This window comes from Pseudophryne corroboree, chromosome 5 (genome assembly GCF_028390025.1).
Source record: "Pseudophryne corroboree isolate aPseCor3 chromosome 5, aPseCor3.hap2, whole genome shotgun sequence".
Taxonomy (NCBI): domain Eukaryota; kingdom Metazoa; phylum Chordata; class Amphibia; order Anura; family Myobatrachidae; genus Pseudophryne; species Pseudophryne corroboree.
Genome location: NC_086448.1, coordinates 675,935,256 through 676,007,344, shown reverse-complemented (window position 1 = coordinate 676,007,344; position 72,089 = coordinate 675,935,256).

Genomic DNA, 72,089 nt, shown 5'->3' with positions numbered 1-72,089 from the left:
TGAGGTGTGAGGTATTCAGAATAGACTGAAAATGAGTGGAAATTATGGTTTTTGAGGTTAATAATACTTTGGGATCAAAATGACCCCCAAATTCTATGATTTAAGCTGTTTTTTAGGGTTTTTTGAAAAAAACACCCGAATCCAAAACACACCCGAATCCGACAAAAAAAATTCGGTGAGGTTTTGCCAAAACGCGGTCGAACCCAAAACACGGCCGCGGAAACGGACCCAAAACCAAAACACAAAACCCGAAAAATTTCAGGCGCTCATCTCTAGTTTTAACCAGGACTATATATATATATATATATATATTCCTCTATGAGACAGCAGTTGCCAGGTTTCTATAAAATCTAAGTGAAAATGAAAATGAAAGTTTGTGATAGAGTAGGACTTGCGGTGAAATGGGGTCCCGTGGAGTGGGCCGCAAGCTTACATGCATTGTACAATTCATTAACCAAAACCCCATTGTTTATTTAGATGCATATTAAAGCATTAAGGTGAATGAAGCTGTTTAGAAGAGTGCTGGGTTTTCTGTTTGGTATATTTGAGTTCGGTGGTCAGTGGTCACAGCCCACCGCACCGCAACCCCTGGGAATGGCGAGTGCAGTGGTTCCTCGTGTTTGTTTGTATAACAGGGTTAATTTTTAATTGGCCCATTTGTGACCATATCTCTCTCTCATGCACCCCTAAGCTCATTTACCTTTAACCTGGATCAGCTGCTATGTAGGTGTGTTGGTGACTGTCTCACTTTGAAAACCAGTAGTCTGTTGGCAGGTGAGCTGTAAACCAGGTAAGCACACTTGTGTAGTTGTTATTTGTGTTGGTGACTGTCTTACCTTTTAAAAGCCATAAGTGTGGCAGGTAAGCTTTAAACCAGATAAGCACATTTTCCTCTATGAGACAGCAGTTGCCAGGTTTCTATAAAATCTATGTGAAAGTTTGTGATAGAGTAGGACTTGCGGTGAAATGGGGTCCTGTGGAGTGGGCCGCAAGCTTACATGCATTGTACAATTCATAAACCAAAACCCCATTGTTTATTCAGATGTATATTAAAGCATTAAGGTGAATGAAGCTGCTTAGGAGAGTGCTGGGTTTTCTGTTTGGTATATTTGAGTTCGGTGGTCACAGCCCACCGCACCCCAACCCCTGGGAATGGGGAGTGCAGTGGTTCCTCATGTTTCTTTGTAATGTGTATATATAGTACATTTATACTGTATATGCACACATGCATAATTACATACATGTGCAGAAACCCCCCCATGGAAATCCTGCGTTTGCCACTGACACTACACTTTAGCACAGAGACTTTCACATTTACCCCCTTCCCTCACACGAGCAGGGCCCTCTACCCTAATGTGCCTTTTCTTCTCTTACTTGTACCATCTTCTACTCCATGCTCCCTTCGACGGAACCAATCCCTCAGTTTTCTGACACCGTGATTCTTATTTCAGTGTTGTCTGCTGATGCAGCTATATATCCTGTACTTGTCCTATATTGTTTTGAACTGTAAGTCACTGTTTTCTTGTTTTGCTTATTTGTTTACTTACTCTGTAACTGGGCGCTACTGATCCCTTTTGGTTCCATTTAAATAAAGGATAATAATAATAATAATAATTTACAATAGTTTTTGCAACACTCTGTACTAAAGAGTGTTAAAAAAGAAATCCACTGATGTGGGGTTATAATGCCCAGATCTTTCAATACTGAGGATTGAAAAAGCTCAGAGATGTGTTTTTTGATGCAATACTGTTGGTTGCATACTTTGCATTAGAGATGAGCGCCGGAAATTTTTCGGGTTTTGTGTTTTGGTTTTGGGTTCGGTTCCGCGGCCGTGTTTTGGGTTCGACCGCGTTTTGGCAAAACCTAACCGAATTTTTTTTGTCGGATTCGGGTGTGTTTTGGATTCGGGTGTTTTTTTCCAAAAAACCTAAAAAACAGCTTAAATCATAGAATTTGGGGGTCATTTTGATCCCAAAGTATTATTAACCTCAAAAACCATCATTTCCACTCATTTTCAGTCTATTCTGAATACCTCACACCTCACAATATTATTTTTAGTCCTAAAATTTGCACCGAGGTCGCTGGATGACTAAGCTAAGCGACCCTAGTGGCCGACACAAACACCTGGCCCATCTAGGAGTGGCACTGCAGTGTCACGCAGGATGTCCCTTCCAAAAAACCCTCCCCAAACAGCACATGACGCAAAGAAAAAAAGAGGCGCAATGAGGTAGCTGTGTGAGTAAGATAAGCGACCCTAGTGGCCGACACAAACACCGGCGGGCCCATCTAGGAGTGGCACTGCAGTGTCACGCAGGATGTCCCTTCCAAAAAACCCTACCCAAACAGCACATGACGCAAAGAAAAAAAGAGGCGCAATGAGGTAGCTGTGTGAGTAAGATAAGCGACCCTAGTGGCCGACACAAACACCGGGCCCATCTAGGAGTGGCACTGCAGTGTCACGCAGGATGTCCCTTCCAAAAAACCCTCCCCAAACAGCACATGACGCAAAGAAAAAAAGAGGCGCAATGAGGTAGCTGTGTGAGTAAGATAAGCGACCCTAGTGGCCGACACAAACACCGGGCCCATCTAGGAGTGGCACTGCAGTGTCACGCAGGATGTCCCTTCCAAAAAACCCTCCCCAAACAGCACATGACGCAAAGAAAAAAAGAGGCGCAATGAGGTAGCTGTGTGAGTAAGATAAGCGACCCTAGTGGCCGACACAAACACCGGGCCCATCTAGGAGTGGCACTGCAGTGTCACGCAGGATGGCCCTTCCAAAAAACCCTCCCCAAACAGCACATGACGCAAAGAAAAAAAGAGGCGCAATGAGGTAGCTGTGTGAGTAAGATAAGCGACCCTAGTGGCCGACACAAACACCGGGCCCATCTAGGAGTGGCACTGCAGTGTCACGCAGGATGGCCCTTCCAAAAAACATTCCACAAACAGCACATGACGCAAAGAAAAATTAAAGAAAAAAGAGGTGCAAGATGGAATTGTCCTTGGGCCCTCCCACCCACCCTTATGTTGTATAAACAGGACATGCACACTTTAACCAACCCATCATTTCAGTGACAGGGTCTGCCACACGACTGTGACTGAAATGACGGGTTGGTTTGGACCCCCACCAAAAAAGAAGCAATTAATCTCTCCTTGCACAAACTGGCTCTACAGAGGCAAGATGTCCACCTCATCATCATCCTCCGATATATCACCGTGTACATCCCCCTCCTCACAGATTATCAATTCGTCCCCACTGGAATCCACCATCTCAGCTCCCTGTGTACTTTGTGGAGGCAATTGCTGCTGGTCAATGTCTCCACGGAGGAATTGATTATAATTCATTTTAATGAACATCATCTTCTCCACATTTTCTGGATGTAACCTCGTACGCCGATTGCTGACAAGGTGAGCGGCGGCACTAAACACTCTTTCGGAGTACACACTTGTGGGAGGGCAACTTAGGTAGAATAAAGCCAGTTTGTGCAAGGGCCTCCAAATTCCCTCTTTTTCCTACCAGTATAAGTACGGACTGTGTGACGTGCCTACTTGGATGCGGTCACTCATATAATCCTCCACCATTCTTTCAATGGTGAGAGAATCATATGCAGTGACAGTAGACGACATGTCCGTAATCGTTGTCAGGTCCTTCAGTCCGGACCAGATGTCAGCATCAGCAGTCGCTCCAGACTGCCCTGCATCACCGCCAGCGGGTGGGCTCGGAATTCTGAGCCTTTTCCTCGCACCCCCAGTTGCGGGAGAATGTGAAGGAGGAGATGTTGACAGGTCGCGTTCCGCTTGACTTGACAATTTTCTCACCAGCAGGTCTTTCAACCCCAGCAGACTTGTGTCTGCCGGAAAGAGAGATCCAAGGTAGGCTTTAAATCTAGGATCGAGCACGGTGGCCAAAATGTAGTGCTCTGATTTCAACAGATTGACCACCCGTGAATCCTTGTTAAGCGAATTAAGGGCTCCATCCACAAGTCCCACATGCCTAGCGGAATTGCTCCGTGTTAGCTCCTCCTTCAATGTCTCCAGCTTCTTCTGCAAAAGCCTGATGAGGGGAATGACCTGACTCAGGCTGGCAGTGTCTGAACTGACTTCACGTGTGGCAAGTTCAAAGGGCATCAGAACCTTGCACAACGTTGAAATCATTCTCCACTGCGCTTGAGACAGGTGCATTCCACCTCCTATATCGTGCTCAATTGTATAGGCTTGAATGGCCTTTTGCTGCTCCTCCAACCTCTGAAGCATATAGAGGGTTGAATTCCACCTCCTTACCACTTCTTGCTTCAGATGATGGCAGGGCAGGTTCAGTAGTTTTTGGTGGTGCTCCAGTCTTCTGTACGTGGTGCCTGTACGCCGAAAGTGTCCCGCAATTCTTCTGGCCACCGACAGCATCTCTTGCACGCCCCTGTCGTTTTTTAAAAAATTCTGCACCACCAAATTCAAGGTATGTGCAAAACATGGGACGTGCTGGAATTTGCCCATATTTAATGCACACACAATATTGCTGGCGTTGTCCGATGCCACAAATCCACAGGAGAGTCCAATTGGGGTAAGCCATTCCGCGATGATCTTCCTCAGTTGCCGTAAGAGGTTTTCAGCTGTGTGCGTATTCTGGAAACCGGTGATACAAAGCGTAGCCTGCCTAGGAAAGAGTTGGCGTTTGCGAGATGCTGCTACTGGTGCCGCCGCTGCTGTTCTTGCGGCGGGAGTCCATACATCTACCCAGTGGGCTGTCACAGTCATATAGTCCTGACCCTGCCCTGCTCCACTTGTCCACATGTCCGTGGTTAAGTGGACATTGGGTACAACTGCATTTTTTAGGACACTGGTGAGTCTTTTTCTGACGTCCGTGTACATTCTCGGTATCGCCTGCCTAGAGAAGTGGAACCTAGATGGTATTTGGTAACGGGGGCACACTGCCTCAATAAATTGTCTAGTTCCTAACGGCGGATACCGGACGCACGTCTAACACCAACATAGTTGTCAAGGCCTCAGTTATCCGCTTTGCAGCAGGATGACTACTGTGATATTTCATCTTCCTCGCAAAGGACTGTTGGACAGTCAATTGCTTACTGGAAGTAGTACAAGTGGGCTTACGACTTCCCCTCTGGGATGACGATCGACTCCCAGCAGCAACAACAGCAGCGCCAGCAGCAGTAGGCATTACACTCAAGGATGCATCGGAGGAATCCCAGGCAGGAGAGGACTCGTCAGAATTGCCAGTGACATGGCCTGCAGGACTATTGGCATTCCTGGGTAAGGAGGAAATTGACACTGAGAGAGTTGGTGGGGTGGTTTGCGTGAGCTTGGTTACAAGAGGAAGGGATTTACTGGTCAGTGGACTGCTTCCGCTGTCACCCAAAGTTTTTTAACTTGTCACTGACTTATTATGAATGCGCTGCAGGTGACGTATAAGGGAGGATGTTCCGAGGTGGTTAACGTCCTTACCCCTACTTATTACAGCTTGACAAAGGCAACACACGGCTTGACAAATGTTGTCCGCATTTCTGGTGAAATACTTCCACACCGAAGAGCTGATTTTTTTTGTATTTTGACCAGGCATGTCAATGGTCCTATTCCTCCCACGGACAACAGGTGTCTCCCCGGGTGCCTGACTTAAACAAACCACCTCACCATCAGAATCCTCCTTGTCAATTTCCTCCCCAGCGCCAGCAACACCCATATCCTCCTCATCCTGGTGTACTTCAACACTGACATCTTCAATCTGACTATCAGGAACTGGACTGCGGGTGCTCCTTCCAGCACTTGCAGGGGGCGTGCAAATGGTGGAAGGCGCATGCTCTTCACGTCCAGTGTTGGGAAGGTCAGGCATCGCAACCGACACAATTGGACTCTCCTTGTGGATTTGGGATTTCGAAGAACGCACAGTTCTTTGCGGTGCTTTTGCCAGCTTGAGTCTTTTCAGTTTTCTAGCGAGAGGCTGAGTGCTTCCATCCTCATGTGAAGCTGAACCACTAGCCATGAACATAGGCCAGGGCCTCAGCCGTTCCTTGCCACTCCGTGTGGTAAATGGCATATTGGCAAGTTTACGCTTCTCCTCCGACAATTTTATTTTAGGTTTTGGAGTCCTTTTTTTACTGATATTTGGTGTTTTGGATTTGACATGCTCTGTACTATGACATTGGGCATCGGCCTTGGCAGACGACGTTGCTGGCATTTCATCGTCTCGGCCATGACTAGTGGCAGCAGCTTCAGCACGAGGTGGAAGTGGATCTTGATCTTTCCCTAATTTTGGAACCTCAACATTTTTGTTCTCCATATTTTAATAGGCACAACTAAAAGGCACCTCAGGTAAACAATGGAGATGGATGGATACTAGTATACTTATGGATGGACTGCCGAGTGCCGACACAGAGGTAGTTACAGCCGTGGACTACCGTACTGTACTGTGTCTGCTGCTAATATAGACTGGATGATAATGAGATGTAGTATGTATAAAGAAGAAAGAAAAAAAAAACCACGGGTAGGTGGTATACAATTATGGATGGACTGCCGAGTGCCGACACAGAGGTAGCTACAGCCGTGGACTACCGTACTGTGTCTGCTGCTAATATAGACTGGTTGATAATGAGATGTAGTATGTATAAAGAAGAAAGGAAAAAAAAAACCACGGGTAGGTGGTATACAATTATGGATGGACTGCCGAGTGCCGACACAGAGGTAGCTACAGCCGTGGACTACCGTACTGTGTCTGCTGCTAATATAGACTGGATGATAATGAGATGTAGTATGTAATGTATAAAGAAGAAAGAAAAAAAAAACCACGGGTAGGTGGTATACAATTATGGATGGACTGCCGAGTGCCGACACAGAGGTAGCTACAGCCGTGGACTACCGTACTGTACTGTGTCTGCTGCTAATATAGACTGGATGATAATGAGATGTAGTATGTATAAAGAAGAAAGAAAAAAAAAACCACGGGTAGGTGGTATACAATTATGGATGGACTGCCGAGTGCCGACACAGAGGTAGCTACAGCCGTGGACTACCGTACTGTACTGTGTCTGCTGCTAATATAGACTGGATGATAATGAGATGTAGTATGTATAAAGAAGAAAGAAAAAAAAACCACGGGTAGGTGGTATACAATTATGGATGGACTGCCGAGTGCCGACACAGAGGTAGCTACAGCCGTGGACTACCGTACTGTACTGTGTCTGCTGCTAATATAGACTGGATGATAATGAGATGTAGTATGTATAAAGAAGAAAGAAAAAAAAAACCACGGGTAGGTGGTATACAATTATGGATGGACTGCCGAGTGCCGACACAGAGGTAGCTACAGCCGTGGACTACCGTACTGTGTCTGCTGCTAATATAGACTGGATGATAATGAGATGTAGTATGTAATGTATAAAGAAGAAAGAAAAAAAAAACCACGGGTAGGTGGTATACAATTATGGATGGACTGCCGAGTGCCGACACAGAGGTAGCTACAGCCGTGGACTACCGTACTGTGTCTGCTGCTAATATAGACTGGATGATAATGAGATGTAGTATGTATAAAGAAGAAAGAAAAAAAAAACCACGGGTAGGTGGTATACAATTATGGATGGACTGCCGAGTGCCGACACAGAGGTAGCTACAGCCGTGGACTACCGTACTGTACTGTGTCTGCTGCTAATATAGACTGGATGATAATGAGATGTAGTATGTATAAAGAAGAAAGAAAAAAAAAACCACGGGTAGGTGGTATACAATTATGGATGGACTGCCGAGTGCCGACACAGAGGTAGCTACAGCCGTGAACTACCATACTGTGTCTGCTGCTAGTATAGACTGGATGATAAATAATGATATAAAAATATATATATATCACTACTGCAGCCGGACAGGTATATATTATATAATGACGGACCTGCTGGACACTGTCTGTCAGCAGAATGAGTTTTTTTAATTTTTATAGAATAAAAAAACACCACACAAGTCACACGACGAGTGTACTTTTTCAGGCAGACAATCACAATATACTATACTGGTGGTCAGTGTGGTCAGGTCACTGGTCACAGTGGTCAGTGGTCAGTCACACTGGCAGTGGCACTCTGGCAGCAAAAGTGTGCACTGTTTAATATGTACTCCTGGCTCCTGCTATAACCTATAACTGCTCCCCAGTCTCCCCCACAATTAAGCTGTGTGAGCACAGTCAGATATTATACATAGATGATGCAGCACACTGGGCTGAGCACAGATATGGTATGTGAGTGTGACTGAGTCACTGTGTATCGTTTTTTTCAGGCAGAGAACAAGAACAGAACGGATTATTAAATAATAATAAATTATAAAACTGCACTGGTGGTCAGGTCACTGGTCATCAGTCACTAGTATAACTCCTCCTAAGCTCCAGTAAGTAAATGAAGTGTCTCACTCTCACTCTCCTATCTATTTTAATTTCTAAACGGAGAGGACGCCAGCCACGTCCTCTCCCTATCAATCTCAATGCACGTGTGAAAATGGCCGCGACGCGCGGCTCCTTATATAGAATCCGAGTCTCGCGATAGAATCCGAGCCTCGCGAGAATCCGACAGCGTGATGATGACGTTCGGGCGCGCTCGGGTTAACCGAGCAAGGCGGGAAGATCCGAGTCGCTCGGACCCGTGTAAAAAAACATGAAGTTCGGGCGGGTTCGGATTCAGAGAAACCGAACCCGCTCATCTCTAGTCCGTGTACATTCTCGGTATCGCCTGCCTAGAGAAGTGGAACCTAGATGGTATTTGGTAACGGGGGCACACTGCCTCAATAAATTGTCTAGTTCCCTGTGAACTAACGGCGGATACCGGACGCACGTCTAACACCAACATAGTTGTCAAGGCCTCAGTTATCCGCTTTGCAGCAGGATGACTGCTGTGATATTTCATCTTCCTCGCAAAGGACTGTTGGACAGTCAATTGCTTACTGGAAGTAGTACAAGTGGGCTTACGACTTCCCCTCTGGGATGACGATCGACTCCCAGCAGCAACAACAGCAGCGCCAGCAGCAGTAGGCATTACACTCAAGGATGCATCGGAGGAATCCCAGGCAGGAGAGGACTCATCAGAATTGCCAGTGACATGGCCTGCAGGACTATTGGCATTCCTGGGTAAGGAGGAAATTGACACTGAGGGAGTTGGTGGGGTGGTTTGCGTGAGCTTGGTTACAAGAGGAAGGGATTTACTGGTCAGTGGACTGCTTCCGCTGTCGCCCAAAGTTTTTGAACTTGTCACTGACTTATTATGAATGCGCTGCAGGTGACGTATAAGGGAGGATGTTCCGAGGTGGTTAACGTCCTTACCCCTAATTATTACAGCTTGACAAAGGCAACACACGGCTTGACAAATGTTGTCCGCATTTCTGTTGAAATACTTCCACACCGAAGAGCTGATTTTTTTGGTATTTTCACCAGGCATGTCAACGGCCCTATTCCTCCCACGGACAACAGGTGTCTCCCCGGGTGCCTGACTTAAACAAACCACCTCACCATCAGAATCCTCCTTGTCAATTTCCTCCCCAGTGCCAGCAAAACCCATATCCTCCTCATCCCGGTGTACTTCAACACTGACATCTTCAATCTGACTATCAGGAACTGGACTGCGGGTGCTCCTTCCAGCACTTGCAGGGGGCGTGCAAATGGTGGAAGGCGCATGCTCTTCACGTCCAGTGTTGGGAAGGTCAGGCATCGCAACCGACACAATTGGACTCTCCTTGTGGATTTGGGTTTTGGAAGAACGCACAGTTCTTTGCGGTGCTTTTGCCAGCTTGAGTCTTTTCATTTTTCTAGCGAGAGGCTGAGTGCTTCCATCCTCATGTGAAGCTGAACCACTAGCCATGAACATAGGCCAGGGCCTCAGCCGTTCCTTGCCACTCCGTGTGGTAAATGGCATATTGGCAAGTTTACGCTTCTCCGACGACAATTTTATTTTAGGTTTTGGAGTCCTTTTTTTTACTGATATTTGGTGTTTTGGATTTGACATGCTCTGTACTATGACATTGGGCATCGGCCTTGGCAGACGACGTTGCTGGCATTTCATCGTCTCGGCCATGACTAGTGGCAGCAGCTTCAGCACGAGGTGGAAGTGGATCTTGATCTTTCCCTAATTTTGGAACCTCAACATTTTTGTTCTCCATATTTTAATAGGCACAACTAAAAGGCACCTCAGGTAAACAATGGAGATGGATGGATACTAATATACTTATGGATGGACTGCCGAGTGCCGACACAGAGGTAGCTACAGCCGTGGACTACCGTACTGTACTGTGTCTGCTGCTAATATAGACTGGATGATAATGAGATGTAGTATGTATAAAGAAGAAAGAAAAGAAAAAACCACGGGTAGGTGGTATACAATTATGGATGGACTGCCGAGTGCCGACACAGAGGTAGCTACAGCCGTGGACTACCGTACTGTGTCTGCTGCTAATATAGACTGGTTGATAATGAGATGTAGTATGTATAAAGAAGAAAGAAAAAAAAAACCACGGGTAGGTGGTATACAATTATGGATGGACTGCCGAGTGCCGACACAGAGGTAGCTACAGCCGTGGACTACCGTACTGTGTCTGCTGCTAATATAGACTGGATGATAATGAGATGTAGTATGTAATGTATAAAGAAGAAAGAAAAAAAAACCACGGGTAGGTGGTATACAATTATGGATGGACTGCCGAGTGCCGACACAGAGGTAGCTACAGCCGTGGACTACCATACTGTACTGTGTCTGCAGCTAATATAGACTGGATGATAATGAGATGTAGTATGTATAAAGAAGAAAGAAAAAAAAAACCACGGGTAGGTGGTATACAATTATGGATGGACTGCCGAGTGCCGACACAGAGGTAGCTACAGCCGTGGACTACCGTACTGTATTGTGTCTGCTGCTAATATAGACTGGATGATAATGAGATGGAGTATGTATAAAGAAGAAAGAAAAAAAAAACCACGGGTAGGTGGTATACAATTATGGATGGACTGCCGAGTGCCGACACAGAGGTAGCTACAGCCGTGGACTACCGTACTGTACTGTGTCTGCTGCTAATATAGACTGGATGATAATGAGATGTAGTATGTATAAAGAAGAAAGAAAAAAAAAAACCACGGGTAGGTGGTATACAATTGTGGATGGACTGCCGAGTGCCGACACAGAGGTAGCTACAGCCGTGGACTACCGTACTGTGTCTGCTGCTAATATAGACTGGATGATAATGAGATGTAGTATGTATAAAGAAGGAAGAAAAAAAAACCACGGGTAGGTGGTATACAATTATGGATGGACTGCCGAGTGCCGACACAGAGGTAGCTACAGCCGTGGACTACCGTACTGTACTGTGTCTGCTGCTAATATAGACTGGATGATAATGAGATGTAGTATGTATAAAGAAGAAAGAAAAAAAAAACCACGGGTAGGTGGTATACAATTATGGATGGACTGCCGAGTGCCGACACAGAGGTAGCTACAGCCGTGAACTACCGTACTGTGTCTGCTGCTAGTATAGACTGGATGATAAATAATGATATAAAAAATATATATATATCACTACTGCAGCCGGACAGGTATATATTATATAATGACGGACCTGCTGGACACTGTCTGTCAGCAGAATTAGTTTTTTAATTTTTATAGAATAAAAAAACACCACACAAGTCACACGACGAGTGTACTTTTTCAGGCAGACAATCACAATATACTATACTGGTGGTCAGTGTGGTCAGGTCACTGGTCACAGTGGTCAGTGGTCAGTCACACTGGCAGTGGCACTCTGGCAGCAAAAGTGTGCACTGTTTAATATGTACTCCTGGCTCCTGCTATAACCTATAACTGCTCCCCAGTCTCCCCCACAATTAAGCTGTGTGAGCACAGTCAGATATTATACATAGATGATGCAGCACACTGGGCTGAGCACAGATATGGTATGTGAGTGTGACTGAGTCACTGTGTATCATTTTTTTCAGGCAGAGAACAAGAACAGAACGGATTATTAAATAATAATAAATTATAAAACTGCACTGGTGGTCAGGTCACTGGTCATCAGTCACTAGTATAACTCCTCCTAAGCTCCAGTAAGTAAATGAAGTGTCTCACTCTCACTCTCCTATCTATTTTAATTTCTAAACGGAGAGGACGCCAGCCACGTCCTCTCCCTATCAATCTCAATGCACGTGTGAAAATGGCCGCGACGCGCGGCTCCTTATATAGAATCCGAGTCTCGCGATAGAATCCGAGCCTCGCGAGAATCCGACAGCGTGATGATGACGTTCGGGCGCGCTCGGGTTAACCGAGCAAGGCGGGAAGATCCGAGTCGCTCGGACCCGTGTAAAAAAACATGAAGTTCGGGCGGGTTCGGATTCAGAGAAACCGAACCCGCTCATCTCTAGTCCGTGTACATTCTCGGTATCGCCTGCCTAGAGAAGTGGAACCTAGATGGTATTTGGTAACGGGGGCACACTGCCTCAATAAATTGTCTAGTTCCCTGTGAACTAACGGCGGATACCGGACGCACGTCTAACACCAACATAGTTGTCAAGGCCTCAGTTATCCGCTTTGCAGCAGGATGACTGCTGTGATATTTCATCTTCCTCGCAAAGGACTGTTGGACAGTCAATTGCTTACTGGAAGTAGTACAAGTGGGCTTACGACTTCCCCTCTGGGATGACGATCGACTCCCAGCAGCAACAACAGCAGCGCCAGCAGCAGTAGGCATTACACTCAAGGATGCATCGGAGGAATCCCAGGCAGGAGAGGACTCGTCAGAATTGCCAGTGACATGGCCTGCAGGACTATTGGCATTCCTGGGTAAGGAGGAAATTGACACTGAGGGAGTTGGTGGGGTGGTTTGCGTGAGCTTGGTTACAAGAGGAAGGGATTTACTGGTCAGTGGACTGCTTCCGCTGTCACCCAAAGTTTTTGAACTTGTCACTGACTTATTATGAATGCGCTGCAGGTGACGTATAAGGGAGGATGTTCCGAGGTGGTTAACGTCCTTACCCCTACTTATTACAGCTTGACAAAGGCAACACACGGCTTGACAAATGTTGTCCGCATTTCTGGTGAAATACTTCCACACCGAAGAGCTGATTTTTTTTGTATTTTGACCAGGCATGTCAATGGCCCTATTCCTCCCACGGACAACAGGTGTCTCCCCGGGTGCCTGACTTAAACAAACCACCTCACCATCAGAATCCTCCTGGTCAATTTCCTCCCCAGCGCCAGCAACACCCATATCCTCCTCATCCTGGTGTACTTCAACACTGACATCTTCAATCTGACTATCAGGAACTGGACTGCGGGTGCTCCTTCCAGCACTTGCAGGGGGCGTGCAAATGGTGGAAGGCGCATGCTCTTCACGTCCAGTGTTGGGAAGGTCAGGCATCGCAACCGACACAATTGGACTCTCCTTGTGGATTTGGGATTTCGAAGAACGCACAGTTCTTTGCGGTGCTTTTGCCAGCTTGAGTCTTTTCAGTTTTCTAGCGAGAGGCTGAGTGCTTCCATCCTCATGTGAAGCTGAACCACTAGCCATGAACATAGGCCAGGGCCTCAGCCGTTCCTTGCCACTCCGTGTGGTAAATGGCATATTGGCAAGTTTACGCTTCTCCTCCGACAATTTTATTTTAGGTTTTGGAGTCCTTTTTTTACTGATATTTGGTGTTTTGGATTTGACATGCTCTGTACTATGACATTGGGCATCGGCCTTGGCAGACGACGTTGCTGGCATTTCATCGTCTCGGCCATGACTAGTGGCAGCAGCTTCAGCACGAGGTGGAAGTGGATCTTGATCTTTCCCTAATTTTGGAACCTCAACATTTTTGTTCTCCATATTTTAATAGGCACAACTAAAAGGCACCTCAGGTAAACAATGGAGATGGATGGATACTAGTATACTTATGGATGGACTGCAGAGTGCCGACACAGAGGTAGCTACAGCCGTGGACTACCGTACTGTACTGTGTCTGCTGTTAATATAGACTGGATGATAATGAGATGTAGTATGTATAAAGAAGAAAGAGAAAAAAAAAACCACGGGTAGGTGGTATACAATTATGGATGGACTGCCGAGTGCCGACACAGAGGTAGCTACAGCCGTGGACTACCGTACTGTGTCTGCTGCTAATATAGACTGGTTGATAATGAGATGTAGTATGTATAAAGAAGAAAGAAAAAAAAAACCACGGGTAGGTGGTATACAATTATGGATGGACTGCCGAGTGCCGACACAGAGGTAGCTACAGCCGTGGACTACCGTACTGTGTCTGCTGCTAATATAGACTGGATGATAATGAGATGTAGTATGTAATGTATAAAGAAGAAAGAAAAAAAAAACCACGGGTAGGTGGTATACAATTATGGATGGACTGCCGAGTGCCGACACAGAGGTAGCTACAGCCGTGGACTACCGTACTGTACTGTGTCTGCTGCTAATATAGACTGGATGATAATGAGATGTAGTATGTATAAAGAAGAAAGAAAAAAAAACCACGGGTAGGTGGTATACAATTATTGATTGGCCTGCCGAGTGCCGACACAGAGGTAGCTACAGCCGTGGACTACCGTACTGTACTGTGTCTGCTGCTAATATAGACTGGATGATAATGAGATGTAGTATGTATAAAGAAGAAAGAAAAAAAAAAACCACGGGTAGGTGGTATACAATTATGGATGGACTGCCGAGTGCCGACACAGAGGTAGCTACAGCCGTGGACTACCGTACTGTACTGTGTCTGCTGCTAATATAGACTGGATGATAATGAGATGTAGTATGTATAAAGAAGAAAGAAAAAAAAAAACACGGGTAGGTGGTATACAATTATGGATGGACTGCCAAGTGCCGACACAGAGGTAGCTACAGCCGTGGACTACCGTACTGTGTCTGCTGCTAATATAGACTGGATGATAATGAGATGTAGTATGTAATGTATAAAGAAGAAAGAAAAAAAAACCACGGGTAGGTGGTATACAATTATGGATGGACTGCCGAGTGCCGACACAGAGGTAGCTACAGCCGTGGACTACCGTACTGTGTCTGCTGCTAATATAGACTGGATGATAATGAGATGTAGTATGTATAAAGAAGAAAGAAAAAAAAACCACGGGTAGGTGGTATACAATTATGGATGGACTGCCGAGTGCCGACACAGAGGTAGCTACAGCCGTGGACTACCGTACTGTACTGTGTCTGCTGCTAATATAGACTGGATGATAATGAGATGTAGTATGTATAAAGAAGAAAGAAAAAAAAAACCACGGGTAGGTGGTATACAATTATGGATGGACTGCCGAGTGCCGACACAGAGGTAGCTACAGCCGTGAACTACCGTACTGTGTCTGCTGCTAGTATAGACTGGATGATAAATAATGATATAAAAAATATATATATATCACTACTGCAGCCGGACAGGTATATATTATATAATGACGGACCTGCTGGACACTGTCTGTCAGCAGAATGAGTTTTTTAATTTTTATAGAATAAAAAAACACCACACAAGTCACACGACGAGTGTACTTTTTCAGGCAGACAATCACAATATACTATACTGGTGGTCAGTGTGGTCAGGTCACTGGTCACAGTGGTCAGTGGTCAGTCACACTGGCAGTGGCACTCTGGCAGCAAAAGTGTGCACTGTTTAATATGTACTCCTGGCTCCTGCTATAACCTATAACTGCTCCCCAGTCTCCCCCACAATTAAGCTGTGTGAGCACAGTCAGATATTATACATAGATGATGCAGCACACTGGGCTGAGCACAGATATGGTATGTGAGTGTGACTGAGTCACTGTGTATCGTTTTTTTCAGGCAGAGAACAAGAACAGAACGGATTATTAAATAATAATAAATTATAAAACTGCACTGGTGGTCAGGTCACTGGTCATCAGTCACTAGTATAACTCCTCCTAAGCTCCAGTAAGTAAATGAAGTGTCTCACTCTCACTCTCCTATCTATTTTAATTTCTAAACGGAGAGGACGCCAGCCACGTCCTCTCCCTATCAATCTCAATGCACGTGTGAAAATGGCCGCGACGCGCGGCTCCTTATATAGAATCCGAGTCTCGCGATAGAATCCGAGCCTCGCGAGAATCCGACAGCGTGATGATGACGTTCGGGCGCGCTCGGGTTAACCGAGCAAGGCGGGAAGATCCGAGTCGCTCGGACCCGTGTAAAAAAACATGAAGTTCGGGCGGGTTCGGATTCAGAGAAACCGAACCCGCTCATCTCTACTTTGCATAGTGGTATGCTATTCTTATTACTCAAATTCTTCTGAAAAAAGTCTAATTTGTGTAAGTACTGAAAAATAAATATTCATACTCATTTTGGAATGTAACCAATCAAAAAGTGCAAAACAGACTCTTCACAAGGATGATAAAAGCCTTTGGGGTATATTCATGAAGCAGTGAAAAGAGTGGAGAACTGAGCCTGTGGAGAAGTTGCCCATGGCAACCAATCAGCTGCTCCGTACAATTGTATAGTATGCAACTTATAAATGTTACTCCAGTGCTGATTGTTCTACCACTGAGGGGTCTATTCATGAAGCAGTGAAAAGTGTAGAGAAGTGAGCCAGTGGAGAAGTTGCCCATGGTAACCAATCAGCAATGAAGTAACATCTATAATTTGCATACTATAAAATTATACAGAGCTGCTGATTGGTTGATGGGGCAACTTCTCCACTGGCTCACTTCTCCACTCTTATCACTGCTTAGTAAATGTCCCCCTCAGTTTCATAGCAACAGTTTTATGAAGGGAAACCAAACTGTAGTCACTGCTGAGAATTTTGAACAAACTTTTAATACTGTAACTGTCTTTATAGAAACGTACAGTATGGATGGGCTTCTACAGTGCTTGAAACAGGGTCTAGCCTATTATAGACTTCACATGTCTTTTTTTCAATGAGTTCTATTCAAAGCTCCAATTCTAACACAGTGCTTCATTTTTCTGGATATCTTATGCAAAAAAAAAGCACCATTCACACATGACAGAAAACTGCAGTACTTATCTGTATTCAAGAGATACACGCTGTAGGTACTCTGGTTTAAATGCAAAATACTTTCATATATTATTTAATACAATTTCTGGCTTGTATTAATTTTAAGTTTCTCCTGCAAATTCAGAATCATTAATAAGCTGCTTTACACTTTTCAGGAAAGCAACGTTTCCGACCATTTCTTTTCCGACCATTCCTCATTAATTTCTTTATGCATTTCAACAACAGTGCCACTGTATAATCAGCATCTCTATCCCCAGTCTCATTTTTATACACTTAAGTCTTGCAAAAGCTGTCCGTTTTCATTTTCCAAAGTGTAAAGCCAGTCACTAAATGACGTTACAGCTGGAAACATTTCATTATTCAGTAGAAACTTTTAAAATGACTCAGAAATATTACTGAAAAAAGAAAACTTTGCAGCATTTGACATTCATGAAATATTATTACTGATGTGACTTATGGCTGTGTTCCATAGTTAATGCAAATAGTTCCATACATGGTAAAGGAAGCACACAGTGTTTTGGTGTCTCAAAAGCAGTGCCGGACTGGCTACCTGGCACTCCTGGCAAATGCCATTTACTTTTACACATTGCAGGTGCCCCTGTACCTGCCTGTGTATTTGAATGCATTATTGCGATCAGGTGTTAAAGTGAGCCTGAATATTGGGACTTTGCGGTGACTATGCCCTAAAGTTTTTTCTTCAGCAGCAGACCATTTACATAGGAGTGTCTTCTACCCACTATATGCTGTTTTTTATTTGTTGTTTGTGAGTGCATTTTTATCATTAAATTACTTGTCTTTTAAAGACGGTGTTGAACTATCACTTTTTTTCTTCTTTAAGTTATTCATGAAGGAGGATTCTTCTATTGAGTGAAAGCTGCTCTCTCAACATTTCTGACTACCTATGTGCAATATCTTTACCGTTTTATGTGAGTGGGACCGAGCAAATTAAAAACCTCGTTTTAATTCATAACAGAGTTGCACTATGTTTTGCATGTTTTTGCATTTTAGATATGTATGAGTTCTACTATCTATGAGAGCCGAACCTGACAATATTACATTGTGTAAGCATTTTATTTGATGGTAATAAGTAGCGCCACGTGGAGTCACATCTATTGAATGTTATATTATTGTGAATCACGGTTAAAGGTTCTTTTGGTCTCCAAGGGCTGCTATTAGTATTTAAGCGCACTAAGGGTCTATTCTTCTCTGTTCATACCTAAATCCATATACACAAAAATATTGTGGGGTAAATGCTGAATCTAGTGATGGGATGTAATGGAGTCCAAGTTCGCCCGATGTGCGGAATGCCGGCCAAACTATAACTTTTTTGTAAAGGAGCAGTCATTTACAACGAAGTTACAGCCCACCCTAGGAGTGAACACTTGGTACTCACATCCCTACTGATGTTAATCATTGTTAAACTGCCAATATGCCATTCTTATCTTTCACTAATTAGTGCTATACTATGATACTTACATTGCTTTTCAGCACTAATGATAATGATATGCAAATGAAATGCCTGAAATTACCATTTTATTCAGAGGCAGGTTATTAATGTGGTTTGCCGATATAGTGGAAAATGGTTGAAAGACCATTTACTGAATATTAACTTGTCACAGGAACCCTCAGATGAAATGTGAGAACAGCGCAGTACAGTAGCTAAACAATGATGGAAATAGAAGCTAAGATTGCGGTGTGTAGCCCATAGGTTACAATTGTCTACTGCCATCTTCACATTTCATCAACAGACTTCGTCAGAGGGCTCTCTGATGAAGTCTGGTGATGAAATGTATTAGAGCGTGTCCTAGTGACACTCACCTCCTGTGCTCCCAGCATCTACTGTCCACCTCTGTGTCCTCCGTGTTCCGGCACACTCCAGCCTTCTGGTCAGCATCTTAGGGTGTGATTCCTGCTATGTCCAAGACGTGTGCAGGGGATAGCCAGGGATGTTATATGTTTTACCATATCCTGTGTGCAGTTCTTTGTGCTGCTGTTCTAATAAACTTTTATGCACTATGGAGCACCCCCTCTGCCTTCATTGTTAACAGATATATATGTGTGTGTGTGTGTGTGTGTGTGTGTGTGTGTGTGTGTGTGTGTGTGTGTGTATGTGTGTGTGTTCGATATGTCTGTTTATAGAAGATTCTATTTATGAGCTATAAACCAAAATGTGTTTTTCCAGTGCAGATACCAGATTATACTGTGCTTGTAGGTACAATTATGCCCTATTTGTTAGTGTTTAGTCTACATGGAAAACAGGCTATAGTCAAACATTTATGGGAAATTATGATTTTGACTTATTGACAGCGCAGATATAAATGTATACACATGCAGTACAACAGTACATTTAGAAACATTTAGTTTCATGAGTGGTTTGGTACAGTATGGTAGTAATTGACAGTAAAGAGATGACATTTCTAATCAGGGTTGCTAAGACTTGGCCTGGCCTCAGTATTACTGAGAGTGGGCGTGGCTATGCCTCATTGTGGAGTATGTTTCTATGGAGTATTCATGATCTTTGCATCCCATGCTTCCCCTATACTAACAAGAAACCAGATAAACTGTTCTGCTTAATGGAATTTGTTCATGTCATAATCACCTTAATGTACAGCTCAGAGTAATATGTCAGCACTTCATAATTAAAAGATAATAATGATAGTAATATAGAGTACATACTTTACTATAGATAATCCCATTCTTAAGCCCAAATTCTTTCTTTATAGAGGAGCTTGTAGTGTAAGCCTTTTACCAACTGGGCCACATGGATGGTGTAATGCAGAGGTTCTCAAACTCGGTCCTTGGGAGCCCACACAGTACATGTTTTGCAGGTAACCCAGCAGGTGCACAGGTGTATTAATTACTCACTGACACATTTTAAAAAGTCCACAGGTGGAGCTAATTATTTCACTTGCGATTCTGTGAGGAGACCTGCAAAACATGCACTGTGTGGGCCCCCGAGGACCGAGTTTGAGAACCTCTGGTGTAATGTAATGTTTAGCATTACTGCCTCCCAGCACTGAGGTCATGGGTTCAATTACCACCATGGCCCTAACAGTGTGGAGATTGCATATTCCCCCTGTGCTTGCATAGGTTTGGTCCAGGTGCTCTGGTTTCCTCCCATAACCCCTCCCGCCCCCAATTTTATTTATATATATATATATATATATATATATATATATATATTCAAACGAAGGCGGCACTGGGAGACTTCATAAAGTGTATACAGTACTTTTAATGCAGAAAAGATGAAAACATCACATCTACGTTTCGGGGTCGCATCCCCTTTATCAGGATGAAAATCAGTTCAAATATTAAGTGTTTAAATACCTGAAAAAGTAGGAGGTCTTCACCGCCAAACACATAGCTCGGATCCTGGTGTTGTCCTCCCGACCCTCCCTGGAAGTGACAATTCCCCGGTCCGACCAGTATTGATAGAAAAAATGGAGGGGTTCTAAGCATCCAATGGTGTTTACATTAGAAAAGGACAATGCCCAATGCCCAATGTATATAAAAATATATATACAATTTATTATAACAACAGGAGCAATAAAAATGAATAAAAAACTTGAGTAAAAATATTCACATCTGACATATATTCATAAACAGTTCTAATGATTAAAAAATAAAAAAATTAGTTTTTTAAGAACACAGGTAAGATATAAAATAAAAATATATATAGATAAGAATGTATATATAAAAAAAAGATATATGTATATCTTATCTTAGCTAGAGGTCATCTAGGGTTATCCCAATGCGTTTCGTCTCAACAGAGTTCCTCAAGGGGTAGGGACAGACTGATTATGAAAGTCTATTTATACCTAAAGTAATTGATTTCCTGGTTCTGACCTCATGACATATCATGTGACTCAATTTAACATGTATCTCTGATGAATTACTAAAGTGCACAAAGCAGTCTACTTAGATAAGGGTATAGTTTAGCTAGGCTGTTTGTAATTAAAAATCTGTTTATATAAACAAAAATATGTAGATCATGTTAAAACATAGTAATCGCGGTACTTCTGCCACACTTCCGGTGACAGATGACGCAGTCCGGGTCCATCTAGCGCTTCCGCCCCACTTCCAGTGTTTACTGTGAATGCGCCCGCCGCGGCTTCCGGCCATGCGCAGTAAACACCGGAAGTGGGGCGGAAGTGCTAGACGGACCCGGACTGCATCATCTGTCACCGGAAGTGTGGCGGAAGTGAATAAAGGGTGAATAAAGATTTTCAGATATACAGCATATTCTGAAGTGTCTATTCAAATGGGTAACAAAAAGAGAATTCATGCTAAAAAAACAAAAGGGGTGACAGCTCTAACACCTCAGATCAGGAACTTATGTGACCCTATTAAAGCCCCACAGTTGGAGAGTGAAGTAGTGAGTTTATTGGGGAGTAATCCAGATCTTGCGGAAGATTTTAGCACGGAACCTTTTTTTTGGTGTCACACGATAAGTGACCTTGAAAATAATGTCCAATTAAAGGACCAGGAGCTAGAAGAGCTTAAGGAAAAATGTGATTTTCTTCAAGAGCAGGTGAACACCTTAACGCAAAAGCTGGAGAAGAAGGAATCTCTTTTGTCTGACTCTCTGACCAAATTGGAAAAGAGTAGAAAAGAGATTGCGATGCTCTCAGGCAAGGTGTCAGAGTTGCAGAAAACCTTGGCAAAGGTTAAACCCAGATCTGAAAACTTTGTAGTACATAGCCATGGACTATTAGAGAAAATCTCCTGTGACCAGATACAAGATGGAAGTCTGGTGCTGGCCAATAAGGCTCTGTTGCAAGACTGGGTGGAGCTTCAGGAGGAGGTTTCTCAGCTAAATCCATTGGCTATGCCTAGTTTCAGTTCAAAGACAGGCGTAGCTACACCAGTTGCTGAAAACGTTATCCCGAATGTTGGGTCAGAGACATTAATCAGCCGAAATGGAGATGCCATCTTCGGGGGAAATGACGACAATGGTGGTGCAGGCTACTGAAGAATGGTATCATACTGTAGTGGAACCTGGCTATACTGGATTCCCTGTTCCAGCCAGAAGGAACAGGAAAGTTGAGCCAGAGCTGCCAGTGCCTAAGTCCCGGAAGGCTCCCTGCTATGCCACTAGTAAGGCCATCTGCCTGGAAAGTGGAAATGAGGGCCCTTCCTCAGAGGTAAAACATCACAGGAACTAATGTCCATTCAGTTGGTATTGCCATTCCAGAGTATGGATGAAGCTGCAGCCATTATTGCGCAGTGCACAGAAAATCCTCTGGGATTTTTCAAGCAGCAAGAGAGAGCCACATCAGATGGCAGTGTTTTGTTGTTAACCCCTAGGATGGCAGTGAGAAGTTCCTCCGAAGCAGGACCACCTCATTCTCCGTAAAAAGAACGTTGTAGCTTGGGTGAAGAGTGGAACAAAGCCCTGAGTTCAGTGGAACCTGTTCAAGATGGAGCATAGCAGCCACAGGGGCTCACAGAAGATGTGTTTATGGAGACACGAGATGAGGATGTGGGATTCCCGGCTGCTCCTCCGTTGACAGGGAGTGAGGAGGAAGCGGTAATGGAGCTGGGAGAGGTTGACTTGATGTCAAGTGATCATCCACCTCCAAAACAAGAATTCTCTAATCTGCTGGATCTGTGGCAGAATGATGAACCCCAGGAATCTACCTGGACTTATGGCAATTTGATTAAACAAGAAAAAGGAAAGAGAATTGCGCTCATGGGCTCATAGTGAGCTACTCATATGTTCAATAGTATAATATAATCAGAGCCGGTAAATAGTATAAAAAAAATTTAATAAGTATTCTACTACAAATTACATCCATATAATATAGCCAATAAACGGTTAATAAATCCTAAGTATATCAGGCTAAAAAAATTCCTTGCTGGCCAGCAGTATTTAATGGCAAAGAGTATTTTGAATAAAGTATCTCTTCTAAAAAATCAGTGCACTGATTAGGCTGTACTGTATTCAGACAGCAGATGGTAACTTAGTATCAGTCAATGAATGAACTGTAGCGCACTAAAGTAGAAATGTAGCGGCTCGGAGTATTAATTACAAGTGTCCGTTTGCCTCCTGGAGCAAAACAGTGGTGTGGTCTTACCCCCAATGCCGAGCGTCCTCGGATAGGATTACCTTTCCACGGGGGTTGCCTTTTCTGTCACCAACTGTGTGTAGTGAGTTGATCCACGGAGGAAGTGTAGCAGGACACTTGATGCCGATGCTTCGTCCAATGTATGAAAACAGCTTACGGCGGGATGGACAGATGGCACAGTCCAATAGAACTCCCGCTCGGCTGAGCCGTGTTTCCCCGTCTTTGCCACTATCACTGCTGCAGCTACGGTAGAGTGGGCGGAGACTGACGCATTTCGTCACGAATGCCACGTGACTTTCTCAAATTTGATGACTACTCAAGAGCCCATCCTGGAACAGGAAGTCTTATCTGAGCTGGAGATTGCTTCTGTTGAGGTCTTGGAAACCCAGGATCCTTCTCCTGTTGACGCGATATACGTTCACAACTTAATCCCTGATGGGACATCACAGATTCAGAAGCCCCCGCTTCTGGACATCCAGTACACATGTGAGACTTTCTCTGATAAATCACAGACAAAGACCGTACCTTTGGAGGTGTCTCGCCTACGTGAGCTAGTCATGGCTAAGCTAGTTGCAATACTTCCGAAGACATCCAGGAATCTGCTTCTGAAGGGGTTCCCCTCATGTATGAGGAGGATAAGGTGCAAGATTTCGATCTTGGGGTTGTTGCACCCTGCCATGATCCACCAGGAGAGGCTCAAGATCCAATTGCTGAACTGGGACAGTTCATAAAGGACACACTAAGTAAGGAGCAAGAGCCTGTCTCAGAGGAATTGGTGCAGAGTCCCATTTCTGAGGTTGCTCTACCCAGGGAGCGTTCTCTATATGAGACATGAGAGCTGTAAAATTTTAAAAAGGAGAGATCCAAAAGCTGGCCCTAAGTAATAGCCAGCTAAAAGAAACAGTGAAGGAGATTCCTAAACTATGGAGTCGAATAAGAGACCTGGACAAGAGACTCAAAATGGGTTATGTGCTGGTCATAGAACAGCAGGAGACGGTGACTAGGGTCAAAGATGGGAGATCGGAGGACGAAGCAGTCACGTTAATGAAGGAAATGTTACCAAAGCTGGAAAGATTGAAGGAAGCACTAAAAGTTCAACAAATGAAAGGACGTTCTGAGACTCAGGACCAATGTCTCACTCTAAGGGAAAGGGTGGGGGCAAAGTTGGACCATGACCTCAGAACAATTAAAGTCAGGGCAGAGACTAGGTGTTACCAGTGCCAAGAGCTTGGCCATAAAAGGTGGAATTGTCCATATAGGCCAAGACCAGTGAGGGCCTGGGTGACTACTAGGCCCAGAGTGAACTTAATACCTTCCCCAGTCCAGAGTTGGTTAAGGTCAGGTGTCACAAACACCCAGACAAGAATGAAGCGACTTCCTCAGTAGCCAGTAAATCCGAGCCAGATAAGGGAAACATCCCTAAAGGTGGAAAGGTGAAGAGGAGGGGAAGTTTAGTGGGCAATGGGAAGTTGTCCATTAAAACGACCACTTTGGCCACTATGCCAAAATGGAGGGAAAGGGAAGGTGGCACAGTGGGGTCGGTGCCACCAACCTTTAATGGAAACAGATTCCAAGGCCAGTTAAAAGGGCCTTGGACATGAACTTGGAACAGGAACTTGTGACCCAGGTGTATCTGCCCAATTTATGTCCCGAAGATTTGTCAGCCCAAAATAATTGGCAAATGTGAAACCTTGCCAATGTCACATGCCACTTTTCTGAGCCAGGAAAAGCTGAGGAAAGGGTATGTGGCAGAAGAGGTACTTTGCCACCTGGAAATAACCATAGGGAAGTGTGGATGGACCGGGTTCCCATCCATGCGGCCCAGACCAGGTCTTATAGGCTTCTTAGCCCAAGAAGCTGCTTCATCATCCAGCACCTGGCTGCTGGGTTTAAAGCAGAGTCTCTCCCATTAGTCAGGGCTCCTGAAGGCAGTTAGTGTCCAGGTGATAGGCCTGCTAGGGACAGTGGGATCCGGAGGGCAGGGCCACTAGTGTCAGGATGCCGGGACCTGAAGGGTTCCTTATTAAGTAAGAGGGAGTGAGGCAGGGTATAACCTCCCTGGTTGTTTATACTAAAGACAGTTATCTTTGTTTTATGTGTATCTTTGGATTTGAGCAACCTGAATAAAAGGTATTTGTCGTTTTTGCACAAGCCTGGAGATGGTCGCTGGTGGAATTTTTGTAGCAGAGCACATTCTAGCAAGACTCCTGTTACAATACATATATACGTGTATCTGAGTTTTCTAACTGCCAGGTAATATTTAGCCGTTATTTTACTTGCAAGTGGCACAATATTTTTTCTCTATAGACATATATATATATATATATATATATATATATATATATCTATATCCTGATAGGTTAATTGGCTCCCATTAACCCTAGCATGAACGTAAATGTGTGTGCATGTACATGTGGTAGGGAATATAGATTGAAGGTGCAGGGACTGTTGTGAATGGCCAAATATATTCTGCGAAGCGCTGCAGAATATGTATGCGCTACAGTATATAAATAACTGGTAGTAAATAAATAATACTTACTCTTTTCCTTTCAGCGCTTTAGTGATGCTAATTTAAATCCTTCTGTCTCATACATTATATCAGATGCATTGCAGCAACCCTATTGCTAAACAGGTCTCCAAAATATCCCCTTTTTGTCCTGCTACAAGGGCAGGTAGAGCTCTGTGGGGCTCTAGGTTTAAAGAAAAAATAACATTTAATTAAAAGAACAAAAAAGTTTATTAATATACTGGAATATGAACTAAATTCTACCAGTCTGATTCCCCATGGGGGAATCGGGAGCAGGTTAACTATAACCATTCTGCATAACCATGTAAGGCATAGATATTTATATTATCTGATATAAAATCGCAACTTCCAGTATATAGTAGATGGTTACACAACAGATAAATGAAATGGTCTCCCCAGTATAACTTTTCGTGTTTTGACCATGAAGGATAATATTCTTTACTTTGATCACATAAACTGTTAATAAATAATAATGGACTGACTTTTACTTTAAAAGGGTAACTGTTTGAAATCAGCTACAGTCCTAGTGATTTGACCTTTTGGCAATAGTGTATATATTACTTCTCATAGTCACTAGGAAATTGAACATCAAAATACAATTTGTTTAGTTGTTAGCGGATGATGAATTTGAAAGGTTGATGTGGATATTTTCATGTGTCACACATATGGATTTCATTTACTTACATATTAACTTGTATTTACAATATCCACTTACATTTCTACTGACAAATTGAAATATTGGAGATTTTTTAAATTCATTTAATGCTTAATGAATGAATAACCTTGTAATGTTCAGAGAAGGATTTGAAGGCACTATCAATGCAGAAGATGTTTATTCTTTGGCTATAAGGGGGATATTCTAAAAATGGAGTAAACAGCAAGTGGTGAAAAAAAACATACAGTTGTGCTCATAAGTTTACATACCCTAGCAGAATTTGTGATTTTCTGGCCATTTGTCAGAGAATATGAATGATAACTCACAAACTTTTCTTTCACTCATGGTTAGTGGTTGGGTGATGCCATTTATTGTCAAACAACTGTGTTTACTCTTTTTAAATCATAATGACAACAAAAACTACCCAAATGACCCTGATCAAAAGTTTACATACCCCAGTTCTTAATACTGTGTATTGCCCCCTTTAACATCAATGACAGCTTGAAGTCTTTTGAGGCTCTTTATTTTCTCAGATGGTAAAGCTGCCCATTCTTCTTGGTAAAAAGCCTCCAGTTCCTGTAAATTCTTGGGCTGTCTTGCATGAACTGCACGTTTGAGATCTCCCCAGAGTGGCTCAATGATATTGAGGTCAGGAGACTGAGATGGCCACTCCAGAACCTTCACTTTATTCTGCCTAGCCAATGACTGGTCGACTTGGCCTTGTGTTTTGGATCATTGTCATGTTGGAGCATCCAAGTACGTCCCATGCGCTTCTTCCGGGCTGATGAGTGCAAATTTTCCTCCAGTATTTTTTGATAACATGCTGCATTCATCTTGCCATCAATTTTGACCAAGTTTCCTAGTTTAATTAGACAATTTACATTAACATATTGTTAAAGGGACTTACTGTATGTGTATATATTTTCTACATACAGATACTAACGTTAGAAGACTATTGGGTTGTTATAAACCAGATATTTGAAGTCACACATAGATACTAATGTTAAAACAATTATTTATTAGGTCGAATAGGTTTGGGATTTACCACTGAATTTGATCTTCATAATATCAGAATTTTTTATACGTCCTTTACGAACCAACCAGGTACGTGCTTCTTTGTCCAGAGTGGTACACATTAAATTGTTTCCATATGTTTAAATCTTAGAGTATTATGATAATGTCTCTTTACAGGTCATTGGGCCACGCCACATAGAGAGTTGATGCTTAGATAATAGAATTTGAATGCCCAAGTATTGTTTTTCACCCATTTTTTATTTATAAATGGGTGCTACATTTATAACAAGGTATGTGTCCTCATGTATTTTTGAAAACTCACCCATTTGTGTCTGCCTTTCCATTTGTTCCTTTCCATTTGTGCTTGTTCTTTCTGTTATCCATCAGTCATAATTTGTCAAAGATTGTTTATTACATTGTATCACTGTTATTGTGATTGTTAGAATTATTGTATAAATAATTGTCTAAGAAAGACTGTATCCTACGTTTTGTAGACACACCCTGATGAAGTCTCGGTGTGAGACGAAACACGTTGTGTATCTGTCTCTATTGTGACCTTCAAGTTATATGAATCAAATGAAGAGACTTAAAGGACATTAGTCCAAATTCTGAGAATTGCTGGCATCATATTTTTATGTATTTTATGTATTTTAATAAATCTTTGCATTAAGTGGAACCTTTTTTTATATTTGTATATTTTATTGTGAATAACATATTCCACCTAGTAGGTGGCTAAGACTGATGGAACTAATGGTCTAGGAATATAACCAAATAGAGGCGCCAATTACTCTATTGTTGTGTGACAACTGTCAGTGTGCAGATGATACCATATGTCCTCAATTTATAGCTTGTGTTGAACTACAAGTCCCAGTTGGAATGAAAATCTTCCAATGTAGCAGGCCGATTTCTATCACAGATAGCTCCACTGCCGCTCTGTATGCACTCTGTATCACTTTGATTGGCGTCACCCCTCGATAATCCTGGATCCAAAACCAGGTATAATATCTAGAACAAGTAAGAACAGAGGGCACGCTCCATAGTGTGAGTATGTTTAAAAGGTTTTTTTTTAATAAACAAATGGTCATCAGCCACATAGGTTAAAATATGCAGTATACGGCAAACACAGTAGTGTGTGGACATTGGAATTAGGTATATATAGATATATTAATACAGTATATATATTTATATATACTGTATATATGTCGACTGTATCTATTTACCTATCTATCTTACATAGGGCGGCACTCAGACGACTTAAGGAAACACAAAGACTCCCAAAATGTAGTCAACGTTTCAGAGTTTTTACTTGAACTATTTTGTCAGTATTCTGAGCGTCGGGGTGCCGCCGTCTGTATTTTGACTGCCGACATCCCAAGCGCCGGGATCCCGATACCATCCCAGATAGATACAGTATACCAGTCTTGGGTGTGCAGTTGCGCTCTGATATACACTTAATGCATGCTTTGGGTGGTTGAACGCAATAACACAAATGCGTGCGTACTATATTACACCCAAGAGTGGAATATCTGTTATCTCTTTTAGACAATGCAATGTGACTATGCAGTATAATAAAAACAATAAGAGATAAATGTCCCATATATAAACAGTTACAGTACTTCCCACTTTATTTGCTGGTGGCTGTTTGCCCTTTTAGTGTACTGAATTGGTCTGGTCAGTCAGAGAAATCTAAAAAAAAAACTTAGATAAAGGACATGCAGCTGATAGTGTAGTATCTGTTTGCTAGTGGAAATGATAAAATAAATAAAGTGCCAAGTACATGCGTACCAAAAATACTCATGATATGTGCTTATCTGTCAGCTTTAGGACCTCTTCTTCATCAATTGGCTTGGATCTAGAGAAAGTGTCTGAGTGCATACAGGATAATGTGATACAATTTGCAATATCCTGATAATGGCTATATACCAGTGGGTGAGAATAAATCACAATTGTGTATTACAGTTTAAAAGTGTTATAGGAGCAGGAAGTTTTATAGGAGCAGGCAGTGTGGGCTGTGATATATATATATATATATATATATGCGAAGGATGATACAGCGCCACTTGTGGATTAAAATCTCAGTGATGAAAATCGTATGCTAAAAAAATTAATTAAAAACACAACCACCTTGTTAAAGGTGTCTGCCACCCCTTAAGGTTGCAACACTAGTACAATGCTGCCTAAAGGATATATAGTAGGGGGATAAGGGTACCGGCGACTATTGTTGTGTGAGTACGCAAAAGGTTACTGTTAAAAGGTATGATTCATGAGCCAAAAAATATAAAATTTGAACAAACAGTTTTAATAGCACATATAGATAAGATGTTTAAAAAGGTCATAAAACATCCAAAGACAAGTAAAAAAGGTAAAAAGGTAAGGACTTAGCTTTTTAAAATAGGCAAGGGGGTCACTGGATGTTATTCATCAAAATCCAACAGTGCTCCACCAACGCGTTTCAACTATTTAGTCTTTATCAAGCTTGATAAAGACTAAATAGTTGAAACGCGTTGGTGGAGCATGTGAGGATTTGAGGTACCACTCCAACCAGTTCTATCAGCAGGAAAACGGTGAGATATCCCGGGTTAACATCATTTTTTCACTGTTGGATTTTGCTGAATAACATCCATGAGACTGTTTGTTGTGGTATGCAATCCAGAATTTGTTTTTATTAATTAATTTTTATAATAAATGTATATGAAACCTCACACACCCCTTCGTGTTTGTGCTTAATACCGAGCCTAATACGGAGTCAGGGAGTGAATGAGGACGATCATCCAGCCTGCTGAAAAAAAGAAACCATTACATGAAAGTACGGCGTCTGTTGAAGTAAGCATAGATGTGAGCATCATCTAGAAGTATCTGCATGTGAATATTTGGGGCACACCCATTTTTTGACACCTGGAACATTTACTTAGAGGCTTTAAAGAAACCTTTATAGGCTTTCTCCAAGTGTATGAAAGTAAGCACACATGTGAGGAGCCACACCTATCTCAAAACACCAGGGTGAACCCTTACAGGATACCTCCACACTTCCCCGTATCACCATAGTTCACAGAGTCCGGGCAGAAGTCACCCTCATTCAAATTAACTTTTTTGGAAATCTCACTGAACCCTTGTACACCATTTGTGTTCTCTCTACATGTAACATCGTTTGAAAGCAATTTCCACGAAGAACACGTTTTGGGAACATTAAAGAACTTCCTCACCATCATTCTTGGACAGTGATCCCACGGTGAAATACAACTATCATCTTAACTTTGCGCCAACAGTAGGTTCCATCCTACCTTTTCTTGTTTATAAAGTTGTCTACAGGTGTGTGGTGACACATCAGGAAGGGACCTTACACTGGGCAGCAAAGAGAGTGCGCAGGAACATACCTTACATTTTCATTTACATGAAGGGAAATGTAGGGGTGGGATTTGCACCTGATACATAATTATCTTCAGGAATGACCGAGCAACTACCATTGTTTGTCTGCCTGATTTAGTAGGTGCTTGCCCTGGCTTATTAGGAACTAGCCCTGACATTGAACAGGTTCATGATGCCTGGTCTCATCAACCTTATGAGCTGTACTATGTCAATCAGTCCTGTGTTGACCTGTCCCTCCCCTTCATGATCTTTGCCTCCATATTCAATCCCCCACTCTCCCATCTCAGCCTTCCATCCGCCTGCTACCACTGGCTGCTATGGATTTTGAATGACTAGATATATGAATTACTGTTAATGCACTAACGGTATCTTATCTGTGTAAACAAAGCTATACAGAAGAAATAGGGACACACTTCAGTTACTACGCGTCATTTGTGAATTACTTTGATCTCATTTGACTACATATTTGTCTCCTTATGGTTCACTTTAGCCTGCGTTGACATTTAGGAGGAATTTAATACTGTAGGTACTGAATTTCCATTGCAATTTCTCTGCAATTTTATTGCTTTGAATATTAAAGAACAATGCCGATGTTGCTTAGTCTCTCTGACACAGTGGGGGTCATGCTGAGTTGGTCATATAAATAAAATATGCACATTTGTATTGCACATGCTAACAAAAAAGCATACACCTACATCTGTATGGAGATTTGGTTGTGCCTGTCTCTGCTTGAAGGGATGATGGGGGAGGGAAGGTACCATGCAGTACCAAGTACAGTAAGTACATAAGAGCAAACTGGGGCTCACCTTCACAGGAATTCAGATACTCCTGTCAGCAGCCATATTATTTGCAGGTACATTAAAGCTGGTGCAAATGACAAATAATGATGGTAATGATTTGCATTTGATTGGCTGATTGTGGCTACCCTCTGTAGCTAATAAGTGCATTCTTCATGGATCTTGCCTATGTTTTACATTTTTGCTACCTTCAATCACACACTAGATAGTATTATAGAAGTTTTGTTATTAAATGAAACGTAAAAAAACCCAATAAACAATCAACCTAATTTGTTTAAGACAAACAATTTAAGTTAAAACATATTTATTTATCTTATGAGTTGTTTGGGTGCTAGTTTATCTGGGTGCAATAATGAATAACTTACTGTAAACCTGTCGCATATGTTACTGTTGCAGGACTGGACGCACTATGAGATGGGTGTAAATATACTAGTTTTACATGATTCAATTTGAACTTCGGTTATTTGAAACACATGTAATAATCTGCGATTTGTTTGTATTAGTATACATACAGCCGCTAGATTTAAAGCAGCAAATTGTAGTGAAACCTAAACCAACCTGGTTTTGCCTTAAAGTGAATCCTCACTTTAAATCAAGCAGCAATATATATTTTAGTCTACACTGCCTAAAATGTATCAGTGCACACAAATCACAAGCTATTACCTTTGGGCCATATGCTGCCAACTGAGCAATGTTTATACACCTGGCTTAAACAGTTTTTCTGTCTAGAACGTTACTTTCTATAGATACTGTGCTGGCCCTATTTATACCAGTTGCCCATTTGCTTTACATATGTGCTTTTTTTTAAGGCTCAACAGGTGACACACCCCTTTTTCCACCAATATTTCACAATGATTGCACAAATCTTAATAGAGGAAATAAAAAGTATATCATAATTTATAAATATATTGCATGTTCTATGCAGCATCCTGGCACATGCCTTCTGAAGCAGGAACTTACTGTATATAAATGCCCCCATTTATGTCATCAGCAGAATGATGACTGTAGCTAACAGGTAACTGACTATGATGTGGTCCTCATCTATGCACAATTTAGGGGTCATGGTCACTGTAATAGAGAGGGGAAATGTGGAGGTCTTCACACCTCTATATTAGAGACAAATCAGTCTACACTGGGTAATAAATGGTTAACAAGCTTTGAAGCTCCTTTCCATCATACAACAGATATACAATCCTACTGCTCCCATTTCATGTCCTTTGATGTGGTTTCAGCAGAAAATTGCTCTGCTATTTACACAATTAGCAAACGGGGTTTCCAGTGAATTGGATTATTCTAAATGAGGACTATTAAAGTAACAGTTCAGCAGATAATCAGAAATATTTCTTTCATCTTATGTTCGGCTTTAACAAAAAAGCCTTACACTTGGAGATACGCTAAGATGCTCTTATAAGAAACCATAATTGCAGAACAGCGGTGGTTATTTGTTAAGCAAGTTATCTAATAGTGCTTGCAGCTGAGCAGTAAATAAAACAATTATTTTATGTGTGACTGAGCAGCAACTTGATGCCTTTAATAGCCTCTTATGATGCAAAATTATCAATAATCTTCAAATGTTTAGTGGCTGTGGAAGTTTATATGAGTTCAATGTGCTATATGACAGATCAGATCTGGATCACCACTTTATGTCAGGTTGCACACTACTGATTTAAGTCTATGGATGTGTGAACTATTGCTATATAGGATGTCCACATACTATATAGCTATATAGTATATATGTGAGAGGTGCGGCTGCTGTGCGTGTGGTGCCTGCTGCCGTGCAGGTGTAGACTCTGTACTCACCAGGCACCGCTCTCTCTCACCTTCAGGTACCGGAACATTCAACGGACCTGGCAACTCTTTCGTCGGACCCGGACACGACGACCTAGGAGGAAAGAGATTGCTGAGTGCCGTCCTCCTACCTGTGGACCGAAACGCCCTCCGACCTCTAGAAAAATAGTGCTTTCGGGCTAGGTGGGGGTCATCATTGGCGTCCGCCTCAGAGCCCGAATTTCACCTATCGGCACTTTCGCACCAGGTGGAAATTCCGCCTTGCACAGCCGTGCAAGGCTCACCGTTACCCTGAAGGAAGGGAGATGGAAAGAAACACAACCAAACACTCAGACCGTGGTTACTCACCGTCTTACACTCCGGTACTCCGATCTTCTCCAGTACAGGTCCCTGTAAGGAGGCAAAAGAAAGAAACAGCCGTGCAGGGCCTAACTAGACCTAGTGTCACACCTTATACTAACTATAACGGCAGAGCCCTCAAACTAGCTCTGTGGGTGTGGTGCGACATAACTATGCACAAACATTATAACAGCAATTCGCCCTGCACGGTAACAACACACATCGGAAATACAATATAAAACGGTGCTGTCCCTTTTTAATCCCTATCTGCCGCTGGAAGGGGGTGGGCACCGCACGGCCTACCCACCTCCTGCGCCTTCCCTCATGTGGGCCTCAGCTCTGCCTTCCTAAATACCTCGGGGTGGCCTGGGCCTAGTGCCCAGGGCCACCTGTACTTACCTCGGGGGCTCTTATTCACTGGGCCTAGCGCCCCCTAACTGCACACAGGCCGGAGGCCTGACTTCGCCCACGGGCCTAGCGCCCGCCTAACATGCTGCCCGTTGGGTGACCTGGGCCTTGTGCCCAAGGTCACCTTATCGTATCCCTAATGGCCAAAAATACACTAGGGCCTAACGCCCTCTAACGCCCACAGGCCTATTGCCTGATTTGTCCCCCCCGGGCCTAGTGCCCGCCTAACTGGTGCCGCAGGAGTAGGGTGGCTTTGGCCTAATGCCCCAAACCACCTAATCAAATGTTGAGCCCCAAACTCCTAGCTGCGCCACAGGCCTAGTGCCTGAATTGTGCCCTCGGGCCTAATGCCCGTCCCTGGTGGTCGAGGGAGGAAGAGGGGAGGGGGTGAAGTTTGCCTCACCGAGGCCTCACCTGATCCGCGGGGTCTCCGGCACTCTCTTCTGCCGCTGACCCGTCCTGGCCAGCGGCGTCGCCTCCGCTGCTCCGCGTCCAGCCGCCGCTGGACATCTCCTTCCCGGGGCCCGACGTCTTCCGGCCTCTTCAGCGGCCACCGGAGCTCTTCTCCCCGCGGCCGTCGTCGTCTTCTACCTGCGGCGTCATCTTCCGCGCTCTTCCGCGCACGCGGTCTCTCCTTCCCCCGCCCGTCGTCTTCCTTCTTCCCCTCGCCGCTCTTCGGCGCGGCCTTTTCTTCAGGCTCCCGCTCGGCGTCTGACGTCAGACGCCGGGGGTGGGGCCTATGACGCGGCGAGCGCCGATTGGCTCGCCGCGTCACTCTCTGATTGGCTGCCTATCCGGGAGCCGCGATTGGCTCCCGGAGGGCGCCAAGATTTAAATCCTCCTGCAGCCTCCTGTCCGGTGCAGGGAAAAGGGTAATCCCTGCACCGGACACCCGCCGCCACGCACCAGGCGCTGGGGACAGACAAGCTGCCCCAGCGCTGTCCCCAGCTAGGGACCACAACATGGATGTGCCCACAGGGCACATCCTTACATATACACATACTATATAGCAATATAGTATGGGCCAAAGGTGAAGGGAGTAAGCAGCAGTAATAGAAAATGCGTCAATGCTGGTCTCTGATGCCACAGGTGGAATTAGTCCACAGAGCATAGGTCCTCATTCCGACCAGATCGCTAGCACTCTACTTTTAGCACTGCTGCGATCAGGTAGTCGCCACCTACAGGGGAGGGGGGAATCGCTGTGCAGAGCTGAGCTTGAGAGCTGCACAAATAAAAGTTTGTGCAGTTTCTGCACAGCTCAGGACTTACTCACCCGCTGCGATCATCCAGGATGGAGCTGACATCAGGATCCCTCCCTCGAAACCGCTGGGCACACCTGTGTTCGGACGGACACTCCCTGGAAACGTTCAGTTGACGCCTCCGGCCGGCCTCTTACTGTCAATCTTCGTGTGCGATCGCTTTCTGTCACGGCGCATGCGCAGTTCAGACCTGATCGCACTGCTGCGAAAAACTGCAGCGTGTGATCGGGTCGGAATGACCCCCATAAATTCTGTTGATCCAGTGAAGTAGTTCTACATTTCATTAGTCCTACCTGCAGCTAATCAGTATGTTAAAATATTCACAGTTAAAACATACTATAGTGAATGACAGCATTGTAATGTCCACAGCAGGGCCAGTGCTAGGGTTTTCAGTGCCCCCCTGTAAACTATAAATGTGCGCCCTCCCATATTTCACAAAGGGTCAGCGCGCGACAAAGGAAAAGGGGTGTGGTCTCACAGGGAAGGGGCATGGCCACACAATAGTACCCCTATTCAAAATTACGCCACACAGTAGCACGATCTTATTCACCTCATACGTAATGCCCCATGTAATGCTCCACCGTAGTAGTAGCGTCCTTATATGTAATCCCCCCCAGTAGTAGTAGCGTCCTTGTACGTAATGCCCCCCCAGTAGTAGTAGTTTCCTTTTACTTAATGCGCCCCCAGTAGTAGCCCCGTCCTTATACATAATGCCCCCCCCCAGTAGTATTAGCGTCCTTATATGTAATGCGCCCCCAGTAGTAATAGCATCCTTATACATAATGCCCCCCCAGTAGTAGTAGCGTCCTTACATGTAATGCCCCCCCAGTAGTAGCGTCCTTATACGTAATGTCCCCCCAGTAGTAGTAGTAGTAGCGTCCTTATATGTAATGCCCCCCCAGTAGTAGTAGTAGCGTCCTTATACATAATGCCCCCCCAGTAGTAGTAGTAGTAGCGTCCTTGTACGTAATGCCCCCCCAGTAGTAGTAGTTTCCTTTTACTTAATGCGCCCCCAGTAGTAGCCCCGTTCTTATACATAATGCCCCCCCAGTAGTATTAGCGTCCTTATATGTAATGCATCCCAGTAGTAATAGCATCCTTATACATAATGCCCCCCCAGTAGTAGTAGCGTCCTTACATTTAATGCCCCCCCCAGTAGTAGTAGCGTCCTTATACATAATGCCCCCACAGTAGTAGTAGCGTCCTTACATGTAATGCCCCCCAGTAGTAGCATCTTTATACGTAATGCCCCCCCAGTAGTAGTAGTAGTAGTAGTAGCGTCCTTATATGTAATGCCCCTCCAGTAGTAGTAGTAGCGTCCTTATACGTAATGCCCCCCCAGTAGTAGTAGTAGTAGCGTCCTTATACGTAATGCCCCCCCAGGAGTAGTAGTAGTAGCGTCCTTATACGTAATGCCCCCCCAGTAGTAGCATCCTTATACATAATGCCCTTTCCCCCAGTAGTAGCATCCTTATACGTAATGCCCTTTCCCCCAGTAGTAGTGTCCTTATACATAATGCCCCCTCCCCCAGTAGTAGGGTCATTATACGTAATGCCCCCCCTGTAGTAGTAGTGTCCTTACATGTAATGACCCCCCAGTAGTAGCATCCATAATGCGCGCACACACACACACCTCACACCCCCACTACACACACACACCCCCACCATACAGACATACACACCACCACTATACACACACAACCCACCATACACACACACACACATACATACATTTCTCTCTCACCCTCCACTTACCTAAGTCTGGCTGGCTGTCACTGTAATTACTTTTCCTCTGTACAGCTACAGCAGCCTGGTCCGTGTAGCCCCGCCCCCTGTATCCCGTGCAGCCTCGCCCTCTGCATTCCATGTAGCTCCGCCCCCTCTTCGGATCTGCAGTGCACACAGCCGCTGTTACAGGTGAGGGGAGGAGGCTTTTCATGCTGTCGGCGCCGCTGCCTGTCATACAGTGACAGGCACAGCAGCCGGCAGCAGGGGTGACATGCCAGGTGGCGCAGCAGCAGGGAAGGGATGCAGAGCAGGGAAAGCGCCTCTCCTTCCCAGCGCCTCCCTGCACTGCATCCCTTCGCTGAGCGAGTAGCGCCGGGCCTGGTCCACAGGGACAAGATAGACTGTACTCAACAACTCTTCAACGTTAACAATCAGAAGGATAACAGACCTGGCTATTAACTGAAATACAAACAGCTACAAAATATATGTTTGCAGTGTGCCACTATATGAAACAAAGTTCTTATAACCATTGTGATTTTTACTGCCGTCTCCTAACTTATTACTACTTTTCACTTTTTTGGAAGATATTAATACACAACTTCCATGTATATATAAAATTGGAAATCCCAAATGACCAAACTTAATGATCACTATTCTTTCAATATTGTGCATAAAACACAGATAATATAGACTTAGTAAAATGCCTACTGAATCTTAACAAATAAGAGACAGGAAAAAGGCAGTCTACATTTTAGGCATTATTTTAATATACATGTCATATTAATTATTGAATAGAGAAATTGTCCTTACAAAATGTTCAATAATATTAAACCACAAAGCTAATTAGATCATTTTTAATGAGAAATTTATTCAATAGTTGCAATCAAATCTATAAATTATTGTAATAATTTTTATAGCGCAAACCATCATGTGACAGGTGTATACATAAATATATATATATATATATATATATATATATAAAATATATATAGTGTGTGTATGTGTGTGTGTATGTATGTATGTATGTATGTATGTGTATATATATATATATATATATATATATATATGTAGGATGAGTCTAGCAGCACACATTTAAGTCCAACAATCGGAGTGCAAGGCTCATAATAGTTTCAATATGGACAAACACAGCCAGCAACATCCACTTTGAATAGTAATAAAAATTACTTCATATTTATTGCATATAGCAATGAAAAGGTGCAATGCATATTCAAATAAAGTGCATAAAAAGTATGGGAGACTGGATTAAATCACAAATAAGCAGCATCATGGAAACAGTAGTACTTATCCAGCAGATGTCAGGGTGGTAAAACGAAACCAGCCATCCCACAAGGTTCTAACAGCTCGACAGCTGTTTCGGTGCCTCAATAGCACCTTAGCCATGAGCATACCAAACCATTATGGAGCCATTCCCTATATACACATCGAGCAATCAAATCAATAAACTCATCTGTGTCTAATAAATTACACCTGTATTCACGTCTCTGCGTGGCCAGAACTGCACACACGGGTCTAGTGTAGCCATAGTAACATATCAACACCGCAGGTTCCGCATGACAGGAAGTGACGCGGCCGGACAGGATATACCCACCGCGTCACTGGACAGAAAAAGGAAACGACCAATACAGCTCCCGCGTTGCCTAGGCAACCACCCACATACGTGGTTCCCGCGTGACCGGAGGTAACGCGGCAGGACAGGATGTGTCCGTCGCATCACTAAGCAACAGTGGAAAAGGCCAATGTATGTCCCGCATTGCCATAGCAACCAAAAATTGTAAACACACAGTAAAAACAACTATTCTTACTACAAAAAAAACTTCTTTACTACCATGTGTATATTAGGGAGCGGCCCCACAATATAATACAAACACACAAAAACAACAAAAACAAAAAGATAAGAGAACATCCATATGGGAAAAAGAGCAGCAGTTTACATTACATTAGTATTAGCATACTGACACCACCATCAGGCTCATACAGTGTAGCTATAGAAAACAATTAAGGGATTATGCCTCATTAAGACCATTAGGGCTGACAGCATTAAGTCGATGAATCCACAAACATTCCCTTTGTAAGAGGAGTTTATTACGGTCCCCCCCTCTTCTGAGGGGCGGAACATGATCAATTGGTAAACAACGAAAATCCCTAAACGTATGTTTGTTCAATTGAAAATGTCTTGCCACAGGTGGCGTATTGGAGTCCATTTTAATCATGGCCTTTTTAATGGACGATCGGTGCATCGAGATTCTCTCTTTAAGTGTATGAATTGTCTTCCCCATGTACACTTTATTGCAGGGGCATATGATGACATATATTATATACCGACTGTCACAGTCCAAATGATGTCTTATGTCATACACAGTTCCTTGGACAGGATCTACAAACTTAACTCCCAAGCATAAAAATTGGCAATTTGCACACCCATGACATCTGTATACTCCATTCTTGGGTTGCAACCAAGTGGTGTTTTTTATGGGCCCTATATCTGATTTGGCCACAATGTCTTTGATATTACGACTCCTTTTATAACAAAAAAGAGGATTCTTTTGGCAAAAGGGTCCAATTACTTCATCAGACTGAACTATGTGCCAATGTCTCAAAACAGTTTCACGAATGTGTTTGGAAGAAATTGAGTATGTGGTAGAAAACCCCAATCTGTCCATATTATCATCACGCTTATGACTTTCCAACACTTGATCTCGTGATAATTCTCTGCAGTATGCAATTGCATTTTGTATTTCGTGTTCTGCATAGCCCCTAACCAGGAATCTCGCACCCATTTCATCTAATGCTTGTGGAAGTTCATTAACATCTGAGGTAAAACGTACCACTCTAAGCAATTGTGATAGTGGTAACCCACGCTTAAGAGGTTCAGGATGGAAGCTGTCACAGTATCACTAAATGCAACAGTGAACCTGATGGTGGTATCAAGTGAATTGAGGACATCAATGAACTCTGTGAGGCGGTCAGCCCCGCCAGTCCACACCAAAAACAAATCATCTATATATCTTACATAAAAATATATAAATTGTGAAAAAAAAGGATGTGACATAATATGTTGCTTCTCATATAAATGTATGAAGAGGTTTGCATACGATGGGGCCATATTAGACCCCATCGCGGTCCCCCTCAACTGCAAATAATAAGAATTTTCAAAAAGAAAATAATTTTTTTGTAAGACAACGTCCAAAAGAAGCAACAAAAAAAAAAAAAATCGATATTAGGGCCTCTATAGTGTGGATTAGTGGAGACAAGCGCTCTCACAGAGTCCAAACCATCTGGTTTAGACACACTCAAGGGTGACACCTCTGTTGATTGGGTGTCTAAAATTGAGAGTAGTCTAAACCTATTTCATAGTGAATTATTGTCTTTTAAAAAGAAAAAGTATAAGCTGGTGAAAGAGGACTATAAAGATTTACGTGTGTACAGCTTGTTACAGGATGGTGACTCTAAGTTTTCATGGAGAACAGCTAATAAGTATAGAAGAAATCATGCCAATAGGAATTTTTATAAAGTTGATACTAACACTTCGGCCAGTGACTCTGACCAAGGCCAGAGACAGTTTGCTTCTACTTCTTTTTTAAAGGGGAGCGTTACCAGGAACAAATACAAAGGTACAAAAGAAGGAAACTCGCTAGAAGGGGAGGAGCTAGACACAATAAGAAAAAATTCAAGGAACAAAAAGAAGTGATTGTTTTTATTTTCTTATGCTCCTACCATTGATCTGTTCTATCTAAGGGCTTGTCCTTTGTTAGGACTCACAGACAGGATGCTTTTGATTTTGAAGTAGAGTTATATAAATTTCATAGGTTGTTAAAATTAAAGGATTTTTTTGCTAAACAGAATTCTACTAATACCAACAGGACTGAATTCAAACCTAAGAGTACATTTGATCCTCCGGTCTGTAACCCTTCTATTGAGACCTTTATTAGACTAGTTAAATGCGACTGTTCTTCGTTTATCTCTAAACAAAAAATCTCCTACTCTAATTTAACCAAGAAAGAGAACTTGGTGGTTAACTCATTACGAGACAATAAGGAGTTGATTATCCGTCCCTCTGATAAAGGGGGCGGAATAGTGTTGCTTAATAGAGCAGATTATGGCCCTCATTCCGAGTTGTTCGCTCGTTATTTTTCTTCGCATCGGTGCGATTTTCCGCTAACTGCGCATGCGCAATGTTCGCACTGCGGCTGCGTCAAGTAAATTTGCTAAGAAGTTTGGTATTTTACTCACGGCATTACAAGGTTTTTTCCTCATTCTTGTGATCGGAGTGTGATTGACAGGAAGTGGGTGTTTCTGGGCGGAAACTGACCGTTTTATGGGTGTGTGTGAAAAAACGCTGCCGTTTCTGGGAAAAACGCGGGAGTGGCTGGAGAAACGGGGGAGTGTCTGGGCGAACGCTGGGTGTGTTTGTGACGTCAAACCAGGAACGAAACTGACTGAACTGATCGCAGTGGCAGAGTAAGTGTCGAGCTACTCAGAAACTGCTAAGAAATTTCTATTCGCAATTTTGAGAATCTTTCGTTTGCAATTCTGCTAAGCTAAGATTCACTCCCAGTAGGCGGCGGCTTAGCGTGTGCAATGCTGCTAAAAGCAGCTTGCGAGCGAACAACTCGGAATGAGGGCCTATGTTTCTGAGATAAAAAGACAGCTTGCTGACACAGAATGTTATAGGATGTTGACATATGATCCCACTTATGCCTATAAGAAAGAGACAGATGCTATTATCAATTTGGGATTAGTTAACAGATGGATTGATGAACCTACTTCACAATTTTTGACTCAAACTCACCCTAGAACACCGTTGATCTATGTACTGCCAAAGATTCATAAGACCTTAATACGGCCACCTGGTAGGCCTATTATTTCATCTTGTGGCTCACTTTGCCAACCCCTTTTCCAGTACATAGATTTTTGGTTACAACCAGTAGTATAGAATATGAGTTATTTCTTAAAAGATACGTCCGATTTCATCTGCAAATTGAATGCACTTGGCACTTTACCGAAATCTTTTTTGTTGGTAACCCTTGCTATAACCAGCTTGTACACTAATATTAAACACAAAGATGGTTTGGACTCTGTGAGAGCGCTTGTCTCCGCTAATCCACACTGTAGAGGCCCTAATATCGATTTTTTTTGTTGCTTCTTTTGGAAGTTGTCTTACAAAAAAATTATTTTCTTTTTGAAAATTCTTATTATTTGCAGTTGAGGGGGACCGCAATGGGGTCTAATATGGCCCCATCGTATGCGAACCTCTTCATGCATTTATATGAGAAGCAACATATTATGTCACATCCTTTTTTTTCACAATTTATATATTTTTATGTAAGATATATAGATGATTTGTTTTTGGTGTGGACTGGCGGGACTGACCGCCTCACAGAGTTCATTGATGTCCTTAATTCACTTGATACCACCATCAGGTTCACTGTTGCATTTAGTGATACTGTGATTAATTACTTGGATGTTTGTGTCCTTTTGAGAGATGGTGCTCTTTCTACTAGGATATTTAGGAAGGAAACAGATAAAAACACTTTCCTCATGGCTGACAGCTTCCATCCTGAACCTCTTAAGCGTGGGTTACCACTATCACAATCGCTTAGAGTGGTATGTATTACCTCAGATGTTAATGAACTTCCACAAGGAAGTGGGTGCGAGATTCCTGGATAGGGGCTATGCAGAACACAAAATACAAAATGCAATTGCATACTGCAGAGAATTATCACGAGATCAAGTGTTGGAAAGTCATAAACGTGATGATAATATGGACAGATTGGTGTTTTCTACCACATACTCAATTTCTTCCAAACACATTCGTGAAACTGTTTTGGGACATTGGCACATAGTTCAGTCTGATGAAGTAATTGGACCCTTTTGCCAAAAGAATCCTCTTTTTTGTTATAAAAGGAGTCGTAACATCAAAGACATTGTGGCCAAATCAGATATAGAGCCTATAAAAAACACCACTTGGTTGCAACCCAAGAATGGAGTATACAGATGTCATGGGTGTGTAAATTGCCAATTTTTATGCTTGGGTGATAAGTTTGTGGATCCTGTCCAAGGAACTGTGTATGACATAAGACATCATTTGGACTGTGACAGTCGGTATATAATATATGTCATCATATGCCCCTGCAATAAAGTGTACATGGGGAAGACAATTCATACACTTAAAGAGAGAATCTTGATGCACCGATCGTCCATTAAAAAGGCCATGATTAAAATGGACTCCAATACGCCACCTGTGGCAAGACATTTTCAATTGAACAAACATACGTTTAGGGATTTTCGTTGTTTACCAATTGATCATGTTCCGCCCCTCAGAAGAGGGGGGGACCGTAATAAACTCCTCTTATAAAGGGAATGTACGTGGATTCATCGACTTAATGCTGTCAGCCCTTATGGTCTTAATGAGGCACAATCCCTTAATTGTTTTCTATAGCTACACTGTATGAGCCTGATGGTGGTGTCAGTATGCTAATACTAATGTAATGTAAACTGCTGCTCTTTTTCCCATATGGTTGTTCTCTTATCGTTTTTGTTGTTTTTGTGTGTTTGTATTATTATTGTGGGGCCGCTCCCTAATATACACATGGTAGTAAAGAAGTTTTTTTTGTAGTTAGAATAGTTATTATTACTGTGTGTTTAAATTTTTTGGTGGCTATGGCAACCCGGGACATACATTGGCCTTTTTCCACTGTTGCTTAGTGATGCGACGGACACATCCTGTCCTGCCGCGTCACCTTCGGTCACGCGGGAACCGCGTATGTGGGTGGTTGCCTAGGCAACGTGGGAGCTGTATTGGTCACTTCCTTTTTCTGGCCAGTGATGCGGCGGGTATATCCTGTCCGGCCGCGTCACTTCCTGTCATGCGGAACCTGCGGTGTTGATATGTTACTATGGCTACACTAGACCCGTGTGTGCAGTTCTGGTCATGCAGAGACGTGAATACAGGTGTAATTTATTAGACACAGATGAGTTTATTGATTTGATTGCTCCATGTGTATATAGGGAATGGCTCCATAATGGTTTGGTATGCTCATGACTAAGGTGCTATTGAGGCACCGAAACAGCTGTCGAGCTGTTAGAACCTTGTGGGATGACTGGTTTCATTTTACCACCCTGACATCTGCTGGATAAGTACTCCTGTTTCCATGATGCTGCTTATTTGTGATTTAATCCAGTCTCCCATACTTTTTATGCACTTTATTTGAGTATGCATTGCACTTTTTCATTGCTATATGCAATAAATATGAAGTAATTTTTTTCTATTCAAAGTGGATGTTGCTGGCTGTGTTTGTCCTGAATGGGTGCTGTATATAAATGCTGCGGTGCCCTCTGTAGGTCCAACTGCGTGGCCCAATGTAGATATAGAGATAGCTGCGGCACTCCAACAGTCTTGATAATGAATTTAAAAGGTCATGTTTATTAGTCTAACAGCGTTTCAGGGATATACCCCTTCATCCGGGACAAGCGTGTGTATATATATATATATATATATATAATTTTTTAACCCACAATTCATAATTTTCTCAGTTAAAAAAAAACATATAAAAATAAACAGGAAGCTTGCATAGGTATCCAACCACTCCAGGCTAGAACTTAGGGTAAGTGTCTACCATATTTATACACTGGGGTAATTTTTTGCCTGTTCTTCCTTGCAGATTTGTTCCAGGTTGATCAGGTCGGTTGGATGAAGGTTGGATCACAGTCTGAATCACTTTGTTGAGTGTGCCCGCACAGTGGGCACAACCCAGGAGCCTAGTGAGATGCTAACAGAATCCCTGGGCTACGATCGCCTGTGCCTAATTGACAGGCAGAGGCGGTCGCGGGGCAGGAGGGGGCGCGGTCTGGACAACGCAGGTGTGTTCAGACCGCTGGGGAGGAGGGGCTGCGGTGGCTGCGTGACATCACATGTAGCTGCTGTGAATTGGGAAGCGTCGGGTAGGGAGCTACTCACCAGGTTCCAAACCATTACTGCCATGCAATACTTTTGCACCTGTGAGGGAAGGGGGGGGGGAGGGGGAAGGGCCTGACTTGTGGGGCTGTCAAGCATTGCCAGCCAAGACTCACTGGCAGTTGGTGTAGCTCCTCTGTTTGAATTTTGGACTGTGCTGCAGCCCCAGCTCTGGAGCCACCACTTGCTATGACTTCCTCATATTGCTCATAGACCAAGATTTGTCTGTGTCAATTTTCACTAAATTACGTCAATTATTTTAAAAGTTAAAAGAAAAACTTTGGGGTAACTCTCCCGGACCCGTGAGCATGTAGGCAAGTCTCCCAACCCAGCCGCACACTTTGCGAGTCAAGTAGGTGGCCCGGGCAGTCAATGAATCGTGTAATTCTAGCCACACCCCCAGCTGTATCATGCCAGTAATCTCGGCATTATATAGATGGTGCCCCACCCCCCCGTACCGCCTACTCACCTCCACTGCCGCAACCCCTGTGACATGTCATCCCTGCCCCCCCCCCCCCCCCCCCCCATCGCCCAGGCTGCTCCCTCCCAGAGAGGAGAGTAAATATATCCCTTAGACTCTGATTGGTTGCAATGGTGATTTTCTAGGATGCAATAGAGAAATGATAGACAGAATCTGATTGGATGCTATGGGCAACATCACCACTTTTAATTTTTAGAATCTTTAGTAAATTTATTCACAACTGTCATTTTATGGACTGGAATTTTTTTTTTTTTTCAAAAAGACCTGTATATAGAATATAATCATTTTAAGACATTTAATGTGCAAATGTCCTCTAATTTTAAGGACTACCTCCCTTATTGATGTGAGAATTTCACAATATTTTGTTTCCAATAAAGTTGTCGTGACCACTAGATATCATAACATTTTGTGTCCTCTCTCCCTCCATTCTTCTCTCTACTATTTTATAGACTGTGCTAGATAAATGATAGCTAGAAGCTGATTGGTTACTATGATAACAGACTCTGAGGAATCCGAACCGCTTTCCGAATGGGGAAATCTGAGCGCACCTCAGGTGTTCCCGCCAGGCTCGGATTCCCGAACAAGGCTGAACGTCATCTTCCTGCCATCGGATTCTCATGGGACTTGGATTCTGTAAAAGGCACCACAGCCAGGACTAGGCACCATTTCCCTGAGATACTGTAGATGGTAGCACGCTTCAGTCTGCTGCGTGTACTCTGCAAGCTTGAGATATAAACTTTGTGTGCACTGCAATCTGCATAAAATTTAGGGGGACATTATTTACTGCCAGCTCAGTGTACAGTGTATGTGTGTGTGTGTGTGTGTGTGTGTGTGTGTGTGTGTGTGTATATATATATATATATATATATATATATATGTGTGTGTGTGTATATATATATATATATATATATATAATAGTGAAGAAGTAAATACCTATATCCATATTAAAGGGATAGATAGAAATAGTTATGTCCACTTTCAGAGTTGTCACTATAAAAAATGGATTGAGAACATCCCTTACTCCCAGTTTGTCAGATTGAGACGAAATTGTTCACAAATAGAGAAATTTCAAGAACAATCAGAGGTTTATAGTAAAAGATTTAGGGGAAAACAGTATCCAGAGACATTGATAAAAAAGTGTTATAAAAAAGCATTAGATAGAGACAGGAAAGAGTTAACAGTATATAAGGAAAAAGATGTAAGGTTGGGTCATACACAAGGTGTTCCTTTTGTGACACGGTATAATGTGAGGGGAGGAGAGATTAAGAAGATACTTATGAAACACTGGGACATTTTATGTCTCGATCCCTTATTGAAAGATGTCATCCCGCAGCAACGTAGGATTATATATAGGAAATCGTGCTCTCTAAAAAATAGATTAGCCCCTAGTAAACTCAAATCTATTAATGATCAGACGGATAGAAATAAAATTGAAGGGTTTTTTTGCCTGTCAAAGATGTAAGGTATGTCAATATGTACATAAAGACAACAAACAATTCTTTGATTCCAGTAATAAAAAATCCTGGAAGATTAAAGGGAAACTGAGTTGTTTGAGCACTCATGTTTTATATTTATTGGAGTGTAGCTGCGGAAAACGGTATGTTGGTAAGACGAAGCGTACCCCAAAATTGAGCATATTAGAACATACACGCAATATTTTGCATAAAGTAGAAAATCATAGTGTCCCCCGTCATTTTACAGAATGTGTCAACTCCAGTTTAAAAGGGTTTGCATTTAAGGCAATAGAAAAAATTACACTGGATGATAGAAAAGGAGATTTGTTAAAAAAGCTCTCTCAGAGAGAGACTTACTGGATATATACTCTAAATACATTTGCACCACAGGGACTTAATGAAGGATGTGATGTAGTCCCGTTTTTACATGATTGACCTGTGTGTTTGAGCTCATTGAGATCCGTAGGTATCAGCGGCTAAGTCCCGACTTGTGGACCTCAAATAGTGAGCCCAGACATATAGGTTAAATAGGTTAAAATGCATTTAACCAACAGCAGTCCCATTATGGGAGATGAAAGGATCCTAGATTAACTTCTATCAATGTGGGGATTACGAGTTGATCGCAGCAGGAACTTTGTTAGCAGTTGGGCAAAACCATGGGGGTCATTCCGAGTTGTTCGCTCGTTGCCGATTTTTGCTATGCTTCGATTTGTTGCAAATTGCGCATGCGCAAGGCATGCAGGGCGCATGCGCTTAGTTATTTAACACAAAACTTAGCATTTTTGCTGTGGATCCTGCGGCGCTTTTCAGTCGCACTGCTGTTCGGTAAATGATTGACAGGAAAGGGGCGTTTCTGGGCGGCAACTCATCGTTTTCCCGGCGTTTGTAAAAAAACGCAGGCGTGTCAGGGGAAAACGCGGGAGTGTCTGGAGAAACGGGGGAGTGGCTGGCCGAACGCAGGGCGTGTTTGTGACGTCAAACCAGGAACTAAACGGACTGAGCTGATCGCAATCAGTGAGTAGTCCGGAGCTACTCAGAAACTGCTAAGAATTATTTAGTAGCAGTTTTGCTAATTTTTCGTTTGCTATTCTGCTAAGCTAAGATACACTCCCAGAGGGCGGCGGTCTAGCGTGTGCAATGCTGCTAAAAGCAGCTAGCGAGCGAACAACTCGGAATGAGGGCCCATGTGCACTGCAGGTGAGGCAGATATAACATGTGCAGAGAGAGAGTTAGATTTGGGTGTGGTGTGTTCAATCTGCAATCTAAATTGCAGTGTAAAAATAAAGCAGCCAGTATTTACCCTGCATAGAAACAAAATAGCCCACCCAAATCTAACTCTCTCTGCACATGTTATATCTGCCTCCCCTGCAGTGCACATGGTTTTGCCCAACTGCTAACAAAGTTCCTGCTGCGATCAACTCAGAATTACCCCCAATGTACGGAAGTTCTAGTTGTTGGATTGCGGTTTCACTTTAAATTACTATAAGTATTCTATATAAAAAATCCTTTTGGTCCGACTTGTAGTATTATGTCTGTCCTGTACCATTTTTTATAGACTATGAAGTATTGATATATATATATATACTTAATATTAATTAATAATTTTAATTGAATAGATATATGGAATTGAATTTTATATATATTTTGTAAAATAGCGTTTTTTTTAAAAAGGTCTGTAAAGTGCAAGGCACTGATCTGATCCCAATTAGGTATTGTAATTTGGGAGGTTTTTAACCCCGTTCACTCACAGGATATATAGCTATGTGCTAAATAGTTAATGCTGTTTATGCTAGTATAATAAATAAATTCAAGTAGTAATGGTGGAGATTTGAATATAGTTAAAACTGTCTCTCTCTTCTAAACTGACGTGAAAGTGTTAAATTGAAATGAAGGGTAGACATATAAAAACCCTGTCTATGTACAATGACCACATCCCTAGACGAAGACCGCTTTTGGTTGAAACGCGTTGGGCGTGGCTACACACCGTGGGCGTTGTGACGTCAGCTGCTGGGTCCGGAGCCAGTGCAGTGGAATCGGCGAGACTGAGCAGAGCAGTGATGGTTTTTAAATCATTGCCGTGTTTGTTATCTAAAACTGAAATGTACGTTTATATTGCATTTTTATTATAAAGATAATACTTTTTAACTCACAAGTGCGCTCTCCTAATTTCCTAGCAACAATACGTATTGCTCCATTGGCTTGGAGCTGGATGTAGCTGCACGTGGAGGAGTTAAAGCAGGAGAGGAATTAACTCTGGAAGCACTCGGACTATTTGCGCAGAGACTGAGTATCCAATACTATATATATATATATATATATATATATATGCCTACAACTGCTTTGTGAGTTTCACAGGGGGCTGTACTGTAGCTGTAGGGGGTACACTATGTTGACTCTGCTGTTAAAAAGTAACTTTTATAACCTTGCTGTGTCCACACCAGAGACTCAGAGTCTCAACAAGGGGTGTACTGTACCCTAGTGCGCTTTTCTTACGTGCATCTAACCCTGTGATTCACGCACTTAAAAGGGATAACAACCAGTTTAGAGAACACCAACCCGCTGCCACCAGTCATGATGATGATGATGATAGGCCAGCATTTACTAAAGTCGATGCTGAAGGGCATAGTGGATCTGAGCCCGGGCATCTAAAACCAAAAATCCAATATACAGTGGTAAAGAAAAAGCCACCCCTTATAAAGGGAAGGGTGGGTGCAGAAAAACATAAAATTGCCAACATGCCATTCATCATTCCTCTGAAGAATCCTTGAGAGCTTGACCTGCTGCTGCTGCTGCTGCTGCTGCTAGATCTTCATCCTAGAAGTGGACAAAGAAGACTGCTAGTAGTAGTTACACAAAACAATTGACTTTTAAACCATCCCTAATAAGGGGGAGCAAGTATGACAGTTCTCACCCAGTCGCACAGCACAACGGATCATTGACGCCATGACTGCTATGCTAGTATTAGATCGGCATCCAGTATCCGCCATTAATGCAGTGGGTTTTACAGTTTATTGAGGTCCTGTGTCCTGGTACCAAATTCCATCTCGGTTCCATTTTAGCCGAAAAGCCATTCCTCTGCTAAACAGGACGTTAAAATAAATCTAATTATTGCCCTACAAAATGCCATTGTACCCAATGTCCACTTAACCACAGATATGTGAACAAGCGGTAGTAGGCAAACTAAAGGTTATATGACTGTGACAGCCCACTTGTTGGGTGAATCGCCTTCATCATCAGCAGCAGAAGAATTATGTAACAAACGCCAGCTCATTCAGAGGCAGACTACTCTGTGTATCAGCGGCTTCACCAAGAGGCATACCGCTGACTGAGGGATGTCATAGCAACATGGCTAACCCCACTTGGACTATTCTCAGGATTTGTGGTTTCTGATAACTTCACAAATATCATGAAAGCATTACAGCTGGGGGAATTCCAACACATTCTCTAGTTTTCTCACACAATTAACTTGGTGATACAGGGTTGTTGTTTTTTTAAATGATGGGCGTGCAGAAGATGCTGTCTGTGGCCCGAAAGATTTCAGGAAATTTTCAGCATTCAGTAACAGCATACAGGAGATTGCAGCACCTGCAAGAACAGTTTAATTTACCCTGTCATCAACTGAAGCAAGAGGTGGTAACAAGGTGGAACTCCACCCTTTATATGCTTCAGCAGATGGAGTAACCGCAAAAGCCATCCATAGCTATACAACAAACCATGACTTTGGGAGAGGAGGGGGAATTTACCTTAGCTTAGTGCAGTGGAGAGTACTTTCTGTCTTGTACAACCCTTCGAAGTATCCACCTGTGAAGTGAGTGCTGACACTGGTAGCTTGAGCCAGGGGATTCCCCTAATTAGGCTTTTGGAAAATCAGCTGTAGAAATTGAAGGAGTAGATAAAACAAAGCGAATATGCAAAGTATGCCAGACTTGAAGATCAAGTCCTTGATTCATTCGCCAGGATCCAAGTGTTGCCAATATCATGAAATCAGATCACTACATTTTGGCAACTGTACATGATACTAGGTTTAAGTCGTATTGTCAGGAATCGGCGTTCAGTGGCATCTCGCTTACCAGCATGCTGGAGTGCAGGCCTCGGAGGTCATAGCCCCAGTTTGCAGCTGCATGAATGCTCTGTCCGCGGGTGTGGTGCCCATTGTCATTGTGTATCCCTGAAGTCCATCCGGTGTGTGCCCACCATCTGTGCAGCATGGGCGCAGCCATGACACTTGCGGTCAGCTGACCTGTAACACCCAATCCTGCGCTGTGTCTGCACACATGATTCAAGCATCCAATGCCTGTTGACCATGGGGTTTAAATCCAGAACATCTTCTCAGTCTCATCGCCTTGAACAACGCATCACATCCACTGTACAGCGTCTCCTGGCTCCAGTCTTCTGTCTCCAATGATTTCCTTGCTCCAGTGTCTCCGTGGAACTACAGGCTCCAGCCATCCAGCTCTGCTACAACTGCTTCCATAGCCAGCTTCCACCTCTGCATGCAGTAAGAGACTCTCTCCAGGTGCTACTTACCATTATCACCTGTGTGTTGTTTATCTGCATTCAGCACTGTGCTATTCCATCTGGCACTTAAAACAACCAGCTTGCAATTTAGAAACTGTCTCCTGCTTTGGCCTTGCTTGGCTTTGTGGACATGTGTATATATACAGACTGTGTGAATCTATTGCTGTTGGTTTCCATACCAATTATCGTAGTTACTATTGCCTGTGTTCACTGTCATCAGTTGCATTATCATCATCTGCATATTTGATCCTGTTACCATCGACTTCCAAGTCGACCATCAATGTTTGCAATCGGCTTCCAGCAGCGCCGTAACTACCTGTGTGCCAGGTGTGCCTGGCATACAGCGCAGTTGCCCTGAGGGCGCACAGCCAGCGGCTTATAATGAGTCAAATTGACTCATTACAATCCGCCTGTTCTGTGGCGTGTGCTGCACTGGAGGAGAGCAGCAGCGCCGGAAGCAGGGAAGGAGAAGGAGGGAGGGGGACTGGAGCCACAGCAGCACTATGTCATTGGTAGTAGCGCCGCTGCAGCAGTCCCCTCTCCTTCCATATTGGCTGCATGGCGCTGCTGTGAATGCTGGGATGTGGTTCCCTCATCCCAGCATTCACAGCGGCGGGCAGCCAATGCAGAAGGAGAGAGGGCTGCTCCACTAATTACATAGCGCTGCTGCGGCTCCACTCCCCCTCCCTCCTCCTCCTTCTCCGCTGCCTGGGAATGGATCTGCCTGCACGAGGAGCCTGACTGCCAGCAGGGAGAGATGGTAAGTATCTCTCTCTCTCTCTCTCTTTCTCTTCTATCTGCCACAATGTGTAAAAAGGGGGACTGGCTGCCGTAATGTGTAAAAAGGGGGACGCTGCTGCTGTAATGTGTAAAAAGGAGGACGCTGGCTGCCGTAATGTATAAAAAGGGGGACTCTGGCTGCCATAATGTGTAAAAAGGGCGATGCTGGCTGCCGTAATGTGTAAAAAGGGGTCGCTGTCTGCCGTAATGTGTAAAAAGGGGGATGCTGTCTGCCGTAATGTGTAAAAAGGGGGACGCTGTCTGCCGTAATGTGTAATAAGGCGGACTCGGTCTGCCGTAATGTGTAATAAGGGGACGCTGTCTGTCATAATGTGTAAAAAGGGGGACTGTCTGCTGTAATGTGTAAAAAGGGGGACGCTGCCTGCTGTAATGTGTAAAAAGGGGGACACTGTCTGCCGTAATGTGTAATAAGGGGGACGCTGTCTGCTGTAATGTGTAAAAAGGGGGACGCTGTCTGCCGTAATGTGTAAAAAGGGGGACGCTGCCTGCTGTAATGTGTAAAAAGGGGGACTGTCTGCCGTAATGTGTAAAAAGGCACACTGTCTGCCGTAATGTGTAAAAAGGGGGACGCTGTCTGCCATAATGTGTAATAAGGGGACGCTATCTGCCATAATGTGTAAAAAGGGGAATCTGTCCACCGTAATGTGTAAAAAGGAGCTCTACCTGGTGTAGTGACACTACTGTGCAGCGTAATTTGAATAATGGAGACTACTGTGCACCGTAGTATGAATTGGTATTATTTTGTGGCCACACCCCTTCCCCATGAAGCCACACCCCTATATATATTTTGCACGCCTGCGGCGCGCACTGCCCCTGTCTTGCATGGGGGTGGGGGGGGCACCAATGCCATTTCTTGCACACAGCGCTAAAATGCCTAGTTACGGCACTGGCTTCCAGGCCGGTCACCACTGTTGTTAATCTCACTGGTTTACAGATCATCACCTGAGACTGTAGTTATACCTCTGTCAGCTTAATTGCTCAAATCATCAGTATTGTTATTGTGCTTCAATGACTGTTCATACCTTTTGTGTGCTAAATAAATATCATTGCGCACATACGCAAGAATCTTCTACAGCCTCCTTGTTTCCTCCACCGCACCACCACTGACCCACTAGTGCCCCCTCCTGGAACAGACAGAGTTACAGACCTGACACGTATGCTGTGTCTTTCTTTCCAACTGACCCATATTTTAAGAGATGCAAAGAGCTCCTGGTGAGCAAGCTGGCAGCTCAAGTGACATGTGGCACTGAAAAGTCTCCTTCAGTTTCTTCGGCAGCCGCCAGGAAAAACTTACCTTTCTCAAAAAACCTACTGGTGATGCATCTAAGTTAGCACAACCTTTTGACATCTGTTTGGTTCTAAATGAATTGCCCAGCATTTGTGACACCTCTACCATAACTCCATCTGATGCGGTCACCATCCAAAGAATGGTGGAGGATTATTTTCATGATACCATAAAAATAGGCATGTCACAGAGTCTTTTCGAGTACTGGAAGGCATAAAAGGCAATTTTGAGGCTATTGTACAAAATGGCTTTGCATCACTTAAGCTGTCCACCCTCCAATGTGTACAGCTTTCAGCACAGCCGGGAACCTTGTGAGCGAGTAGCATAGGAGGCTACTTCCTCAAAATGTGGAAAAGATGATGTTCATCAAAATGAACTGTAAATTTCATGAGCAAAGACCTTTCCCGGCAATTACGTCAAAGTACAGAGACTTCTGTAATGGTGGATTCCAGCGGGGATGAATTAATATGTTGTGAGGAGGATGTTACACACTGATGAGGGTGAGGATGGCAATGATGATGACATGTAGCCACTGCAGAGCTGTTGCCTTAAGCTGATTGTTAGCTTGTTTTGTTGGGGCCCAAACAAACCATGCACTTCAGCCACAAAATATGCAGCTCCTATTGCTTGTTTGTTAAACTGTGCATGTCCTTTTTAATATCAAACATAAGGGTTCATCTTGCACCACTGTTCATTTCTCCCACTGCTGTGTGTCAGTGTTTCATAGATATGGTATAAGCTGCTGCGTGTTTGTGGCGCTGCTCTGTCACGTAGTAAACCAGCCAACTCACTGCAGACTTTGGCCTAAAGTGGATGAAAACAACATTGTGAACAGTAAGATGGTCAAAATTGTCTGCAAATGACTGGAAAGGAATGCTATTGAGGTTAATAATACTCTAGAGCAGAAGTTCTCAAATGCGGTCCTCAAGGCACCCCAACGGTCCACGTTTTAGGTATATCCATGGCTCAGCACAGATTGTTCAATGAAACTGACTGAGGTGGCCAAACATGGATTAACTTAAAACCTGGACCATTGGAGTTCCTTGAGAACCGTGTTTGAGAACCTCTGCTCTAGAGACAAAAATAGGCCTAATTTAAGTGATTTTAGCTTTTTTTGTACATTTAAAAAAAAAATAATCCAAATCCAGATCCAATGCCAGTCACAGCAATTTGCCAAATCCAAAACTGGCTGACTAATTAGAACCAAATCCGTCAAAAATGGCCCGGAACACATTTCTATAATAAACCAGCTTGGATTAGCATATAGGATTCATATTTGCTTGTCTTGTGTGTTGCGACTTAAATAGCAACATGTATTGCAATGTAGGTGCTAGCCATCCAGAGTGTTTTGCTAAGAAAATGTAGAAGACAGTTATAAAAGGAGTGCCAACATTTGCTGTACATTAAACATTTATGATTAAAACACACACAATAAAACAAACAAAACCCTTATTTCTCTTGCCCCATAAATCTATATTTGAAAGATGTCATTTCAATCCCAGACCACAGTGAAGTACAGCGGAGCATTGGTCCGTCGGGTTGCCGGGCCAGATTCCGGTAAACTGGTCCGGTCGTCCCTTCAGTGGCTGCTGTCACACCCCCCCCCATGCAGGGCCGCGCTAACTGAAAGCTTCTGCGCGTGCGCAGAAGTTCAATAAACCCAAAGAAAAATGGCCGCCGGGGAGCTGTTGCGCATGTGCAGCAGCAGCAGCTCCCATGTAAGCCTTTTCAGGGCTGACGGCTACACCTCCAGCCTCGCCTCTAGCCCAGCCTCTAGACCGGCGTCATCGGTTCTCAAATTGTGTGCCGCGGTACTCTGGTGTACCGCAGCCCACTTACAGGGGAGCCGCACTGCAGGGGGAGAGACATGATGCAGCTCGATCACTAAAACTGATTTTTAAAGATCTTGAAGTACGACCTATATACCACAGGTTACATGTGCACTCAATCGCGTAAATAACATTGGTACTGTTACAGGTTACAAAATCTGTTATTTTAACGCGATTGAGTGCACATGTTACCTGTGGTATATAGGTCGTACTTCAAGATCTTTAAAAATTAGAATCAGCGAGCATTTAAGGAACATCAAAAAGGGACTCACGACTCATGCGCTATCCGAACATTTTAGGGTTCATCATAACTGTTGTACAGCAGGGATTACACGTTTTTGTGGAATAAGGCACATTAAAAATCACTGGAGAAAAAAAGACCTAGCCAGCTAATTGGCTAAAGCAGAAATGCAAGCTATTTACGAATTAGGGACATTAAAACCTGGTGGCATAAATGCCGATTTTGAAATTAAATGGTTTCTAAATTGAGATGTTCATTTTTGTATTCAAATATAAAAAACGTTTATATTTGATGTTTACAAAATTTATGTATTTGAAATTATTTTAGATTGTATTCCTGTCTCCATGACAACGAGTTTGTCTGCTTCAAAACGCCCCCGGACGTGACGTGACGCTATTAATGAATGGACGTTTATTTTCTTCTAAATAAACATAATCACTAAAGAACAGAGTAATGGAAGATCGATGTGTGCAGGAACGCAGTGAAACGGTATATTGGCAAGTGGTTGCTCCACTGCGCTCGAGAACCCGATATTGCCATGACAACCCGCTATGTCGGATGTGACGTAGCGGGAAACCCGTGCACGGCGGAGGACGCTGGGACTTGTAGGATCTTTGTGTCTAATGAGCTCAGCTGTGCACGGAGGTATTTTATTGGACACTGCTCATTTAAATAGTACTAGAAGTGGAAGTGAGGCATATCTACACCTTGACAAAGACCCCAGTTGCGGAGGAAACGCGTTGGTGGAGGAGGCGTCCCAGTTTCTATGCAATAGAGGAACCTTCGTGGAACTAGCAGCCCGAAAGGTCGTGAATGGTGCTCCCGGGATCTCCATTATACCATATGAGCTGTTATTGAACTGTTTAACCGCAATTCCACCATATCTGGTAATTCCCCATCGCATAAATTGACTGGGAAGCCTACAGATGTAGCCACCTTTGTCTTGACCGATTCTCCGCCTAGACGTCCGTTTAGTCACGCTAAGGCGATAGCTGAGTTTAATCACAGGCAGGCGCGTTGAAGCGATCTAGATACTCAGCATGCATTACACATCTCCACCACTGGGTGGCTAATGCTCCACTAATCCAGTACTTTCGATCGTACAGTATAGCGGCGGATTGATCTACCTGTACCTGTACAGCTCTGGCAATTGGTCAGTGACGACTGTAATGTTAATACTGTAGGCGTAACGGGAGGCGGTGGAAAAAGATGGTGACCTACTGTAGAGTACTGTATGTGTATGGAGACGCAACTAATTGTGTAAAAGGAAGAATGTACAGTACAATGTATAAACACCGTGCTTTTAAAATACATGAGCGTCTGAGTTCCCTAAGGCATAATGGGAATGGAGGGCTAGCAGGAGGCGGTGGAAAATACCATGCTTTACAAATGCGAGTGTCCGAGTCCTCTAAGGCATAAACCAACACCAATGGGGTGGGGGCCGGGCGCTGTTTGCAGTACTTTTACACATGAAATTGGGAATCTCTCATGAGGCATCGTGGGCTAGGGGGTGAAGGCTCCCACCTCCCACGCTGAGGGTCCAGGGTTCGAGACCTGATGTGCCTTCTTTTTTTTTATTGTAATAATACACTGTATTATTTTATTTTCATTGTAAGGCAGTCAATGGAAAGGTGCACACAAGTTACATATAAATCAGATTACATCTGCAGGAGCGATTCTTTACGCTAAATGCAACTACACAGCGGCAATGAGTAGAAATGAGTGTATTCTGACGCAACAAATTGAGCAAAACAGTACAGTAGATCTTCGGCGTTTGTGTATTGCACAGGACCTGAATTCCCTCCCTGTCTACTGCATGATCTGTGCAAGCTCCCAGGGGGGAAGGGCGATGGAGGTAGGGGGAGACGATGGAAAATACCATGCCTTTGAAATGCAATTATATGAGCGTCCGAGTCCCCTACGGCATAAACCAACACCAATGGGAAGGAAGTGCCAACCTTTTTTTTTTATGTGTTCCCGTGACATTCACTTTAATATTTTTTTTTCCTCTCTAATACATCCAATGGAAGGATGCACACAAGTTTCATATAAATCAGAGTAGATCTGCAGGAGCGATTCTTTACGCTAAATGCATCTACACAGCGGTAATGAGTAGAAATGAGTGTATTCTGAGTGAGCAAAACAGTACAGTAGATCTTCGGCATTTGTGTATAGCACAGGACCTGAATTCCCTCCCTGTCCACTGCATGATCTGTGCAGGCTCCCAGGGGGGAAGGGCGATGGGCTAGCAGGAGGCTACAGGGGACTCAGACTCATACAGTACTTGCATTTCAAAAGCGCAGTATTTTCCACCGCCTCCCGCTTGCCCATCGCCCTTCCCCCCTGGGATCCTGCACAGGTCATGCAGTAGACAGGGAGGGAGTTATTCACATAAACTAGGGCAAAGCTGCAGGAGCAGTTGTACTGTTTAGGGTCTATGCACCATATGGTATACATACAATTTTGTAGCAGGGCAGACTCAATTGAAATGGCTACCGCCTGTGACTCCTCGCCCAATGGAGGCCCTCGGCTATGGAGAAAGTAACAGCACAGATTTGGTAGGTCACGGGGCAATGCTGAAGTATCTCTGTACAGTATGTTTTACTAGTGTACTAATTAGCACGAACAGCTTGTAACGTACAGCGGCAAGTTTAATCTTTCTATGTATAATGGAGAGAGATAAAAGCTCCTCAGTAAGTTCCTGGATGCCAAATCACCGTGCTTAGTATCTCTGTACAGTATGTTCTATTAGGGTACTAATTAGCTGTTTGTGCTAATTAGTACCCTAATAGAAAATACTATGCAGAGATACTAAGTTTGGTGATTTGGCAACCAGGAACTTCGAGAGAAGCTTTTATCTCTCAATATTATACATAGAAAGATTAAAATTGCCACTGTGTGTTACATGCTGTTCGTGCTAATTAGTACACTAGTAGAACATACTGTACATAGATACTAAGTACAGTGATTTGGCATCCAGGAACTTAGTGAGGAGCTTTTATCTCTCTCCATTGTAATCTTTCTAAGTATAATGGAGAGAGATAAAAGCTCCTCCCTAAGTTCGTGGATGCCAAATCACTGTCCGTAGTATCTCTGTACAGCATGTTCTTCTAGTGTACTAATTAGCACGAGCAGCTTGTAACATACAGTGGCAGGTTTGATCTTTCTCCTCCGTAAATTCCTGGTTGCCAAATCACCGTCTTTAGTATCTCTGTATAGTATTTTCTATTAGGGTACTAGTTAGCACGAACAGCTAATTAGTACCCTAATAGAACATACTGTACAGAGATACTAAGTACGGTGATTTGGCATCCAGGAACTTACTGAGGAGCTTTTATCTCTCTCCATTATACATAGAAAGATTAAACCTGCCATGTACGTTACAAGCTGTTCATGCTAATTAGTACCCTAATAGGACATACTGTACAGAGATACTAAGTTCGGTGATTTGGTATTCCGTTAATAGCCGTTTGTGCTAATTAGTACACTAGTAGAACATACTGTACAGAGATACTAAGGACGGTGATTTGGCATCTAAGAACTTTCAGAGGAGCTTTTATCTCTCTCCATTATACATAGAAATATTAAACTTGCCACTGTACGTTACAAGCTGTTCATGCTAATTAGTACACTAGTAGAACATAGAATACAGAGATACTAAAGACTGTAATTTGGCACCCAGGAACTTAGGGAGGAGCTTTTATCTCTCTCCATTATACTTAGAAAGATTACAATGGAGCGAGATTAAAGCTCCTCCCTAAGTTCGTGGATGCCAAATCACTGTCCTTAGTATCTCTGTACAGTATGTTCTACTAGTGTACTAATTAGCACGAACAGCTTGTAACGTACAGTGGCAAGTGTAATTTTTCTAAGTATAATGGAGAGAGATAAAAACTCCTCCCTATGTTCCTGGATGTCAAATTACCATGCTTAGCATTTCTGTACAGTATTTCCTATCTAGCCAGAAACCCTGCATCCTGTGCAAGCTAGGCGGACAACTGGAGGGGACCCGGTACACGGTTGCTTCCCGTTTCCCTTTCCAGTGTCACATAAACTAGTGGTTGGTCTGCCCCGAAAGCCAAGAGTCTCCTCTTTTGTATGGTACCAGTCCTGAGTCTCTGGGACACCCAGAACCAGAGATATCCGTATGCAAAGTGGACCCATTTTCCCATAGACTATAATGGGCCCGTTAATTCAGACCCACCATGGGTTCCGACGCTTGCCATGAGCCTTGTGGGGGTTACAGAAACTTGGGGTTGGTACCCTCCGGTAGCTAATTGTCTCCCCTTCCATACCAACCTAGCGATGAAGGCTCCCACCTCCCACGCTGAGAGTCCCAAAGTTCCAACCTTTGTTTTCTATGTTCCCGTGACATTCACTTAATTATTTTTTTTTCTTTGTTATACATTCAATGAAAGGGTGCACACAGGTTTCACATAAATCAGAGTAGGTGGAGGATTTTCCTACATACAGTAGTATACTGTTGCACATGTCTTGTAACCTGATCGGAACTCCCTCCCTGTCTACTGCATGTACTTTGCAGGCTCCCAGGGGGGAAGGGGAAAGTGGGATGGGGGTAGGGCGAGGCAGTGGAAAATACCGTGTTCAAAGAAAAGGCATAATCAAAAGCATGGGGTACTTTGCGGTGTATCGTTATGTGCATTGACCTCGCTTATCCCTATCACCCCTGTGTATTTTAGCTAGGGGATTCTGACGCTCCTTCAGCATTGCCTCAAATCTGTGCTGTTACTTGCTCCATAGCCGAGTGCCTCCATGGAGCTAGGAGTCACAGGCGGTAGCCATTTCAATTGAGTTTGCCCTGCTATAGAATTGTATGTGTACCGTAAAGTGCATAGAACCTTGACAGTAGAAACTCTCCTGCAGCTTTGCCCTGCTTTATGTAAAACTTGTGTTTTGTCAGTTTGCCATGCGATCGAGCCCGGTGTAACGTAATGTGCATAGACCTCACTTATCTCTATCGCCCCTGTGTATTTTAGCTAGGGGATTGTGACGCTCCTTCAGCATTGCCCCATAGCCTGTAAAATCTGGACTGTTACTTGCTCCGTAGCCTAGGGCCTCTGTGGGGCAAGGAGTCATAGGTGGTAGCCATTTCTATTGAGTCTGCCCAGCTACAGAATTGTATGTGTACTGTACGGTGCATAGAACCTTAACAGTAGAACCGCTCATGCAGCTTTGCCCTGGTTTATGTGAATAAAAATAATAATAAAGTGTCTGGAAAAAACTAACATGCATTTGTACTTTAGGAATCGAACTCAGGACTCTGAGTATTGGAAGCGGAACACTTCACCACTTCGCCACAGACAGATGAATAAATCCATTGGTTTTGATTATGCTGTAATGACTATGGGATTAGGACGCTAACATACTGTACAAAATTCCTAATCTCAAGAGGCAATAGTGAACTTCTAACACGTCCATTTGCGACAGTGTACACTACTGGTTTTCTGTTGTTTTGTCTGCGGGACTTGGACGCTCACATATTCATAAAGTACTGTAGATGGATCATATACTGTATGCTGTACTATCTGTGTCTGTATCGTATATACTGTATTAAGTAATGCAGCGTAATGAGTATTTACTGTATGCAGCGTAATGAGACGCCTTAGTAAAGTAGTCCGTATTATATATTTCAGTATTGTATTTTACGGGAGACCACACGCATGCTCAGTGGTGATTGTAAAAAGCGACATCTGGTGGCTGATCGCAGGTATTACACGTAAAGGTAACGCCAAACGCTCTGTCTGCCTCTGTGCGATTAGGTACGCCTCTCTGTGACTAGGCGCGCCTCCCTACGCTGCGTATGCTCGATCGGGACAAACGCCTCAGCCAGTCAAGATAAAGGTGGCTACATCCTTACCTTTTCTAAAAACTATGCCTTTTTTGTACAGATTATTGGATTTTACTTATATGTTGTTTGTAAATTAAAATTGTGTTACACTATATTCTCTCGCATTTTTTGTTACATATACTACTGATAGAGATGATTTGATTAGAATTAAGTGAATTATTGAACAAACAGAGAAGCGCTGGTTAAGTGGTTTCTTCATTTTTTTCTTGTCTATTTTGCACAACTGGTGAGGGGTGAAGGATACCTCCAGAAGTTTACTACTGACAGGCCGCTTCTGCGCACGGAATAGTTCTTTAAACTTCTCTGCGATCACTAAAACTGTTGGTTATCGGTGCCTGCATGAGGGGGGAGTGGTGTGGGCGGAGCAGAAGCTGCAGTGTAAATGGAGAGAGGAGGCGGGCTCCGGCAGTAATGGATTGCCCCTCATTTTACCCATCTGTGGAACAATGAAAAAAAAATGCATTTGGGGGAGGGCATGGAAGCTCCCCCTGCTCAAGAGTGTATGCCACCATGGCCCCACAACCCTAGTCACCCAGTGTAAGTATGTCACTATTCTCACCCAAAGCCACATTAAGTTACCATGTTCCCATCCCCCAGACATAGTGAATATCACCATGTCCTCCCCCCAGGACCCTGTATGTGTGTGTCAAAATCCCCCTAGTGTGTGTCACCAAGTTTCCCCCCCCCCCTCCGCCTGTGTATGTTTTCCCATGTCACTAATCAGGCGCAAGTGTTTGTGTCACCATGTCACTCCCAGATTGGCATGCCTGGACGCCGGACCAGACTCAGTTTGGCTGGTCTGGTCGTCCCCACAGTGGCCTGCCGTCACCATCTTGCCGGACAGCTGCGGCAATCGGATCTCCGCTCTGATCGCGGCAGCATTTACTGAAATGTAGATGAAAAATGTCCGCCAGCGGAGCTGCTGCGCATGTGCAGCCGCAGGAGCTCCACCAGCCTCCCTTTGCAGGACAGGGCCGCCAGTCACAACTGACGGCTACGCCTCCAGCCCCATGTCCGCCTCCAGTCCCCAGCCGCAGCAGCCAAGGCAGACGCAGGAGCCAGCAGCCGCCAATTCTGAATGTGATAGTGAGTAAATGTCCCAAAGATATACTGTAGTAGTGTGTGTGCCTGATATATAGTATATGGTAGTAGTCCTGCTTACAATGCACTGTAGTTGTATATATGTATATTTTTGTGCTCCGCTGCACACACACATATATATATATATATATATATAATGTATAAGTGTATATCGTGCTCTACCTGGCGCATAGTGTATAACTTGCTCTACCTGGTGCAATATGTATAACATGCTCTGCCTTGTGCAATATGTATAATGTGCTCTACCTGGCGCAAAGTGTATACCGTGCTCTACCTGGTGCAATATGTATAACATGCTCTACCTGGCGCCAGGTATATAGGAGGTTCTACTTGGTGCAATCTGTATAAGCGGCACTACTGTGTGGTGTAATGTGAATTGGCACTAATATGTGGCCACGCTCCTTCCCCACGAAGCCACAGCCTTAAAATTTTTAGCAGTCTACGGCGCACACTTTCCTTTTCCTGCATGTGGTCATTCCTTCTGAGCAGCAATCCCTCCCACTTGCCATACTCCACCCCCTGAACAACCCCCCCCCCCCCCATTAGGGCTGCTTCCATACATTTCCCGGGCTGTTTTTCAATCCCAATCCGCCCCTGGTGAAGTAAATGGGTGGAAGATGAGATACAATATGGGTACATACATATCAGACAACAAATATATAAGTACAGAATACATATATATATATATATATATATATATATATATATACACACACACACACACACACACACACACACACACTTGTGAATGATGCAGTTTGATCTTTCATAATTACACAGGTTTGAAGCTTTAACTTCTCTTTAATAACCTCTAGGGTATCAACTGATTCTGCTGTTATGTATTTAAAGCAAAGTAGCATATGTTTTGTGTCAGTGTCCTGGGAAATCCACTATGAATTGTTCTCGTTAACAATAATTGGCCCTCTCAGCCTACTTACGTACAGTATGACATTTTTATGTTGCATTTCCTTTTATACATAATTATTTCTTTTCCTAGCCTCTTTAGTTTAATAATCGAACATAATCAGGTTTAGTTAAGTGGTTTTAACCAGGTACATCTTGAATTTTAACTTTCCAGAAAATGTTGCTAATATCACATTTGTATCATTCTTTGGCTTGGATGAATCATTAAATTATGCACGCACCATAAAAAACAACACATAATTATAAGATTAATCATATGTGCAATGTGTGCTCTTGATTGCAGTACTGAATTACACACTTTATCAATTTATGGTATTGGGAATAGCTAATATTCTAATTATGGCAAGCCAATTACATTGTTTGAGTAGCATATTTTATGTTTATTTATTTTGCTTGGAACATAATGTACTCAATGCTAATCGGCATTGCTGTTTGAAAATATAAATATTTTAGACATTAGATAGGTCTGTATTAGATATTATTTCTGCTTTGAATTGAAAAATTACAGCTCACTTATAATAACTACAAAGAGAAACATTTGATCAATTTGTCCAATACCCAAGAACAATCAGGGCCGGATTAATGGCCACATGGGCCTCGAGCTGAAAATGTTTAAGGGCATAGGGGGAAATGTGTCAAGCCTTGGAAAGAAATACAGTGACGTTATCCAAAACAATCAGCATCTGTAATTTCAGAGACTGCTAGATAAAAGACAAGCTGTTTATTTGCTCTGGACAACTTTTCCACTTTGGGGTATATTCAATAAGAGTTGGGTCCATTCCGACATGCAGTTGTCGAAATGGACCTGACAACCCCTATTTAAAGAGCGGCCAAATCCGACTGTTGGATTTGAGCCTAATCCGACTGTCAGATTTGGCTGGCGTCCGTGCTGCTGCTGTCAGCAGCTCCCTGTGTGTGAGATCACAGGGAGCTGCTGGAGGGAGCCGGACAGAGCCATGTAGCCGCCTGTGTAACAGAGGAGCCATGTAGCCGGGCAGCGCTGCCGTGGAGCCTCCTGGGGAGCCATGTAGCCAGGACGCGCTGCCGTGGAGCCTCCTGGGGAGCTGTGTAGCGCTGATGGGAGAGAGGAGCCTGGCCGGGGGGACGCCCGTCAGAGAGGAGCCGTGTCTTCCCCCGACCGCGGCTCCAGCTGCCCCGCCGCTAAGTACTCTCTCTCCCTCCCTTGCCCCGCTCCCACGTCTGATCTTCTCAATCCGACTTTTTTTAAAGTCGGATTGAGATTGTCGGAAACGGGCCAAAATCTGTCGGCTTTGGCCTTGTTTCCGACAGATGCACGCGGATCGGTGGCTATTCCGCCGATCCACGTGTTTTCCAACAAGCCGGGAATTCAGCCCCTATTGAATATGTCGGAACCCCTTCCGACCTATATCAGTTGGAAACTGTTGTCTTTCCGACAAGACGGCAGTTTCCGACTCTTATTGAATATACCCCATTATCTCTCTTCAAGGCTTAATACAGCTCCCCCTAATGTGAGAAGTGGCCAGTGATATGTGTGCCTTTAACACCCCCCCACCCCCATACTATCAACCCAAAAGTCTTCCTAAATATGTAAAAGTAGAAAAACTGCAACATTTTCTGAGTAAAATAGAAATACAGTTATAATCCCATGTGGCCTGCAGGGTGACTGGTCATACAGCAAGATGACCAGTCACCCTGCAGGCCACATGGGATTATAACTGTATTTCTATGATGGGCCTATTTTTGTTTGGATACCTAGAGCTGAAGTCCACCTTCCCCATTGTTAACCTGCCTTTGCAAAAAAAAAGTGTTGCCCACTACCCAGTCAGTATGGCGTATGAGTCAGGTGGTCGCTCTAAAATATTTCTAAAGAATAGATAACTCTGCCAGGCATTATGTCACATCATGTGCTGCAGATACCGCTTCTCTGTATGAATGTTGGGTTGTGTGTTAAATGAAGGGACAGTACTACAAGATAGTGCGCCGCTGTGCCTGCAAATGTATGAATGGTCAGTGTCAATGACAATTGTGACAGCTGCAGCTATCGATTTTGACAGCCCCACTGAAAGAGGGAGAGTGGAAATTGCAGGACAGGTGAATTACAGTAAGGGCTATTTCACACTGGCCGGTTTTCATCGGGCATCAAAAAGCATGCCCAGATCCTTCAACACAACGCAAAGTTGCTCCATGTGAAAGGATCTAAATCACGGCCAAAAACTGGGTGGCTTTTTGACACCTAGTGAAACTGGCCAGTGCAAAATAGCCCTAACACTCTCCCCCTTCGGCAAAAGAAGCAATAATACACTGTCTTAACCTGCTTAACACATAAGGAGAGTAACACACACATTCGTACATCTCCCCCAGAGTTCCTACCTGTCACATGCATAATATGTAGGATAAGTGGGTACAATGACACAGATTAACAAAATACAGTGCAAGAATGAAATAAAAGAAATGGGAAGCATACTGTAGCTGAAAGACTTGAATGAGCTTTAAGGAGAAATACAGTATTCAGTTTTCTATCTTGAATGACACAAGAGAGGCCATGTAACAATAGCAATGATAACATTACTAGAGGAATTGGAAACCATTGGCTATAGTTTGGTTGAACTGCATATATAACTCTCGGTTATGCAAGTTCTGATTAAGTGCATTGCGTTTTGTGAATAATAACATGTTGAAGACTTTCAGAGTACTTAAAAACTGCTTGGTGTGAATATAATTATGGCCCTCATTCAGAGTTGTTCGCTCGGTAATTTTCTTTGCATTGCAGCGATTTTCCGCTAATTGCGCATGCGCAATGTTCGCACTGCGACTGCGCCAAGTAAATTTGCTAAGAAGTTTGGTATTTTACTCACGGCATTACGAGGTTTTTTCTTCGTTCTGGTGATCGGAGTGTGATTGACAGGAAGTCGGTGTTTCTGGGCGGAAACTGGCCGTTTTATGGGAGTGTGTGAAAAAACGCTACCGTTTCTGGGAAAAACGCGGGAGTGGCTGGAGAAACGGAGGAGTGTCTGGGCGAACGCTGGGTGTGTTTGTGACGTCAAACCAGGAACGACAAGCACTAAACTGATCGCACTAGAAGAGTAAGTCTCAAGCTACTCAGAAACTGCAAAGAAAACTCTTTTCGCAATATTGCGAATCTTTCGTTCGCAATTTTGCTAAGCTAAGATTCACTCCCAGTAGGCGGCGGCTTAGCGTGTGCAATGCTGCTAAAAGCAGCTTGCGAGCGAACAGCTCGGAATGAGGGCCTATGTGTTAACAATTCAGGAGCTTTCATACAGCTGATTGACAACATGATTGCACACTGCACAAAGTACTGAGAGGCATAGATGGCTATACCTACAGTAGCTAGGTATTGTGGATCTAAACAAGGCTCAACCTTGGGCCCTAGTACAGCAGCCCCTTAGATCCTCTTCACCGGCTGAGCGCAAGTTTTGTGATCACACTGACCTATAGGATTTTATGTCTACACAGTCACTATCCTTTGTGCAACATAGATGTGGAGCCCCATCATCACCTACCATCATTGTCACCTGGGCCGCCAATGGTGGTTGAGGCCTGGTACTTTGTACCTGCCTCCACCTCTTGGTGACTCTGCATCCAGATACCTCTGTCTGGAAAGAAATCAATCAGTGAGAGAGACCTCTGTGGCCATGACAGCTGTGAGATCCCATTCCCCATGCCTGAAGGAAAGATTGTACCTGTAGGAGGAAGTGGCGTGAGATTTGGTAATGTCATGGGATCTCCACCAGAAAAAGCCTGTTGGGGTTTCTGTCCTTGCCACACTGTCATATCCTGCTTTGAGGCAGGTAAAAGAATGCTGGCACAGCTGCCTTTTACCCTTTTCTGAGCTGTGCATGGATGCAACAGTAGCTTACTGTCTTATGTTTCTATTTACACTGTCTTTCTGACTGTGTTCCTGCATACTGTATATCATGCTTCTCAGCATGCCACAGTAGAAGTGCTTCTTTGTTAGGTGGCCACTGGATGACAACTAAGACCACTTTCTCTGAATGGAATCCCAGATAGTCCTTTATTTCTGAGGGAGCCTATTTTAAAAGAGGACAGAATTAATCGCACTGGTATTAATTTGTGAGATACAAAAAGTCTAGAGGGTCAGGGATCTAACCAGTATATCATATTTATATGCATAATCTATGCTATCATAAATTGTTTGGTGGTGCTGCCCGAGAGTAAAAGACAGTAGAAACAAAAAAAGCCCCTCCCAAAAATGGGAGGAAAAGAACTGTCTTTGAAGGGAAGCAACTCTTTGTAACCTGACCATAAACTGAAAATCGTTAACGTCACACTGTGAGAAGCTCTAAGATATCTAAAACTTAACTTTTAATAGTTATAATGATAAAAAGGTTACTGATTTAACAGAACCTAAATAAATGAAAAGGCGAAATATAGACAAACACATGAAATATATAACACATTACACCAGGTAGGTTAGTATATAAGTTAAGGTATCAGTATTACTCTGATCTCTCAGAATATCATAAAGAATATGTCTTGGTATAAAATAGAAGAGGCATGGCTCCTGGGGTGGTTTAGGTATTCTGCTTTCCCATATCTGCCAAAGGCATCGAATATGAGGTGAGAGATCCTTACTAACACAAGCCAATGGAAGGGCAGAAGGGGTTGGTTTAAGGATGCGTATCTTCGTTTCTGCTGTCGGATGATGACGTATAGGTCAGTGTATCCAATGAGAGAACTACTGACGCTTCCTTCTAATCCAACCTGAAAAAGTTGTTAAGGGATAGTGGACAAAGGTTGTGCATATAAGACCTGCTGCAAAATAGACATTTCTTTCCTAAATGAATACAATCTCAAATATGCAGTGGCTTTAGAAAAACTGTAATAATACAACAAACTGACTGTCTATATCTCAGGGTAGACAAAATAGAATAAGACTTCTGACTAAAATCCTGTGTACTGGTATATTGTTTCACAACTATAAAGTTGTAAAAGACAGGACTAAAAGGAATCACACATAGATAGTATTCTCCTTATTACTTTACAGAAAAGGTATGAGTGTTGCCATTTGATTAAACAGTTTCTGCTAAAGGATAAATTGTGACAGCAGTATACAAACTGGCAACAATATATTCACTTGATTACAGAGATGGCCATGTATTCACCATCTCGTTAACAGTTCACAAGAAGGTTCGGCACATAATAACACATAGTAAGTCTGTATACCTGTGCCACAAATAAATAAAGAAAATGGTAAATAACTACCAATAAGTCAGAAGATAATAATAGAAGGTGGTCTCAATCATGTATCTGCCAAACTTCCCGACACATAAAGCATATATGTGAAAAAAATCCAAACAGATATTCCAATTGTATGGTTATTTCAAGAAGTAACAATAATGCTGTGAGCACTCAACCTGACTCAACACTCAACACTCCCTGAAAACGGTCAGTTGCCACCCAGAAATGCCCACTTCATGTCAATCACTCTGCGGCAAGCAGTGCGACTGAAATGCATCGCTAGACCCTGTGCAAAACTGCATCGTTCCTTGTGCCCATAAGTCATGCGTGCGCATTGCGCCACATACGCATGCGCAGAACTGTCATTTTTTTAGCCTGATCGCTGCGCTGCGAAAAAATGCAGCTAGCGATCAACTCGGGATGACCACCAATATTTGTGGGATATCCTCAAAAACACGCCTTTTTGGGGGGTTCCCATAAATATTAAGGATCCCAATAATGTAACCCTCTCCAGCAATGGTCATCATGCATGTGCGGTCAGCCTGTGCGGTCTTGATACAGCATCCAGGTAGAGAAGGGAAGTGAGTGCAGTAGTGATACTTTCTTACACATTGCAGGGATAGGCTCCTTTCCAAGCTCATGTCCCTGCATGTTCTTTTTTTTTTTATAGATTTGGGTGAAAAATAATTTCTTATTGCCGCGAATAGCAGTGATAAGAAATTATAATTATCAGATCTAAAACCTAATGATTGCTAAATAAGCTCTTGAATATCTATACAAAGACATATGGAGCCATTCAGAGGTGGACTAAGTAAAACAATCACTCAATTTTGTGTTTGTGTCCCGATGGGCTTGAGTCGGCAGGCGCAGATCGGAACTACATGGATGTTCCTGGGCAGTGACTGTGGGGGAGGGTTTCATTAGAGGCTTTTTATTGGCTTTTCCTTTCTATAACTTAGAACATTTGCTGCTATTCCAGTTTGCCAGTTGATAGCTATAAACCTGTATAGCATATGGATTCTATCCTTAGAGCTGTCTGTGGTTTATTGATGTGATATCAGTGGTGATCCTGCTGCCTAGGCCAAACAGCTATCTGAATGAGCTTGCATTATCACTGTGTTTCCCTCTGTACATGGAACATTGAACTTTAGTCAGAGTCTGGAAAGCACATTAGAGACTAATACATTAATTAAATGGTCTATATCCATACTCTAATTTTCACAGCTATTAGACCTATTTTAAACAGAGTGTTCTGCCCTGTGTCCTGTTGGTTGGAGGTCAGCCTATTCAGGGTCATTTTTATAAGCTGAGAGGGGCATTTTGTTCCAGAATTAACTAATTATATGGATATGCTCAGATTGTGATAGTTTGTTCTATTTGTCAGTGTACCAGAGCCGTAACTAGATTTGTTGGTGCCCAGTGCCAGAAAGAGAATTGATGCCAACACTCTCCTCCCCTCTGATTTTTCCTATAGGGACATAAGGCATGAATTAAGGTGTTTCAATCAGACCCATTGCCACAGGTGTATAAAATCAAGCACCATTTGCAAACATTTGTGATACACAATGGGTCGATCTGAAGAGCTCAGTGACTTCAAGCATGGCACTGTAAAAGGATACCTTTGCAATAAGACTGTTCATAAAATTTCAATCCTGCTGGATTTTCCACGGTCAACTGTAAGTCATATTATTAGAAAGTGGAAGCGTTTAGGAACAAAAGCAACTCAGCCACAAAGTGGAAGACCATGTAAAATCACAGAGTGGGGTCAACAACTGCAAAGGCTCATGATGCATAACAGTAGCCAACGCTCTGCTGATTCCATAGCTGAAGAGTTCTGAACTTCTGCTGGCAATAATGTAAGAACAAAAACTGTGACGAGAGCTTAATGGAATGTGTTTTCATGGCCGAGCAATTGCATGTAAGCCTTACATCACCAATTCCAATGCCAAGCATCGGATGGAGTGGTGTAAAGCACACTGACACTGTTTGGCAGTCTGATGGGTGAGTCTGGGTTTGGTGGATGCTGAGAGAACATTACCTGCCTGACTGCATTATGCCAATTGTAAAGTTTGGTGGAGGAGGGTAATGGTATGGAGCTATTTATCTGGGTTTGGGCTAGTCCCTTTATTTCCAGTGAAGGGAATTCTTGATGCTTCAGCATACCAATACATTTTGGACAATGCTATGCTTCCAACTTTCTGGCAACAGTTTGGGGAAGGCCCTTTTCTATTCCAATATGACTTTGCCCCAGTGCACAAAGACTATAAAAACATAGTTTGATGAGTTCGGTGTGGAAGAACTTGACTGGCCTGCACAGAGACCTGACCTCAACCCAATCGAGCACCTTTGAGATGAACTGGAAGGGAGATTGCGAGCCAGGCATTCTCGCCCAACATCAGTGCCTGACCTCATAAATGCTCTACAGAAATAATGGGCACAAATTCCCACAGAAACACCGAAAAAATCTTGTGGAAAGCCTCCCGAGGACAGTAAAAGTTGTTATAGCTGCCAAAGGGGGACCAACTCCATATTAAAGTAGAGGTATTTGAATACAATATCATTACAGTCCCTGTTGGTGTAATGGTCAGGCGTCTGAATACTTTTGTATATATATTATATACACACACATTTATAGAACACTGCAAGAAAAAGTATGTGACACATATCCCTTTTATACCACATTCATGCACTTAACTTGAGAGCTCGTTGTTATTCATTTACAGTAACCTTTGTTAATTTACACAATTTCAATATCCATACCCAGGATTCAAACACATAACCAGTTACATATCAGTCAAACACACTAAACATTGAGCTATTTGATTCTGCATAAAAACTATGAGATTTCTAACTATATGAAGCTACTTGTACTTGCAATTGAGCTGATCTACAGTATGTAGTGTGCAGCCACATATCCAATGCCTTGCTGCCATACACTACATATACTGTACTGCTCAGCTACAATGCTGATCATTTTTTCACAAAGTACTACAGATGGTGCCATGCTAGCTGTGGCTCCGTCTATGACTAGGCTCGCCCGCCTGGGTGCGCCTATCGCCGAGAGCGTCCCTGTCCGCGGATTGCCTAGTCACGCTGGGAGTGCTCGTTTGCGATGGAGCCGCCTCAGATGATCGTGGCTCCACTTGTATGTAAACTTCAAATAGAATTCTCTTGTTTAGAATTTTCAAGCTTTCTATGCAAGGGCAGAAAACTCAATGAATAGAGTGTCTGACTGCAATGCTGCAGGCGATGGGTTTGAATCTCAGGTATATCAGCATCATGAAATGTAAAAAAGAACAGTGTGACTGAATAACAAGGATCCCTCAAGTTATGCTTACTGTTTGAAATATATTTAATAGCTGCTGAATATTTACACTATGGTCAATTGTTGCATGCAGTGCCGTTTCTTGCGGCGGGCGCCCCGTGCAACCGCACGGGGCGCCCGCCGTGGCACTTCTTGAACACTTTAAAATCCCCCCTCC